Genomic DNA, 72,089 nt, shown 5'->3' on the forward strand with positions numbered 1-72,089 from the left:
TATACTATTATCTTCAGGGATGGGAGCTGAAGTTGGACGAGAAGCCAATGATGACGTTCCAAAATAGGGATAAACACCTGCAATCATAAGTAATAATTCATTTATTTGCGCACTTATTTATGAACACCTTTAAAAAATTTAAAAATTAAACACTAACCTTATCGACCTCCCACCATGCAGGATAAAGTTTAGCTTGTCCATTGCCCAACGAAAATGATTCATCTCGTTGATTCTTCAAGTGAACTGCGTGAAAAGCCGCCGGGCATTATTGTATATCACAAAATTTTTTTATTTTTCCTAAGCTTCCTTATTATTAGAAGACGTTACACCCACACATCGATATGTTGTTTTACAAAAAAAGACATATATTAGTGAATTACATTAATTTTTAAAAAAATTAATCAAAATCATATATAAGACAAATATAAGACTTACCTCCCCATCGAAATAGCCACTGTCTTCAACCCCTAATAACACACCCCACCAAGACCGATTAAGCAACAAATACATCTCATCGTTGAGTTTGCTTATGTCAGTGTAACACCCTTGGCTCCGCTCATGTAGATAAAAATCAACTGCGGTCTTAGCCCAAAGGGTATTATCCAGAATTGTTTCCGGTAGTTGTCTCCTCTCCACTTCAGATACCGGAAGGGTACTAGCCGGTAACTCATATGAGAGCCAACTCTCATCCATCATTTCCGGTAACGGTGGGGGGTTTCTCAATAATTCGATATATTACCCCATGTGAATCGGGCTCTGGAATGGTGGGAGGGACCTCTTCAACGATGACAGTGGCCTCTTGAACGGTGGGGGGACTCTTGAGGGATGATAGGGGCCTCTTGAACGATTGGAGGGGACTCTTGAGGGATGACAGGGAGTCGGGCTTCTTCTTGCGGAGTCTTCGCACCATTGGGGTGAACGGAGACGTAATAGAACGTGCACGCCGTCTGATGCGTGAACTCCGTCGTGCAAGGAAAACCCGACGTAAAGCATCCACCTTATCGGGCCGCTAAAAAAAATTAATACATAAATCAGTAAATAAACAGACATGATATTAAACAAAGACAAATATGTTTCAAACTTGCATTGTATTCACCCAAGTCATTATTCTATCATAGTTCACAAAATGCATCAGATAACATTCCAGAAGTAAGCACTTATATAAACATTTAAAAGGACAACATATATAAACATTCCAGAAGAAGAATAGTTTACTTTCGCAACACGAAACTTACTTTCGCAACGCGAAAATGACTATCGCAACTCAGAAATGGCTATCGCAACGCGGAAATGGCTATCGCAACGCAGAAATGGCTATCGCAATGCGAAATGAAAATCGCAACGACAAAATCGCAACGCGAAACACAAATCGCATTGCGATTTTCATTTCGCGTTGCGATTTTGTCGTTGCGATTTTCATTTCGCATTGCGATTTTGTCGTTGCGATTTTTATTTCGCATTGCGATAGCCATTTCCGCATTGCGATAGTCATTTTCGTGTTGCGAAAGTAAACTATTCTTCTTCTGCAAATTGAAACTTGAATGGATTGCATTACTTCAACCAAAAGACAAAAACAAAACCAAAAACAAATACTAACAAAAACAGTTTAACAGTATTGGCAATAACCGAATGAATTTATTAAGCAATCTAAGTGAAATGGTTAATCTAAGTGAAATTACGAGTAAATTTATCATCAAGTTAAATATGAAAAATCTTAAACTTACCTCGTTGCGTAGAGTATGAACCTCATTCTGCAACGATGCTACCATCTCACGTAGAGCGGCTACCTCACCGCGTAAAGTAGACACCTCAACACGCCATGCACCATCGTCTTTGCGTAAAGTACCGACCTCCTCACGCAAGGCATTGACCTCAACACGTAACTCCCCTAACTCATCCCGTGGAGGTGGAGAACAGGGAGATAAACATCGTGGCAACTTTGCCGGTCGCCTATCTTGCGGTGATGGTGGAGAAGAGGCTCGATGATGTGACAGAATAGGTGATGGCTGTCGTTGTGGAGGTGTATAGTCGGGTCGATCAGGTGATGGCTCTGGGTGAGGTGATAGCTCTGGGTGAGGTGATGGCTCCCGAAGTGGAGGCTGCTCATCATCCGTGCCATCAAAAAAACGCTTACTAGCTTGCCACCAATCAGTGGCAAGCTCAGCTTCCGTGGGTGTCAGCCTCTGTAATGGAGTGTTGGCCTCCTAACAATATAAAAGCTCAAACAAAGTTAAACGTGTACTAGTAATAACTTGTTTATAAACATATGGTAGTATTTATGTTAACTTACATTATTTATTGTCGTATACTGTAGTAAATCTTCCCATTGTAAGGTCCGTTTCCTCTTCCAGGAAATAGCCCTGGGAATATCATTTGAAGTTTTTATTGCATATGTCTTCATGGCGGGAAATTGCCTCAAATATCCAAATCTACAAACAATATAATAACAAACATTAGTAATTGTTAAATAATTACTTATAATTTTGGAAACATTATATAAAAATTCTTACCTTAAAGGCCCAAATAAAGCCTGTCAAAGTGTATTTGGAACCATCGCCATGCAAACTTTTTCGATCATCCAAGGCAGACGATAACTTATTCCATGTAGCTTTCCATAAATACGAGCCCCACGGAAACAGTTCCACGCATTTAGGTCTTCTACCAATTTGATTAGATCATTCGGAATAGGTTGTCTGGCCTCTCTGCCTAAAAAGCTGGCATGCAAAAGTATTAGAAGGCATACTCGGACAACATCGACGTCATCCATCCGAATAAAACCATCTTTCTTATTCAATAATCTCGTCAGGTCTTCCACGTGTAGATTCGACCTCTCCAGCTCAGGAAAAACCTGGGATAACCATGATGGGCGGGTAATGTGTCTAGTGTACCGATCTACATCATCGTGTTCGAAGCGTAGACCGGTGATTAAGCAAAACTCCTCCCGCCCAAAACACGTATACGCCGGTGGAAAATCAAACATATCTCTTCATCACGACGTTGTATAGTATCTGGTAGATCGCTAGTCATGGTTTGAAGAAACAGGTGTGTCAACATCGCATCTCCACCGGGATGTTGTACTTTCAGCCATGGCCCGAAGCAAGTATCCTCAAACATTTTTCTTTGTGCAGGTGAAAGCTTCGACGCAATTGTTTTGGCCAGGCTGACTTTATTTCTTAAGGTCAATTGAGCTGAATAAAAGTTCTACAAAAACAATAAACATACTAAGTTAGATATACCAAAAACTATACTGTAAAGATATACCAAAAACAATAATAAACATAAAGAGTAGTAGTTTATTCTTCAAACTTAAATTTGCAACACTGTGAATTTCTTATTTGTCTTTGTTTTTTGGTTAAAGTAATGCAATTCATTCAAGTTTCAATTTGCAGAAGAAGAATAGTTTCTGAAAATGAAAATCGCAACACGAAAATGACAATCGCAACGCGAATTTGACTATCGCAACGAGAGAATAAAATCGCGTTGCGATTTTGTCGTTGCGATTTTTATTTCGCGTTGCGATTCTCGGTTGATTTAATAAGCAATCTAAGTGAAATGGTTAATCTATTATTGAAATTACCAGTAAACTTATCATCAATTTCAATATGAAAAACCTAATAATAATGCAAAAATTTCAAAAAGAAAATAATTAAAAAAACTAATCATCGGTGGTTGATTTGGTTGATTTTCCATTTCTGATTGTGAGGGTGGCTCTGAGAGATGGAGATAGACGGATTTCGTCGGAGATGGGGACGGATTTCGTCGGAGATGGGTGAGAGAGTGAGAGATGGAGATGGAACTGAGTTGTGATTTTAGGTTTTAGGTTATGAGTTGCGATTACGGGATATACTATGGACGGTTCAGTGTTCCAATATATTAATATTCGTGTTTGGAATTTGAAAATAAAATACGCTTTGCGATACTAATGGCGCTTTGAAAATCGCATTGCGACTATATATTATCTCGTTGCGAAAGTCAGTATCGCGTTGCGAAATTAAGTATCGCGTTGCGAAAGTAAGTATCGCGTTGCGATTTTGTATTATCGCGTTGCGATAGTTAGTATCGCGTTGCGATTTTCCAAATTCGCATTGCGATTTTCCAAATTCGCATTGCGATTTTCCAAATTCGCATTGCGATTTACTTATTCGCATTGCGAATTGGGAAAATCGCAACGCGAAATTGGAAAATCGCATTGCGATAGTCATAATCGCGTTGCGAATCTGGAAACTGATTTGCGATAATGGAGATCGCGTTGCGAATTAGCGATCGCATTGCGATTTTGTTGGTCATTTTGGCAAATCCGGAAAAAGTTGGTTAAAATCGTATATTATATGAGATTTTTGGTCACTGAGGTTATTTTCTCTAATATTAATGATTGCAATGAATTACCGAAATTCAAACAATATTGGTAATAAAAGAATTGTTTTATTATTTGAGCTTTCGAGTTCGAACATCAATGTCAGAGATATAAAAATTTAACGTCAAATGATTAAAAATCATCTTTAAACATATAATATCTTATACTTATTCCCAAATGAATAAAAAATTCATAACTAATTAAACCTCTAGATTTATAGAAAGCATTGATTTTACATATGAACATTAACTTATATGGTGTCTATCACCCCAAATTATAAATTTAAATATTTAAATTATTTATAATTTTATTAAAAATATTTTTTTTATAAATTCTAAATCTATCTCCATCCTTGGAAAGGGGGTATAAGAGAAGAAGAGAAATACTCTTAATAGGTCCAAAACACATAACTTAAAAAAATATGAGGTAATAAAGATGAACAATATGACCATCGGACCAATCTATAGCCCATGATCTAAGAAAATATAAGGTAACAAATATGAATAATTTGACCAACGGACCAAATATGTTTACTCAAATATAGTTTTTTTTTTTAAATAGAATGTATTAAACATATCATATTAATTATTTTTTGTATTAAACATACCATGCCGACAGTGGGTAAAAGATGATAATATCATAAGCTCACCGTAATTAACAAACTATAACAATGGTAAGAGATGAAGCAGTGGGAAAGAAAGAAGAGATTTGGATTTTGGGTGGTGCAACTCATACTAGGCAAAGAAACAACAATTGACGCATCTCTTTATAAAACTGGTATGAATTCTATAAAGCAATAACTTGAAAGAAACAATTTTACAAGTATTCCCACTAATCATATAGAACCAAAAACAAATCAATACAACAACACTCACCACCACCATTACAGAAAAGATAAAAACGATGTCGGGCCCTCCTTCCAGCTTGTTCCGTGAGTTTCTCGCCACTGATTGCAGTCGGTGGGGTCATCAGATCCCTAGCAGGAAAGAGGAGTAAAGTTTGAGCAAACCCCAAATCAGAAATGAATGCTCGACCGTTAAAACATTTAACTCTGGCATAGGATACACGAGGAACAGTTGAGGGTCATTAAGGAAGAACCATCATCACTTATGGTGTAGGGTCCCCGATCGTTTTCCGCTCGAATTCCTTGATGGTGTTGGCCAGTTTCTTCATGTTATCGTCGTAGACGTAGGGTAGTTTATTGAACCAGGTCACATTGTTCTTGGACGATGGAGGGATGAATTCTCTGCAGAGCTCCTCGTGTACGGTAATGGTGTTGTGATAGTGATAGTAACGAATCTTTCTTTCGGTTTTATGTAATGCTTTCCCGATCACATTCTCCGACATGTGAACGCCCGTGGCGTACGCATTCTTTGCCTGAATTGCATATTTCCTGTCACGGCGAATTCCAGTTCTTGATTCCCGAAAGAGCAGCTTCTCGAATCCCCATTGCCTGCGAGAAATCATATGGGATAAATGAATAACATTAACATATGATTTGAATGAGTTTGATTCCTTCTGCAGTGATCTAATGAACCTATGTGACCGAACCGTGCTTAAACTCAGATCCAGATCCAGGACTTAAAGTGAAAAATTTATTATCATTTTCAAGATTGTCTTTAATATACTATCGTTTTCGAGGGGAGATGGTGACTGAGGAGATTTACCTGGAATATTGTTGAGAGGAATCATTCAAGCAGAGCACACTGGACATTGGGTTCTGCTCAATAGTGAACTGTGTATAATTGGAGAACTCATTCAACACTGATTCCAAAATGTTTCCATCTGGTAAATAGATATACTCGTCCACGTCGAAGAAGAATGTCCAATTAGCAGCATGTCGATAGCGATGCAAGCAATCATTCACAACCAAGAACTGGTTATAATAATACCCATCGAATTGCGCCTGGTCACGGATATCCTGAACCGTAGCCCTTCCGGCACGCACCCAAGGTTCGAGAACCGCCCTGACCTCCGGCGAGACACCACCAGCATCATGAAACACGAAATGCGAGCTCGGTCCAAAGAACCAAGCGTGGTAAGCCATCCATTCCCTCATCCTATCGGCGTTGAGGTTCCCATACAGAGACGACCCACAGTATAAATACTCGTACTGAAACGGTGGGTGGTACTTGGCTTCATTGTAAGATCCCGACGACTCCTCCAGCGCCGTGAATCTCTCGTACTTCCTGGGGGACTCGCCGTAGTAGGCGTTGATCATCAGCTTACCACCTAGGTTGTCTTGGTTTGGGTTGAAAGGGAAAGTGCAATTCACCACCACCACGGTGTAAACACGCCCATATCCCCAATCGGGAAGCATTTTGTAAGCCAATGCTCTAAAAGAAGAACCATTATTCGAGATCCACTCGCATTTGTACCATGGTCGACCGAACACGTGAACGGGTTTCGAAGCCAAACCCACCACCGCGAACGTCGTGGAACCGCCCCTGTAAGCACCCATCTGGACAAACAAGGCGGCCGCATTACCGTGAGCCTCGAATACACGTTTATTTGGATCTCTGGGTTTAGCTTTGGGATCGGAGTAGTACTTCTTTTCAGCAACCGGAGTAGCCGTATAAGGGAGCGATGCATTGGTGGACAATAAGCTAGTGGAAGCGGCGGCGGAGGCGGCGACGGAGGCGAGAGAAGTGGCCGAACAGGGACGTGTGGCGGTAGAGAGGTTCTGCAAGTAAGGAGGGAAATTCCAGAGAAGCATAAGCAAGGTGAGAGCTAACAATGTGACAACCAAAGGTTTAGTCTCAAAGCATAGGAAAAGCTTGCCAAGGGCGGAAGGGGCGGTTGAGGGCGGCGGTTCTTTCCTCATTGCGGTGTCGGTTGTGGCAGAGAAAGTGATTTTGTAAAATACCCGAAACGGCAAGGAACGAAAAGGATCAGACCGACAGTTTTTATTTTATTTTATTTTCAGTGAGTTGGACCCCTGCCTCGGCGTCACTCGTCTTCCTAAGCAATTAATTTATGAGGAATATTTATCATAGAAATGGTACTGGTTAACATTTTAGGTCTTGATCTCCAGTAATTTACCGAAATGACACTCTAGTTCTAGTTACCCAAGAGTTGGGGATTTGCTATAGGCTTTTACAACGGCTCCCTGAAATGACAGCAATCATCATCCACCCATTTATTTCACTAACAGTGAATTATTACTGGTAAATTATGCGTTTAATATTTAAATTATCAGTTTTGATTTATTTTAATACTTAAACTTTCATTTTTTTAAATATTAACGTTAAAATTTACTAAACTTTAACTATGATTTTAAAATTGAAAGTTTAGGTATTAAAATGAACTAAAATTGATAGTTATTTACTAAACATGTAATTCACCCATTATTATTATAATTTATTTTGCCTTTACATTAAAGTAGAGTGTGCAATTTCGGATATCGAATCCGATCCATTTCAAAAATTCGAATAAATAGTTATCTTCATATGATTCGAAAAATCATATATCCAAATTTTTGGATCAGAATATGAATATCTGAATCCGAATTTAAAATTTAATTTAAAAAATAATTTTAAACTTTGTGATTTAATATAACTTATTTGATATTTCTACTATATTTTAATATATTTAATTACTCATAGACAATAAATAATTAAATATCTTAATTTTTATTGGGTTAGAGCTTTAATGAATTAATGAGTTACTTATTTATTGGGCTTAAAGGTATCTAAAATCTAAGGGCCCAATTTATTTTTCTTCTTCAGATTTTTAAATAATTCGAAATTGAAATTTATCTTGTCTTTATTCGATTTGATTATCCAAAATTTTTCGGATATTTTATTCTAATTATCTGAAAATAAAAAAATTGTTTGAATATATGAATTTTCAGATCAAATCACTGGATCAACTTATCAGATTGATCGAATTAGATCTTTTTGTAAACCCCTAAATAAAAGGAGTCAATGGATGGCAAAAGGTTGAGTTTTTTTTTCAATCCGATTCGATTCGAAAATATGTATTCTTCATCCGAATTTGATATGATCTGAAAATAATATATTTTCTAGCTGATCCGACCCTACCCAAAAAATATATATATCCTTCATTCGACTTCGAGCTGATATGAATTTTTAGCGTATAAATCTAACCCAACTAGATTCAGTATAAAATAAAGACTTAATTAAAAAATAATATTTTTTAAAGAAATCACATTATTATCCCCATATCCGGAAGGGACAAAATTTTTTCAACTCCACTCAAACTCAAATCGGCTTGATCTTACCCTTAAAAAATTGGCATGACCTAACTTGATCCCAAAATTATTTTTAAAAAATCGACCCTATCAGATCGGATCGAGTCAGAGCCCGTGAATTTCGGGTTCAATTGAGATCCTAATTCAATTTTTTTTAATTCACTTATTAATTTCAATTATAAAAAATATTATTTTATTAGAAATTTAAATTTGAATACTTATATCCGTAGAATTTATGTATATTCTCAATAACTAAAATAAGGGTAAATTGCACTATTGGTAACTGAATTTACTATCTCTCCTATTTCACTCACTATATTTTTATTTTTAATTTACTATTGAACTTTATATATTTGACTTTTTTGGTCATTCCACCATTAAATAATTAAACGGTGTTATGACATGACAACATACATAAAAATGACGTCTTTTTGAATTCCTTAAAAAATAAATTTTAGATTAAAACAACGTCGTTTTGATCAAAATACGATCATATTATAACGCAGTTAATTATTTATAGATGGAGTGACAAAAAATTCAATCTATAAAGTTCAATGACTAAATTATAAAAATAAAAAGCACGACAAGTGAAATATGAGAGAGAGAGTAAATTTCAGTTGTCAAACATGTAATTTATCCTTAAAATAATTTAAAAATATACTCTCTTTGTCCTATCAAAATTGTCCTGTTTTAAAATTGTGCCATTTGAATTGTACTTATGAAAAATTAACAATTTTTACTAGACACATTTTTCTTGCTACTTTTTTTCTAGTTTCACAATAAAGTAAAATTTAACTTTTTTATGATAAAATTATCGTTTTAATTTTTTTTAACACATCTCTCCTACAAAGTTTTTCTTCTTAAAACTATATAAAAAAAGTCACAATAAACAATATAAATAGTAGTAAGGGAGTAATACTTCATAGTAGAGATGTTCAAAATCGGGTACCCGATTTTTTGGTACCCAAAATTTTTGGATACTAAAGTATCGGCCCGTGTCCCGACCAATGACATATGGGTATCCATAAGTCGAGTATCTGTAAAACTCGAGTACCCCTATTTTCAAGTCAAGAGTACCCGGATAAATATTTTTATTTTTTCTTTAAATTATATTATTATTATTATATATATATATAATTCTAAATTTTAAAATTTAAAGTTCTATAATATATAATTCACACATAAAATTAAAAAAAATTACATAATTGAAAAAATTATTAAATAATAAAATAAAAAATATAATTATATTTCAAGTGTTTAGAAGTTAAAATAAATATTTTAAAAAATAATTTAGGATGTTAATGTGAAATAATTTAAGAAATTAAAAATTTAGAATGTTATGGTAGTAAAATTTAAGAAATTAGGAATTTAGAATATTAGAGTGAAATAATTTGAAAATTATAAATAAACATTTAATATAAAATAAAAATATATTTAATAAATTGGGTACCGAGTCGGCGAGTACCCAATTAAGTAACATTTTGTGACCAGAGCCTAACCCGAAAATTTTAACGGGTCAGGAATCCGACCCACAAATATGGTATTTTTAAAATAAATACCCGATATTTTTTAACCGGATCGAGTCAATCGGGTCAGATATTTTTGAACCCCTACTTTATGGATAAATGGTCGAGATAATGTAAGTGAGATTTTTTAATTTCCAATATAGTACCCCGGGGATTATTTCTCCATCTAGGGTGAATTGAATAATACCAACCTAAAGATAGCAGGTGCTCCACGCGTCTTCAAGCTAAATATGAAGACTTAACAACTGTATGCCATCTTTAGGTTAATGAAGAAGACTCCACGACTACATGACGTCTTCAGGCAAATTGAAAGACCCCAGGAGTGCATGACGTCTTCAGACAAATAAAAAGTCTTAATTCAAAAAATAATATGGTGAATACCTTATATAGAGAAATTATTTTTCCTACAAACCTATATGGACAAAAAAAACAACAACAACATTATTATTTTATTTACCCAAATATTTGTTTACTCTTAGGAAACCAGTATGTTAATGTATTTAGATGTAATGGATTTATTCTCATGAGGTTACTTGATAGGTAGGATGATCCAAAAATAAATTTAATGGAAATGTTGACAAGAAAGATTAATGTGTGCAAGGAATGATGTGTGCGTGGTTGTTTGGTAAGTTGTGTTAAAAATACATTAACATACTGGTTTTCCAAGAGTGAACAAATGGTTGGATATATATATATATATTATTGTGATATTTTATTACACCTTTAGAGATAATTTCTAGAAACTATCATGTCTCTATTAGAAATGGCCTATGGATATTATAAACTATTCATCAGTCAAAACCTCCAAACAGATCCACCGTTTATCGAAACCTCTTAAGAACTTGTTTCCTCTATACCTCTGTTTTGAAAATCGATCGATTCAACCGGGAACGTTGTTACTCCGATTCAATCTAAATCGGTTGAACCGTTATTAGTGAACCGGCCAGAACTGTTGAACCGTTCGAACTGGACCGGCTGAAAACCGAAAAAAAATAGAAAAAACAGGGAAAAACCGGGATTTTTGTTTTTTTAAAAAAAAATTAAACCAAACAACGTCGTTTGTTAAACGAGCCAAGTCAAACTCGAGTATTGCTGAGCTCGACTCGAACTTGAAAACTTTAAAAGTAAGCTCAACTCAACTCAAACTCACAAGTTAAAAATTATCAAGTTCAACTCAAACTCGAAATATAATATTGAAACTTGAACTCAAAAAGGCTTGAACTCAAAAAAAAAATTAGAAGCTCGATTGAAGCCTAAAATTCGAGCTTGATTGAAGTGAAAGAATAGTTCACTCAATGCTCACCAAAAGGCTCCATGATTTTGAATGCCAAATTACCTCTATTATTTATAGAAGTTAGTTGTGATGCGCTTCTATGTTTCTTAGCAATGTGAGATTGTTTTGTTCTCATATTTTCTCTTTAGACTTTTGGGATGCTCTTCTATGTTTCTTAACCATGTGAGATTGTTTTTAAAAAAAATTAAATCAAACAATATCATTTTGTTATGATTTTTTAACCCCAAATTTATTTTTTAATTATAGTTATATAATTATATTTATTATTTAATATGTTTTACCTTAAATATTATGTTGTAGTTAATTTGAATATTTTTTTACTTGATTTTATGGTTTTTAACTTATATATGTTATGACTTGCTTTGAATATGACTTGTGATATAAAAAATTATTTTTTATTAAATATTTTTGGTATTTTTATTTAATTTTTTAAATAATTATGACGTCGTCCGGTTCTTCCGACCGGTCGGACCGGTTCGACCGGTTGAACCAGTAAACGGTAGCATGACCGGTTCACTAACCGGTCCGGTTCTGAAAACCATGCTCTAGACATAATTTCCTAAGTCAACTATAATATATAGACAATACCTTTAACATGTCTATGTGACTAATCGGAGTGAAATCCAAGATCTAAGTGCAAGATCTATTTAGTCAATTAACTTACAAATAGTCATAATTATCCTAAGCATGGCACCATTAGACTAGGGTCACAATAAATGCCCCTTAATGCAACCGAGATGGGGGTTGAAACCTCCATAGCCTCTATATAATCTTCTTCTTTTTCACCCTCATCACCAACTCTCTCATATAGAAACATCAGTCAACGATCGTTTTTTCGTAGGATACGGTTTTCCATCCAAATCAAAAGGGGTGAACCATTAACAATTGATACAATGAGAGTGAACAAACCTTATGACCGAGAGAATCAATTTAACCATACTCAAAAACCAAAACAACTATCCTCACCTCCAAAAAACAAAAAACAAAACTAGTTTTGCCTTCTTTTAAAACCAAAATAGCCATCCTCACCTATGTCCAGTCCATTGAAGCATGCTAGAAGTCCATGTGACGATGGAAAAAGAGGAGAAATGAGGGAATAACACAAGCAACATTGTTTGTCTTCCTATATGAAATCATCCCTCCCACCCACAAGTTTTAGGGGCGTATAAGCAAGGTTGTCAAAGTTCGAGCCTAATGCAACTATAGCCAAAGCAACGTCCCAAATACAAAAGCAGAAAAATGGCCGATCTCTCCATTAAGCATCACGACGTTTGAGAGGCTCGACCACATATTGAAGGAAGCACCTTGAGAGCTATGATGAGTCACGCCTAGACAGTATCGTCTATAAGGGCGGCATGAAAAAGCACGTGTAGTGAATATAATGGTCTTGCTAATGACTCACGAGCATCGATAAGCCTTGCTAAATAGACAAGTAATAATGGTTATAGACTAACTTTCTCTGGCATGAATACCTCAGTGAGAAATCGTGAGAAACATTCAAGTTACTCCTTAATCAAGTAATTGGAAAAACCTCCTCTCTATGAATAATATGTTATGTTTTAAATGATTAATACATGTAGGCATCTAGATATCTCTTTGTAAGCGCCCCTCCAAGAACATTCCTATCAACCTCTGTCATGTTGTCATGATATTGAGATGCCTCCATTATGTTGTCATAGTGGGATGCCTTTATTCAACATCTAAAAGAGCGTCCAGTTACTTTCTCTTTGATTGTTGAGTCTCTACTCACTGAAAGAGATGTGATGTCTTTGGTCACTAATTGCCGAAACATTGATTCGTCTATGTACCTATAGAAATATGATTTGCATGCTCGATTTAAACAATGCACAAACATTATATATTCATCAATACATTGAAAAAAATAATAAAATAACATATATCTCATATAATTGTATCAATTGAATTAAATCTAATTTGTATCATACAAGTGGATCTATTACCACTATTAGAATCATTGTAACACTCTAAACCTGATTGGGCCTAACGTGTCACACTGGGCTACCGAGGCAACCCCTAATCCTCAAACCCTATTCATTTTCTTTTCAAATGTACTGAATAGTATCATAATAAAACATAAACAACTGATATAAAAACATTTTTACAAAACCAGAGCTCCATGACACATAACATAAATCAAAATAATACATCTTGAAGTTTACAACTCAAATACATAAGTAAGATCCAATGAATATACATGCCCGCTAAATGTAATACCCCAAATATGGTCAGGACTTTATTGAAAAGATTTAAAATTTTGAAGATTTATTTGAATAAACGATAAAAGATGAGAAAATGATTTGGAATAGTGTTTTGGACTAAATTGTATCAATAGATGTATTAAGAGGGCATTTTGGTCCTTTAAGGGGGACATTAATTTAAAATATATTTCCTTATTAAGGTTTTAATAGGGAAAAAGGGGAAAGTTAAGTTATTTTACTCATCTTCTTCTTCTTCCCGTGGGTTGTGCCCTCCTCCATAACAAAAGGTAAATTTCATTTAACTAGTAATTCCTTCCGATTCTAGTTTACTCTTGTAACGTTAAGTAATATGTAAGCTTAAGGAAGGGTTAACGAAGATTAAAGCTAAGAGATGAATGTTTTATATGAGATATAAGGAAATGGGTTTTTGAATGATATGTTGATTCATGAGTTTTTATTGAAGTTTAGTAGAATCGACTTTTCAAAAGAGTGAATAAGAGATTAGAAGCAAGAGATATGATTAAAAACATGTTAAAAAAAGTAGCACGATTCTTGATTTGAGATGTTCTATGGAGATTTTAGATGTTATAAGAGGTTAAATGAATGAAAGTTAGTTGTGTTAAGTAAATAAGAGTTAAATAGTATTGTTGGAGGTAAACGTAAGATATTAGAGGGGAAAATTTAGTAAAAATCTAGGTAAGGGTATCGGCACTGATAGAAAAACATACTACAGGTTTAAATTGGTAGAAATGTGATGAACAGTATCGGTACCGATGTAAGTAGCATCGATACTAATGGGGTATCGATACTAAAAGGGAAAGTATCGATACCATGGATTACATAATGTCAAAATGGTATCGATACTGAAAGGGGGTATCAATACTATAGTATAATAGTATCGATACTGAGAGAAAGGTATCGATGCCATGCATTACAGAATGTATAAATGGTATCGATACTGAGAGAGGGTATCGGTACCATAGTATAGAAGTATCGATATCATGGTAGTGGTACCGATACTATTGAGCCTGGAACTATAATATAAGTTGAAATTGTTATAGAAATTGAAATAATGGTATTTTTTTTAGTATTATTAAAGTATAAATTTTAGGGAATATACTAACTTTTGGTATGGTATATGTCTTTAATGGATGCTTGTGTAGATCATAACTAAGCTCCTGAATCTAGCAAGAAAAAGGGCAAAAATAAAGTTGTTGAATAGCCAGACATCTATATATCTTATTAGCAAAGATTACCAGGTGAGTACATTTATTGTAATTATTTGAGATGAAGAAGATTCTCAATGATTCAAATTAGAACATTTTAATTAATGTGTGTTTATAGTATTTATTATGTTATCATTACATGTATAGAAGGAATATTATGAATGAGTTTTAGAGTATGAACTGCTCTAAAACGAATCCATAAATGAAACGCATAATGATACATTAAAGGCATGAAAAGATGCCATAAATGAAATGCATAACGGTGCATGAAAGGCATGAAAGGATGCCATAAATGAAATGCATAACGGTTCATGAAAGGCATGAAAGGATGCCATAAATGAAATGCATAACGATGCATTAAAGGCATGAAAGGATTCTTTAAATGAAAATAATGAATAATGACTAAAAAGTAATGGGAATATTGTACAGAAAGAAAAGTATGTTGGAAATACCATGAACGTTTACGATGATAGTATGAAAGAATTTTGGTTTAAATAATATGGACTTATCCAATCCTTATGGATGATATAAAGTTAGTTCAAAACCAAATAACCATGATATACTTATGTGTAAAATTAATGTTCTTTACAATGTTATGTCTTACTAAGTAAATACTTAATGTGTATTGCTTCCACGCGTAGGTAAAAGTGGAGACTATGCAAGTAAGGAGTGCAGCAGTAGCAACAACTATCATCAATTAAGGTTGACTAGTCAGTAACAGAAGGACAATCATAATTATTTTGAAACTTAGCTGGCATGTAATTGAGCTTAAGAAAATATTTTGTAATGTATTTAAAGTGATAGTTTTAGTAATGCATTTCAATGAATATTTAATCATTATGTTAAATTATGTGGATTTAAGATTTGAAACAAAATTTGACGGATTTTCAAATAAGTAAATGTTTTTAAGTGATGTGACATATGTATCTCGTGTACGGAAAGGTATACGGGAGATATGTGTTACACTAAAGCTACAATATAGTACTTTGTCGGAGATGCTGGAAGTCATGCAGTGACGGTGCTCCACGAACTGCTCAAGCTACGAACCTGCCAATAGAAAACATCCGAAGGCTGAGCTTACAAAGCCCAACAGTATAATCGCTAATCTAGAGCAGCATATGAATTTCATAAACACTAGTATGCTGAAGACATAATACTAAGCAATAAGTACAAGCATGATTCCAATCAGTGCTACCTACATAACGTCCTCTAGTTCTATCTCTCGAATCTACACCTCATGCTTCCCTTTGTCTTTTCTAAGAGTCCCACCATGAGTATACAAGTACTAAGTCTCTAACCTCATTATCATTCTATAATGCATCACCATGCCAAACATAATGATAATATCTGATATCGTAGAGAAGCTGGTACTATCACTCAACAATAAGTAAGCATCGTGGTGTAGCTCGGGGTCACATAGCATCATGAAACTCACACCTTTGTTTGCTTAATAGAGGTACCTTGGGTAGACCTGGGTCACACAGTATCAACATCTCCCAAGTATCTCAAGTGAGGTCTAGGTCACATCGCACCGACACCTTCCAAGTATCTCAGGCGAGGTCAGAGTTACATAGCATCAACACCTCCCAATACCTTAGGCTAGGTCTGGGTCACACAATATCGAACACCTTGTCTGGCTAGTCTATTCCTCTTGAGTACTCGAAACGTGTCTAGGTCACATAGCATCAGTACCACGTTCAACTAGCGACTAAATTGCATCTTGAACTGACTTGGATATATCTGAATATCATATACACTAAAGACAATCGTCCTATTCCTAAAGTTACTCGAGTCTCCTCATCGTTTCCGGAGTGACACACATATGAAATCTTAACTCATAAGGCTTTTATGGTTATCACACAATTAATGTTATTATCTCATTATTATTATAAGGCTCTCATCTAGAGCTATGCCTTAACACACGTCAACTGATGCCACACTGCAGTAGGTGAAGTAACTCGATTACTCGCTACTCAACTTATCAAAGTCAAGTGATGTCATATCCTTTTCACCTTACACTATCCCGCTCGTCCTCTTGCCTAGGATGTTATATGAGGGGTATTATTACTTATAAGGTATTTTATTCATTTGTACCTCTGGAGAGGTCTCTAAGCGTTTCATAATTTCTCGGTGATTATGGTGTTTGCAGTACACTGATTGATCCACAAGTTAGCCCGATACCTGAATCGGACTCGTTTTTGGGTAACAACACTCCTAAAGCTCTTATTGTACTCTCCCAATACCTCTTGAAGTAGTGGTACGACTTATCCATGTTCGGTTCACTGATGTTCTTGAATCACCACACTCTTCGTCGATATTGAATCTGACATGTTTATCGTACCCCTCATCGGGTATCTAATGTACTGATCCTCAATCCCAACCATCCGTATACGTCCTCGATTGAAGATATTCTGGTGTATTTTGCTTAATATGGTTACACCCGGTGTAACCTACTCCTACGAGTGTTTTTAGGTATGTTGGATCATTTATGTCCCTCACGGACTAAGTCTTACTATTACGGATCGTTCTTAGATCTTACGGACTTTAAACGGGTCAAAAGAATATTCAATAACACTTAGGGACCTTTAATAAATACAAATCCATCCTTTTTCATCGAGCAAAACAAAGAAGGGATCTATCATTTCTTTCGAGGGATCGATCATTTTCTCTAAGGGATCAATCCTTTTGAAAAGGGATCAATCCTTTACTCGACAGAAACTTTAGGATCGATCCCTTTGGCCTAGGGATCGATCCTTTTTCTGGGAATGACTTGCTTAAACTCGGGAATCACTCAAAATCACTCCAAACGACATAGGTTGGTTTCTAAACTTATTCTAAAGTTTTAGTAAGTTATTTAGGGTCATTTGGCATCATTAAAACATGCTATTAACACCTAAAATATGATTTGTTTGAGAAATCAAAGATAAACCCTAAAATGCTCAAATCATCAAATCTTAGCAAAAACCATGGATTTATGAAACCTTAATACTCCAAAAGATTATAAATACACTACATTGATGCTTGAATCCCGAAATAAACCTCCTTTAGCTAGAAATCAACCTCCTCAAGGCTTGGATGGAGAAAACCCCTTTTTTCATACAAACAAAACCCAAAGCTTGAATATTCTAAAAAATAAGGTTGCTAGAGGTTTATTATGACGAGACAAAGCTAGAAAAAGGTTCAAGATCTTACCTTGAAGCTATAGTCACTTGAAGGAGATGAAGGAAGAAGAAATGAAGAAGAAGAATGAAGAGAAGAGAAGTGGGAAGGAAACCCAAGGCTAAAACCCCTTTAAAACGCTCAACAATATCTTCCAAAACCAACAATGGTTTAATTACACTTTAGGTCCTTTATATTTTGCCCCTTAATTAAAAATCCCATTTTTGTGACTATTTGGGCCCTAAATCCAAACTAATTAAGCCCAATAACTTAATTTATAAATTTCACAAGGTTCACTTACCTATCGGGTAAACTCGAAACTACTAACCCTAATTTAGGGTGTTACAATCACTGTCACACCATGTGGCATAACATAAAAAATAATTTGATGATCATCCAGAGATCCGTGTAAGAGGAACGAATCAAGATAAAAAAGGGTGAAATATTACATTGGAAATTCTGGATGTAATACCCCTTCCCATATATGTCACCGAACATGAGTCAAAAATGTCATATAAAACTTACAAAACAATTCTTTTCGAAAATCAGTAAAAATTTGTTTCTTTAAAACCATTTCTTAACTTAACAATAAACTATAAATCATCAATGACTAACATAAGCTAGCTTATGACTTATTATAAACTATGTCTGAGGATAGGTTATAGCAATACTAATAACATATTCATGCCAATAAGTACAGTCAAAATCAATCAGATGGATGTCATTACTGATATTATAGACATACTTCTTGATAGATAAGATACCATGCATTCCTTACTTCGATCTTTTCTTTTAACCTACGCATGAAAATCATCACATGCTAAGTATACACTTAGTGAAGCATTAATAATATTCAGTGCAATACAACATATATGTAAATAAATAACAATATTCAATGCATCATGATCATTGTACCTATATCAACAACATGTTATCATATATTAACATAAAATAAATAATGTATATATTTTTTTACCAATAGACTAACAATTTATTTCATAAGTTCATAAGTTTATTCACTTGTTTATCATTTATTAACCAATAAAATACTCCAAATAAAAGTCTATGAGAGCCCTGGGTACACGAGGTAAAATATGACCAAAGTGTGAATATATATACACATAAGGTCGTGTCCACCATTATACACATAAAGTTGTATCCACCATTTGCATTAGAGGTCCTATTACATACTATACTATTAAACTGAGTATGCAACGTGTTGTTGAACTTTATGGTATGCCAACTATACCTCTTTCTCTAAATGACATACTTGGGTAGTCAATATTTATTTCATCCATGAAAAGTATATCAATATAATTCAACATTGGGTAGTTCATATACGAAATAACTTTCATGATACATCATCATACTTAAAGTAGCGATCCATGTATTTTATATTCAACTTTTGACACATAATCAACATGTTCATCACATAATAAATATAATAAGTTTCATGTCAATATAGACTTATTACAAACTATGTTTTAGCAAAGATTATACCAATACTAATAAAATATACATGCATCTAGTACAGTTAAAATCAATCATATGGATGTCATTAATAATATTGTAGACATGCTTCTTGATAAATAAAATGCCATGCACTCCTTACTTCGATCTTTGCTCTTAACCTTCGCATGAAAATCATCATATACTATAAGTATACACTTAGTAAGACATTAATAATAATCAGTGCAATACAATATAAATATAAATAAATAATAATACTCAATACATCATGATCATTGTACTTGTATCACCATCATGTTACCATATATTAACATGAAATAAATAGTGTATATAATTTCTTACTAATATACTAACCATTTATTTCAAGCTCATAAGCTTATTCATATGTTTATCATTTATTATCCAATAATTATATAACAAATATAAGTCTATGATAATCTTAGTTACACAAGTCAAAATATGCACCAAAGTGCAATTTATATATTCACATAAGGTCATGCCCACCACTTGCACTAAGTGTGCTATTATACACTATAATGCTAAATTGAGTATGCAACGTGCTGCTAGATTCTATGGCCTGCTTACTATACATATGTCCCTCAATTATATACTTGGGCATATATTCAATATTTATTTCATCCATGGAAAAGTATGTCAATATAATTTAACATTGGGTAGCTCATAATGATATATCATCATACATAAACTAGCAATCCTTTACGGTGATATAATAAACTAGCATTTTATATTCAACTTTTGACACATAATTAATATGTCCATAATATAATAGATATCATAAGTATCACACCAATATAGTAGAGTTTTCTTCTCTTAATCATTTACGATGACATACAACATCATTGTATAATCAAATGCATGATTTACCTCTCATTTTTCTAGTATGATAGATTGCGCTACCTTTAAAGAAATTAATTTTCTGTATTAATATACACACTAGAATTTAAGTATGTTTGTTTTATTATAAACTATATCAGAATACAAATTCAGTTATATAAATTAATTTTTATAGTTTAACATGTACAATTTATGACAGATTTTCTAATCTAATTTCCATAATCTATCTAGAGCATAAACAACTGCCTTATTTTCGGACCTATCATTGGTTAAAAATTCACATATTTTAATATACACATTGAAATCAATTTTCATTTATTTTAAACGAGGCTATACTAATATACGATTAAAATAGTATAAAATCACATTCTAAACGTCTTTATAGAATTTATGGTGATTTTGTGAATCTACTGTCAAGACCATAAAATTTAGGTTGTTTTTCTTATTTTTCATATCTAACTTGGTCACTAATTCAATTAATTTTTTATATGCATATTTACCTCAATACATATATCATACAGTCACATAACATTCAAGAGTCACTTCTTATCATATTAACTAATTCACTGGCTCGTTGTAAGTCAATGTTTCCACTTTAACATAAAAAACACCATAAACATGCACTCAACTCGACTTTAAATATCGACCAGAATGTAATTTTCCCTAAAGCTTTATAAAAGCTATCTTCATTTCCTTTGTTATTCATTTCACCTCGATTGAACTATGATTGTTCACACACATAAATTACATAGTAACTAAAAATCAATGAAATATGTTAGAATTCATTCTAACAATGCACAAAAATATAAAAAAATTCTAAAAAAATCATTTGATTCTCAATCGAATTTAATTACACTTCATAGGATTCATAAAATCCTTAAATACCAAAATCTCGCTTAAACCTCATATTTTATCTTCGAATATCTCAATATCAAATTCAAAGGGTAAATCACATAAGAACTCTATACTCACAAATTTTATATACTCATACTTATATCGATGTAAACATGAACAATTTCCCAAATTCCATACAAAAAGCAATTACACTAGTTTAAATATGACCAATGTCACAATCTAACCACTAAAATGAAGTTTGAACACTAATCATTCACTTATACACTTCAAAATGTATTCTTTCAAAATTATTCCCAATATTTTCATCAATTATCGAAATTGTCCCTTGAGATTTAACTTTGAATTCAAGCTTCCAAAAATTCCTTCAAGAATGCAACATTAATTTCCATAAAATTTAATCATCAACCCTTTATTTCTTACATATGTGGAATTGACCTCTAGAGGTATTCATGCTTGCATTTGATCCAAACAACATTCTAAAGCTTATAAATCATTACTTCAACATGTCAAACATTAAAATAACATTGAATAATTTTTCTTAAAATTATCTACAATGACCGAAAATCATTATCCTAACAAGATATGATTTCCAACTTGATTCAAGTATGAATTATTCTTCCGAACATCATATCTAAACATCATAATCATTTATACATCAAACACCAAATCAAAATCCAAGTTCCATGAATTTCTTCAATTGGTCGAATATATTATATGTCATTTTCTATAGATTTTTATCATCTTTCAAACATTAAAAGGATAAAAAACCAAACCCATAATATTAAAGACTTAAATCTCATAAATCAACATAACCCTAAAATATAACACCTTCTAAATATAAGCATACACATGAGAAAACCATGAATTAAAGGTACCAAATGATAAAGAATTTAATGTAAATAAAATTTGTATTTCATGGGTTCATAAAAAATTCTTAATCAAAAGGCTTGAAACATCAAAAGAAAGTTCTATCTTACCTTCGTAACACACGATTGCAATGAAGAAAAGATGAACAATTTATTGATTTTTCTTTCTCACTTAATGAAACCACTTTGTCCGCTTTAATCACCAAATGAAATTAAAATTTATTTTAATGGAAAATAACTAATTTACCTTTAAATCCAAGGCTCCTAAATGCGCTAAATGACCAATTTTTCATCCAAGGGCCAAGATGAATCCATGGAGTTAGTGAGTTAGTAGTTACCAACTTTGTCTTTGAAAAAAAATCCATAATTACAATCTTGTCAATTTTCATCCAATGACTTAGATTTAGCATGGAAAATTAACTTAAATCCAATTGTCCATATTGAACCCTAACATTTTAAAGCGTGAAAATAATATTTTTACCCTTACCCTATCATCCAACAAAATATCTTGAACTTTCTATTCAATCTAACTATCCAAAATTTTCTCAAATTTTAACACTTTAAACCAAAATTCTAAGTAACACCAAAACTTCATTCTTTGTGGTAAACTATTCATTTACAAGATAAAATACATATTTTAAAAAATTATTATTTTTGTTCCTAAACTTTTCCCAATTTATACTTTGGACACCAAACTTTCAATTTATTCAATTTTATCACTAGCCAATTTTTTTGTGGTATTACATTGAAAACATATAGATACTATTGCAGATTTAATTTATTTCTTGCAATGTTGATTCCCAAGCCATAACAATAGCTTCACAACCTCTATTCCAAATTTAATTTGTTTCTACCTTTTTGAGAACAAATCCGGGACTAGCCAGAAAACTTGTCAAAATCGAAGCAAATTAATTCGTTTTCAGGAATTATCATGATGTTTTAACTGGTTTTTTTTAGAGTGGACAAATCAGTTTTGACAAAAATTGTCAATGTAGTAATATTGGTTACTAATTCTGTTTATGTTTCTTTTATAGAACAATGGAAGGAACAGATTCTAGTAGGTTTCCCAGTTTGGATACTAGAATGATGATTCCAGTTCATAAGCCGAATGCGAATCAATCAGCAGTGGCAGTTAACCATAGCGAGAGGCCATTGAAATTTTGTGGGGAAATTTTCAAGATATGGTTGCAAAAGATGTGGTTTTATCTAACCATGGTAAGCTATGCTAAGTACCTAAAGAAATATCCTCATTCCTTTAAAGAAGGAGAATGAGATATGGATAATATCATTGCATTCAATTTGGTTGAAGCTTGGAAGCACGCTGACTTCATATGCAGGAATTATATCCTGAACTATTTACATGATTCACTATATTCAGTGTATTATACGTATTAGACAACAAAGAAATTATGGGAGGCTTTAGACCATAAATATCAATTCGAAGATGTTGGAGCTAAAATATTTTTAGTTGTTAGATTCTTGAAGTATGCTATGGTTGATTCCAAACCAGTAGTAAAGCAAGTGGAGGAATTCCAACTGATTATTAACGGAATTATCGCTGAGAATATGGTTATAAGGGAATTATTCCAAGTGGCAGCTACCTCCCAGATGGAATGACTTCAAGAATTACTAGAAGCATAAGAGGAAGGAAATGACCATGGAGGAACCTATTGTCAGACTTTGTATTGAAGATGACAATAAAGTTAATGGAAAAAAGCTCAACAATGAATCCTTCAAGGAGGCTAAGGCGAATATGGTTGAAACCAAGAACTTCAAGAAGGGAAACCATCCCAAGAATATGTCAAAGTTGGGACCTAAAGGAGGAATTTCCAAGAAGGAAAAGTTCCAGGGAAAGTGCTACAACTGTGAAAAAATGAGGCACAAGTCTACTAAATGCAGACAACCAAAGAAAGTCAAAGCTCATGAGGCAAATGTTGTGGAAGGAATTGTTAAGAACATGGAGAATTTGGATCTATGTGTTGTGATATCTGAAGTCAACTTGGTTGGCTCTAACCTAAGAGAATGGTGGCTCGATACTAGAGCCACACGACATATCTGTTGCAACAAGGATTCCTTTACTAAGTTGATACCTTACAGAAATGGGGATAAGCTTTACATGGGCAATGATGTGACTTTCAAGATCAAGGGAAAGGGTACTATGGTCTTGAAGATGACTTCTAGAACAAAACTCAAGCTACAAAATGTATTGTATGTTCCTGACTTTAGAAAGAATCTTGTATCTGGGACACTCTTAAGTGTTCACGGCTTTAGGATGGTGTTTGAATCCCAAAAGTTAATTCTGTTTAAGGGGAATGTTTGTGGGTAGAGGGTGTGTATCTAATGATATGTGGAAACTAAATGAAATCTCTGTAAAAGCCAAAAGTATGAATAAGAATATCACTTCTTCTTCCGTTTATATGCTTGGGTCATTTAGTTTATGGCATGATAGGATTGGACATGTTAATAATGATGCCTTACGTAGGTTAATTAATTTGGAACACATCCCTCCATTTATCATCAATTATAAACATAAATGTGAAACATGTGTTGAGGCAAAATTAACAAGATTTTCGTTTCAAACAGTTGAACGAAATAATGAACCTCTTGATTTAATGCATAGTTACATTTATGACATAAAATTTGTAAAAATGAGATGAGGGAATAAATATTTTATTACCTTCATTGACGATATCATGAAGTACTGCTATGTCTATTTACTCAAGAGCAAAGATGAAACTATAGAGAAATTTAAACTCTATAAGCAGGAAATCAAAAACCAACTTAATAAAAGGATTAAGATGGTGAGAAGTGATCGTGGTGGTGAATATGTTAAACCATTTGGTGAATTTTGTTCACAACATAGTATTATTCACGAAGTAACTCCACCCTATTTTCCTCAATCTAATGGAGTAGTCGAACATAAAAATCAGACTCTAAGAGAAATGATGAACGCTTTGTTAGGAAGCTCCGGGATATCACAAAATATGTGGGGGAAGATGTTCTTTCATCAAATTACCTTTTAAATAAGGTACCCCGAAAGAAAAAAGATAAGACACCATATGAGTTATGGAAAGACTGAAACCCTTCATACAAACACTTGAAAATGTGGGAGTGTCTTGCCAAGGTAATGGCCCCATTACCAAAACAAATGAAAATAGGTTCTAAAACTGTGGATTGCATTTATATTGGCTATGTATAACATAGCAATGCATATCAGTTTTTTGTATATGAATCAAAGAATTATGAGATTCATAAGAACACAATAATGGAATCAAAGAATATGTCATTATTTGAAGATGTATTCCCTTACAAGTTTAGGGTGGTTGATCATAGTTTAATAAAATAAACTTTAGAGACTAACAATGGAGATAGTCTAGATGATAAATAAGAGGTTGAAACTAAAATTGAGATAAGAATGAGCAAACGAGATAGGGTGGAAGGATCTTTTGGATCAGATTTCCTAACTTATATGCTAGAGGCTGAACCTCGAGCGTATAATGATGCTATACGATCTTTGGAAGGCACCTTATGGAAGGAATCCATTAAAAGTGAGATCGTTTCCATCATGCAAAATCATACATGAGAATTAGTGGATCTTCCTCCAGAATTAAAACCACTAAGTTCGAAATGGATTTTCAAACAAAAAAATGAAAGTAGATGGAAAATTTGATAAGTCTAGATTGGTAATAAAAGTTCATTGACAAAAGGAATGCATTGATTATTTTGATGCATACTCTCATGTATCAAGAATAACATCCATAAGAATGATACTTGTAATTCCTACTTTACTAAATCTAGAAGTATATCAAATGGATGTTAAAACTGTTTTTCTAAATGGAGATCTTGATTAAGAAATATACATGGAACAACCTGAGGGTCATGTAGTCTCAAGAAAAGAAAGAAAAGTATGTAGACTTGTGAAGTCTTTGTATGGACTTAAATAAACACCAAATAATGACATGAAAAGTTCAATAATGTTATGATTACAAATGACTTCAAGATAAATAAGTGTGACAAGTGTGTATATGCCAAAAACACAGACATAGGCTATGTGATTCTATATTTATATGTTGATGACATACTCATTGTTGGAAGTAACAAATAAATGGTAAAATGTATCAAAGACATGTTAAAGTCAAGGTTTGACATGAAATATGAGGGATTGACCGAAACTATTTTGGGCATATAAATTAAAAGGTCATCTGAAGGCCTCATATTAACTCAATTACACTATATGGACAAGATTCTTAAGAAATTTAACAAGGATGATTCTGATATAGCCAGAACCCCAATACATTTGCCTAAAAAATCATGTTAAATGTGTTCATCAAATGGAATATACATGGGTCATAGGCAATCTAATGTATCTTATGAACTGCACTAGATCAGACATCACTTTTACTGTGAGCAATGTAAGTAGATTTACAAGCAATCCAGGAAAAGGCCACTAGAAAGAGATAACGAGGATATTGAGATATCTCAGATATACTCGAGACTGTGGATTGCATTATTCCAAAGAACCTATCATCTTAGAAGGATACTCCGATGCTAGTTGGATATCATATACTCAAGACACCAAATGTACAAGTGTATATATATTCACTTTGGGAGGAGGAGCTGTGTCATGGAAATCCTCAAGACAAACGGTTATAACTAGACCCATAATGGAATCTGAGTTTATAGCTCTAAATAAGTCTAGAGAAGAAGTAGAATGAATTCGATATTTTACTGAGGACATACCTGAATGGCCAAAACATGTGCCTACAGTATGTATTTACTGTGACAACCAAGCAATAATTGCTAGAGCATAGAATTTTATGTATAAAGGTAAATCGAGACATATGTGTCATCAACACAATACTATTAGATATATGATCTTAAATGGAGTTATCTCTATTAATTTTATAAGATCAAAGGATAACATCGTAGATCCACTAACCAAAGGGTTAAATTGAAATCAAGTTGAGAAAACATCTAAAGGAATAGGACTAAAGTTCATGGAAATTAAAGGTGTTATGTGAAGGAAAACCCTACCTTGTTGACAATAAATCCCTAGATCTAGGTTCAAAGGGACAACATAATTACATAAATTGTGTGCGGTCAGTGAGGGGATTCTTATCCCAAGTCTATTCCTATAATGTAAACAGTGATCAAAATTGGTTTAGGCTAAGCAAGGTTTTTAATGACCATCGTGTGCATCGATGAGTTGAGCAACATAAGTCACCTATGTGAGAGTGAAGTGTGGCTGCTTCAAGGAGACTATAGGGCATAGTTCTCCCAAACTCTTGTAGAACTAGGCGATGTCCATGGCTATATGGACATACCAGTGAGAACTAACATGCTTGTCAGAAAAATAGTTGTGTGATGTATATCATCATTTACACAAACTACAGAACAGTTCAAGTATATCATATCTACTAATTAGCCATGAAGTAAATATACTGTCACAAGGGAAGGTTCAATGGATGACACCTATCGATTCTATGCAACTATCGTTCGTAGGGTTTATCACCACATCGAGTCAAAATATTTTAATAAAAACATCAATTTCATTCATATGGGGGATCATTGGAAAAATGTGATAAATTGGAAACCTTGAGGCATATTTTCTAAGTGTGAAGATGGAAAATCGAATGATGAATTTACTGATTCATATTTTACTATGTGAGATCTTTACAAAAGTATCTCATATGCTCAAAACAGTTGAGTGATGAATGAGAAATTTATTCTCAAAGTATGGTACATGTGAATTTTGTCGTGTAAAGAAAATGGGAAAACCCATATCCTACATTGGTGGGATATCAAGCAAGGAAATAGTTTATATACACAAACCAACTTGCTAGTCATTGAATGACTTGGGTTGAAATTGTGCCTCACGGGCAGGCGCGAGCAGTCTAAATCCAAGCTCGCCAAACCCTTTGGGGTTGGGGGTGTACCCACATGGCGTGGGCAACACGAATGTCCAGACAGATCGGGCCTTCCGGGGGCCTGTGGACATTTTAAATACCCACTATGAATTAAATATTTTTCTTAAGTTTTTCAATAATCTGAATTAAAAAAGATATTATGTGGTTTCCTTTTAATTTAAATATTACTTGCAATTCACGAATATATTCGATATGATATGGTGTTAATTGATTATTTTCAATTTTATTTGGATACTTATTAACAACCGAAATATATTTAAGGCAATATTAATTAATTATTTTTATTTTATTTGGATACTAATTAATAGCCCGAATATATTATTCCCAATTTGTCTCCCTTGTGAAACATTATAAATATCGTACTAACCTGCTAGGTTAAACACTATTCAAGAACTCTTTTTTTTTTCTCTTTTTTTTGGTGATATTCTCTAGCAAGATAAAGTTTGTGATCTCTAAAGTTGTGTTATTGCGTGCTGATCATATTGTTGTTGTATCATGGGAGACAGACGACCAAGACATCTCGAGAACCAATGAGTGGCCGAAAATCTGTCTTAAGGAAACTGTTTAGTTGCAGGCCTAAACCAGTTTCAAGTTCAATACTCTGTTATTATTCAGGTTCTTTACTCTAAAATGTTCCTTCTACTTTAATAATATTTTTTTCTTTTATTTATTTGTCTCGGATTGTGTAATAGAAAGAAGGTTCTATGGAAGAAAGATAAAGAAGAGATGCTCAGCCTAATTACTTTCTGTCATAGATTACTTCTAGTAGTTATAAAGAGTTGATAGTTTTGAAGTTCAATGTCACACCCTAAGTTAAGGTTAAATTTACAGTTTTATTAAAATTGGTGCATATATGAGAATTTTCGAAAGTAAAAGGATTGATTGCATTTGGTCTCCATTTTGTCGATGTTTGCATCGTTATGGGTGTCATTGTCGACTCGGTTTGACTCAGCTTTGTATTCCTATTTGTTTGTGTCGTTGTTATCACCATTTTCGGGTATGTATTGCTTCAAATTTTTCAAAAAAATCATATTTCCACAAATCTCTGACACGAACCAACCTCGATAAAAGAATCCTCAAATCCTAAAATATGAATCTCGAAAGTTTTATGCGGTTCTAGTCACCAGAGGTCGTTCCATGCGTCGCCTCTATGCGCGTGGAAGAGATTTGCAACAATCGATCAAACCGGTTTATGAGGTTAAACCAATCTGACGCGAACTGGACCTAAACCACTAACTTGGATTGAATCTGAATCGTTGATCGATGATTGTTGACCATTAAGTTTATGTTTTTGACGTTTTGGGTCCATTTTCGTAGTTTGATTTACAAATTTTGACTCAAAAGCTCCATTTTGCATCTTATATTGCTTTGTGTTACATTTATGTTTTTGTGTTACATTTTATATTAAGTAAATCCTAGAATTTATGATCTTACTCTGATATTATAATATGAAGGTAATTATATATCACTGCAGCTCTCTCTAGTAGATCCAAACTACCTCTGTTCGACTCAGCTGAACTCTGCGCATTCAACTCGAGATACGTGTGAGTTATGTTAAAAGCATTACTAGTTGTTTATGTTTAAGTATGTATTGCTTTAGTGCTCATATGTAATACATTATTATTAAGTTCCCATTCGACAAGACCTAGTACTACTGACCAGGAAAAATATAGGGCTTAGCTGTTATCGTTTAGCTGGTATCGTTTAGTTGACATAGGTGTGTTCCTTGACATGAACTACATGTTTATTTTTTGTGTTGTGTTTAATTTGATGTACTTGTTATTGGATTGTTTTGAGTGCATGACGGTTCATAATTACATTGTTATATTGCATTGTTCTAACTGTAGGCATATTTTTTTGTTATATATTGCACAAGCATATTTGAGCTTGATTAATGTTGTAATATGCATGATTTGTATAATGGTTTCAATTTCTGTATTGATACTATCTACGGTAATCTCGAGTGTCTCTTCGGAGGGTAATCTTCTCATCTTGTTTCATGATTTCTAGTTTGAGTTTCTCTATAAATGTTAACTCAAGTGCCTCTTCGGAGGATAATGTATCATTTTAATTTTTGTTTCTCTATAGATCTTATTTAGGAAGGTCCAGATACCTCTTTGGAGAGTAATGTCATCATCTTGTATATATATAACAAAACGTAAGATTGTGAGAACTTTTATATTATTCTGATGAAGAATAAATTATTTTATTGTTGTCTAACTATTATGTTGTGTATTACATCCTCTGTTTTGAAAACCGGACCGGATCGGTCGGTTTAACCGGTTCAACCGGGAACCGTTGCTTAGTCCGGATCAATCTAAACCGGTTGAACCGCTATTAGTGAACCGGCCAGAACCGCTGAACCGTTCGAACCGGACCGGTTGAAAACCGGAAAAAACCAGAAAAAACCGAGAAAAACCGGGATTTTTGTTTTTGTTTTTTAAAAATAAACCAAACAACGTCGTTTGTTAAACGAGCCAAGTCGAACTCGAGTATTGCTGAGCTCGACTCGAACTTGAAAACTTTAAAAGTAAGCTCAACTCAACTCAAACTCGCAAGCTAAAAATTATCAAGTTCAACTCAAACTCGAAATATAATATTGAAACTTGAACTCAAAAAGGCTTGAACTAAAAAAAAATTTAGAAGCTCGATTGAAGCCTAAAATTCGAGCTTGATTGAAGTTAAAGAATAGTTCACTCAATGCTCACCAAAAGACTCCATGATTTTGAATGTCAAATTAACTCTATTATTTATAGAAGTTAGTTGTGATGCTCTTTTATGTTTCTTAGCAATGTGAGATTGTTTTGTTCTTATATTTTTACTCTTTAGACTTTTGGGATGCTCTTCTATGTTTCTTAGCCATGTGAGATTGTTTTTAAAAAAAAAATTAAACCAAACAATATCATTTTGTTATGATTTTTTAACCCCAAATTTATTTTTTAATTATAGTTATATAATTATATTTAATATTTAATATGTTTTACATTAAATATTATGTTGTAGTTAGTTTGAATCATTTTGTTTCACTTGATTTTATGGTTTTTAACTTATATATGTTATGACTTGCTTTAAATATGGCTTGTGATATAAAAAATTATTTTTTATTAAATATTTTTGGTATTTTTATTTAATTTTTTAAATAATTATGACGTCGTCCGGTTCTTCCGACTGGTCGGACCGGTTCGACTAGTTGAATCAATGAACCGATAACATGACCGGTTCGCCGATTCTGAAAACCATGATTACATCATGCACGAGTTATCTATGTTTTACTATTAATATTTGTTGCATTTAGAGAATACTTTGCGCTTTATAACCCACTCTTTCAATCTTTGTCGGTTTAGATTTCACTGACTTTTAAGACTCCGATTGATACTTGAAGGATCGACTAATAATACGTTTCTTCAGGTACCATAGGAGACTATGATTTTCTCAATAAAGTTTTCAATCAAAATTAATTATTTAATGTAATTGAAATTTTGAGATGTTGCGCTTTTATGGGATTTGAGACTTTACTTCTTGGCATTCATTATTTAATGAAAACTCCGCTTTATTTATTGGGTTATATATAGACGTGCTGCAGCTGCACGTTATAATTTATGTTATTGTGATAAATTATTGTAATCTCTGAGATTCAGTCATGATGTCTAGACCAGATTTAAGAGTTACATTCACATCCTTGTCTACTGGTGTTAAAGAAATTCTGGTACTTCCTGAAATGTGAAGTAACCAAGCATGTGGCTTATACTACATGACCCATGATTTCTTGCAAGATTTCAACCGGCTATTTATTACTTGCAGAAGGGAGTACAGGAGTGTGCAAATTACGATGGAAAATTTTCATGGAAGAGAATTTTGGAGTATGGTTCCAAAGTGTTTCCTACGGATAAAACTGCAACAGAGATGAAGGAGAAACATGTGCACTGCAAACGACGTTATTCAAGATCCCAGTGATAGATATAGTGATTTTGCATGTAAGATCATCTCATGTCATCTTATAATTCTCAGTTAACTCTTCCTGTATAAAGGAATTAGATGGGTCCAATAGCTCAGTTATTGCATGTCGTATTCAGGCCTAAGCTTTACTTATTCTGATAACAATATAAAACCAAACACATAATCCAGATGGTCTATCACATCACTTTCCATTTGCTTTTGCAAATTACAGATAAACGTATATAGCACGAGGATACCAATTTTCCTCGGAACAGAACACCCCAAAGCCAACAGAATAAAATTACCTCATAAATCCTATTGTGATGAAGTTGTCCTCACGGATATTTATTCACTTATTCATTACAGAACTCTGAGGCACTTAGATACTCACCATGCTCCTCAAAATACTCAACCAATCGCTTTAAGAACCCATCACTGCTCACTGTTTCGGTGTCACATATAACACAACACTGTCTTCTCGCTCTTGTCACAGCCACATTCATTCGCCTTAGATCACTTAAAAATCCAACCTGATATCATTCCAGAATTATAAGAAAGCCCAAGAATGAAGTTCATCATTTAACACTGACTTCTACCATATACTCAAAAAGGATCCATTGACAATAGTCAGAGAAGTTTAAAAATACCTCTTTCTTTGAGTTTGACCGAACCATTGAAATGATAATCGCTTCCTTCTCTCGACCTTGGAAACCATCGACAGTGGATATTTCCATATCCTTCAGCTTATCTTCATTGCTTTTCAACATCTTCAGTAAGACCACCTGCAAAATCAATGAATCTATGAGTTTATGCATAGAAATAGAGGGTACAGCTTCATAACAGTGTTTCAGTCCTCCAATGTTTCAATCAAAGTTATGAAAGTCCATAGTGATGAGACAATTGACCACTTCAGAATAAAACCTTTTTTACCTGTGCAGCATAAGGGGTAATAATTCCGATATCAGAAGCAGGGACTCCAGCCTGAACAAGTCTCTTTGCATGTGAAATAGAAACCTCGGCTTCACCTTCATTCAATGTGCTCTCCTCCTCATTCTTCTTCTCTTCCATATCACACCTATAGCAAATTAAAATCAAAGTCATATATGGCTCCCATCGCATTTGAGATCTCTCTTGTGGTGGACTCAAACCGGTTCCTCATTTTCACACATTTATCGACTACTACCCACATTTGGTCCCACTTTTGTTACAAGAAATAAAATAGTCAAAATATTTCACTAAATGAAAAGTTAAATCCATTTCATGTGTTCCCTTGCTGGTAATCAAATTTCAATAATAAACAGCTTACCCAGTGGTGTCTATGAGAAGAAGGGTTGGTTCAGTTGACGATGACTTCTTAACATTCTCAAGATCAAAGAGCATGTGCGCAGCAACATTAGAATGGGCTTTGACCTGCAATAATGATATAATAGCCATCAGCACCCGAAAGAGAAACAAAATGTTTTAATAACCGACAACTTAAATATGTAAGCAAGCTTACAACTAAAGTCTCAGTACCTTGCTGTTGTAAAGCTCTTTAGATGACCAATTCATAATAAGCTCATGCATGCGGTACTGTACAGTGAGCAGGGACATGACTTCATCTCCATATTGATCTGCAAGGCGTTCAAAAAGGGTTCTTCCTAACCCTTTCTTCTCGGCTACAACACTCTGGATAGTCGGAGGAAGCTGCAAATGGTCCCCTGCAAGTATACATCTTGCGCCCTGAAATAAGGATATTGCATATTAGGTCAGACTGTAATCTGCTATTGCTTTACGGGCTAGGATGATGCTCAGCCACAATCTTATAAATAACATATCAATTTTCATTTAGATATATTAAATAACAGACTGAAACCTGGAAGAAGGTAGGTTTTACATTCATAAATCTTGAAGAAAACTATATACTACTAGATGCCAGAAAAACCATGTAAATGAGCAGGTTTATGACGATCCAGTTCCTAAAAACATTTTCCTCTAATCTGTACAAAATGTTACTCCATATCTGTTTTCTGTTTTACATACTATTTCAATAGATTATTACCTTGAGTAGAGCCATCCAGCATGCAATTTCAAGAGCTTGAGCAGCTTCATCAATAATAACCAAATCGAACATAGTGTTGTCTAGTTTGCGAGAACATGCACCAGTCAAGGTTGTCAATATGACATTGGCGTCCTTAATTACATCAGTCACAGCAAGCTGTTGCCTTTTCCGCTCTTCTTTTGAAAGAGTTCTTAGCTCCTTCTGGATATCTCTCCTTGTATTTCGGTCTTTGGTTTTCAATAATTTGCCATTTAGTGCCTGAAGCAAAAAAGTAGAGTTTCCAGAAGAACACACGAAACGAAAAATTCCTTTATACCAAATTAAACAATATCTTGCTTCTATATCAAACAGATAAGCCATGAATGTCTAAACGCATTCCGCATGCAAATTAAACAGATAAACCTCTAATTCAAACAATATATATTGCCATTATAGTCCACTTTAGGACGAAGAAACCTTTTTTTTTTTTTTTTTGATTTTAGGACAAAGAAACCTAAACAAAGGTCACACGTATAGATCGTTCTTTAGTGTATTAGCTTTACTATATCAAACCGGAACTTCAAATTATAGCATAAACATGTACCTTCATTTCCTTACGTATATCATTTGCAAGAGAGCTATTATCACCTCGTAGAACCTAGGAGCAAATAATAAAAAATATTTAAGCACGCTAAGATTTAGACAAGTGGTAGCATCAAAATAATAATACATGCAAGAACATGAGTTGCATCCACTTCGAACAGTACACAAGCCTCGGGAAACAAAGGAAACATCATTATTGCTGATATATCCGCGAATAGATAACACAAAAAGAAAATCTGCACTTTGGGAATGGCTACTCAAATGAAGTGATGATACGAGATTGGGTCTCAATTCTCAGAAATAGAACATGAAGACTTATTTTCTTTCCCGGGAAAACCAAGGATAACAAAATGATAAAGACCATTGTCCAGAAGCATCCATGACATCCTTTCAACATATAAGCAAAAGCGCATAATCATAAATAAAAGCATTAAAAGAACTCTGTGAAACACTGGACTGGGGTAACGTTCAAGTATGTGTAGCTCGGACACAATAAAAGTATGACAGAACATGAACACAGCCACACGGTAACTTTTAGAAAATCAAGATACCGGTGTAGCAGGGTACAACGATTAAATATTTTTTATAAATTTTTTAATACAAAATATTTCACTCAAATAAAAATATTAATATTTTGATTAATATATAATTAAATTTAAAAAAAATTAATCAAATAAGTAAATTTAATTAAATAAACTAAATGCATACTTATTATAACAATTGATTATTTGAAAACTTTAATAATAATAATAATATAAAAGTATATATTGGGTCACACAAATTAAAATTTTACTTCCCAAACACATTTCAATCCCATCCACGATCCCAAGTCTTTTCTTATTACTTATTACCTATTACCTTATTACTCAGACCCATTTTCCCAAGTCTTTTCTTCTTTCTTCTCTAAATCCGTTTCCCATGTCTTTTCCACAAAAATTCTTTTCCTGACTTCCTATATTAAAAAAATAACATCCAAATTTCATTGTCAACCTTTTTTTCCCTTTTAAAAACCAAAGGTTTACCTTTGCATCGAGAGCACTGTCCAAAACTTGAGGTAGTAAACGTGCCGGATGCCCCAATCTCACAAGCTTTACTCTGAAGAAAAGAAACAAAGAAAATTAGGTAATCATATGACATCCTAATTCTCAAAAACTACTTACATTTCAAGTTTGAGCAGAAATCATGTGAAAGGAGCAATAAACAAAAACGAGAAAAAAAAATGGGTAGTTTAAAGCCTTTGGTTCTTATCTGCTAAAAAAACCAATAGTCCTTCTACAGGCATAAGGTCCCAAAAGTAGAAAACAGTGAGGATCAGAGACAGAGGTAGATCCGGAAAGATTTCTTTACTAGCTAAGGCTGAAGAATGCTTTCCAATATATTTGGCCATTGTACCTGTGTGTGGCAAGTCGCTCAACAATGTTGTCAACAGCAATATTTGAAGCAGCACAAGCGAGTATCTTGGACCCTCGCTTCACTTCTTGTAGTATAATTTCCACAACTGTTGTAGTTTTTCCAGTTCCAGGAGGTCCATGCAGCAAAAATACATCCTTTGATGAAAGTGCCTTTAAAATGGCATCTTTCTTGATCCCCAAAAGAAGGTTAATGAATAAATTAGGGCAAAAAGGATGATCTTTTGTTTGTAAAACATATAGTATGCATTATGCCTATAAATATGTTTTGCCGTGTAAATATGTTTTGATGCCAACAGGTTTTAACCATAAAATCATCACCATTCAGTGTGAGAAGAACAGAAAAAAAACAAAAGAAACACAGTGAAAAGAAATAATAAGTAAATTATTTGAAAAGATGAAAACAATGAATCCATACAACGCACCTGTGAATGATCAAGGTTTTTGTTAAATGGAGTGAATGTGATAGTGCCCTTCTTTGATACTGTTGGCTGTCTCTCTCCGAACAATACAGGAACTAGATCTGCAGCAGGACCCTTCAGCACACCTTTACTCAACGTTATCAAGGCATCTTTCATCCTACGATATGTCACCTGCACAGGTCATTATATATGTGAAATGTTTTCTTTATAAGCATTGACAGTACCAACTCCATATATCTTGTAAACCATCATGTATTCAATATTAATTCCACAGTTTTCAATCTAGTTTTAGCCTTGTACATATAATTAGATGTTAACAGCAAAAATGAACACTAGAACCTCACATTTCAGTTCCTACATGATTCCCAGGTCAACCAGAACAAACTTTTCAACAAACATAAGAAGTAAAAAAATTGGAAGTGATTTGAAATGCACCGAGGAAAGTCTGAATACACATAAAAAGGTAAAACTATTGTCCACATTGTGTAACTGAAGAAGCCAATATGAAAAACCTGGAAGAAAAATAAATTCAGAATACCAGACCTCATTTGCCACTTTTTCAAGACGCAAGGGACTATTTAAACCATCTTCTGGGACATCATCAAAAGCAACTGTGATTGAGGAATCCTATGCACATGGATCAGAGTTAAAAGAATTTCAGAGGAGGGCCATTCATGATATGAAGCAACAAAAACAATAAAGAAATAACCCAACACCAATGCTCCATCTCTAATAAAATCAAAATTACCTTCAACCGGTAAACTACACCTTGCCCAAGAGAAGGAGAACCTAAATCAGCCTTGTTTGGTTTTAGAACAACTACATCATGGGTTCCAAACTGCATTGCCAGCAAGGGGAAAACATTAGCTGATAAAAAGAAGGGAACATGCATTTCAAAACAAAACAAAAAATTCTCTTCATTTTCATTGGAAATACACTCAGTTATAACCCAATGCAAGTGAACCTATGCCATTTCTTATTTACATCAATTAGTTATTCATCGTTTTCAAGAAATTAAATTAGAACATTTTGACCCAAACCGTGTTTATTGTTCCATCCTGAAGTAAGGCGGACAACTGTTGAAAACCAGAGTAGCATTACATTCAAGAAAAATAGATAGTACAGTATAAATATGAAAACTTGTTTTCAAGCAGCATAATAGAGAGGAAAATCACACACAATTAGCAGTTGTTGCAATTATAATAAATACAAGAAAAGATTCACTGAAAGCAAAAGAGTAATAAAATACAAAAGTTTTTTTACTGCAATTTAAAATATATTCATTAATATCATGGAAAAAAACAAATAAAGCAACAAACATTCCAAAAATTTTCCAGCTATACCACTTCAAGAATCCTCACCTTGTGAGCCGGAAGAACATCCCCTTTCGTCGATTGGAACTCAAGTAGAGTTTTCCCCATAAGCCCTGCCTATTTGCAAAACCAAATCATGGATAAAGAATAAGAAACTGGAGCCCTTTCTAAAACACAATTCTGAGCATGGTCCTTACTCCTTTTAACAAAACAAAAACGGTATCCTCCCATTTTCCCTTGCCGTCTACTTTACAGAGCCAGCAAAGGAAGCTAATTAAAAGTATCACAAAGACCATATAGAAAGCAAAGAAAACAAACCAACCTGAGCATCGACACACTTCAAATTTAGAATGATTGATCCCCTCTTTTGAGCAGTGTCCAAGTTTCTTGCTGCTCCTGAACTTAGTGAAGTTGATATCTCAGCTTCCTGAAAAACAAACAGATTTCTCTAATCAAAACTTTGAAGAAACAGAAAAGGAATCAACAGCGATATAAGAACAAAATAATATATTTTACATCAAAATCACCGCAAAAGTTTCAGAGTCGAAGAATGCCGGAACAGAATATGAAAATTTCTCTGGTTCGGTGCTATTTGATGATTGAAAAGTTATTTACAGAATAATCAAGTATAAATCTATAGGGAGAGAGAAAGGAAAGAAAGAACCTTCTCCAAATCAATTAAAGGGGTGATGTTGGAGATGAATTGTTGGAGAGATATTGGAGATGATTTTTTCGTCTTTTCTCCTTGCATCGCCATTGCTGCTACACTACCACTACAACTACCGTCGAGGGACAATTGTGAAAAATTTATGGAGAGGTTAGCTTTATAAACACTTGACCTTGATTTATCCTTTATTTTAAAACTCTCTTCAACGTTTACCCCCACCCTTATGTAACTCCGTGTAAGGGTTACATTTATATTTTCGATAACTTTCAACATTAAGGAAATGATTTTTTTATATAAATTTTTAAATGACTATTATTCCCATTTTTATAATATCTTATAACTCAGATTCCTTCTTTTGTTTTTGTTAATGAAATTCAATTACCATTGTTAAAAAAGATTAAAGTTTTGAGGAACTCATTGAGTGATATTTTTTCTTAAAATTTTAGATGTGAACATTTATGTCTGTAAAGTATCTACATTATCTAAAGTTAAAGAAATAATATGAACAAATAATATCTAAGAAAAATTAAAATAGTCGAACCCAACAAATCCCGACCTAATATTATCTAATATGATCCTACTCAAATGCCTACTCTTAATCACCACACTTTCATCTTTATTCATAAGGATGAAATAAGATAAGCTTTTACTATCCTACTCATCTTTGCTTATATTATATCATGAATATGCATACTTATATTACATTATGCTTAGGGATGATAACAAGTAGGGTTTTTGGTCAATCTGACACGACCTGAAAAATATGTATCCTCCACCTAAATTCAATTCGATTAAAAAATTTTATAACTTCCACCCGATCTGAAAAATATATATCCTTCACCCGACTCTAACTCAACCCAAATTTTTAGAGTATAAATTTGACTTGACCCGACCCGATAAAAAATAAGGATTTAATTAAAAATATATATTTTTAAAAAAAATTACATTATTATCCTCGGGTCGGGTCAGAATTTTTTCACCCTCCACCCGAACCTAAAATTTTTAAAAAAATCTAACCCTATCAGGTTAGGTCGAGTCGGTTCAGGTCAAAATCTATCGAATTTGGGTTAAATTGTCATACCTAATTATGCTTAGTTTATTATTTCATTCATATCATTCCTATTTATGTCATGATTATGGGTCAAGTCAAAACCTGTCGAATTTATGTTAAATTGTCATCCCTAATTATGCTTAGTTTATTATTTCATTCATATCATTCCTATTTATGTCATGATTATACTTTGCATCTTACATCATGTATTAAGATATCATAACATGTTTCCATTCATCATTCCTTATACTTTTTATATGATTATCATTCATATATTTTATTATCCACGTGTTTATGTTTAAGCAAATGTTAAGTTTGATGGATGTCTAGTATGTATGATTATCTTAGTTTATACATTTTATTCATTTGTCATATGTTTGCATTTCATTCATACTTAGGCGTGCATGATGTTTATGTTATAGGCTTTATTTTTATATACTTTATCCTATAGTTTACTTATATGTCATACTTTGCTTTTATAAGAACAAACGATTAAGGTAATGAAGTTAAACCAACTGCTAAGGAGCTCAAAGCTAAACAAGGACCTCAAAGCTAAGAAATTGAAGCTCAACCAGCTGTAAAGGACCTTAAAGCTAATGAACTATATTTTAGAGTGAAGTTAGCTGCAAGGGAGTTCAAAGCTAAACTGAGGAGCTGAAAGTGAGTTGAGGAGCGGAAAGGATACAATATTTCTACATGGGACATACCTTGTTCATGACGAGGTGTTTTTCCAAGTCGTGCCTTTTCACCAAGAGGTGCCATTTCAAGATCTACATCTTCACCAAAGGATACAAATTCTAGTCATGATTGTTCACCAAACATCGTACATTTTCATCAAGAGTCGTGTCTCTTCACCAAGAGTTATGTCTCTTCATCAAATATCACCTCCAAACATCATGAGAGCTACATTGCAAAATATCATACCTTTTCTTGAAGAGTTACTGCCAAGAGTCGCCATTTTAACTCATACCTCTTCATGAAAGGTCACCATTTGCCAAGAATTTTGCCTCTCCATAAAGTACCCTTTCATACAAGCATCCTTCCATGAAAAGTTCCATCAAAGATAAGACTCTTTTCACCAAGAGAAAGAATGGCAAGTAAGACGCCAAAATCAAGTATCAAGTACTTTCAGATTAATAAACATGTAACTTTCGTATGTGTTCACACTTAGCCGAATAGTTACATGGCCATTTGGCCACACCCTTTTGTATTTTATAGAAGGATAAGCTTTTGTCATTTGTAAACATCTCATTCACATCAATCAAACTTTGTGAGAATTTCTCTCTTCTTGTTCTTTGTTGAACTATATTGACTTATCAAGTCATTGTACTTGTGGTGTTACACCTTCCATTTGATACTCGTGGTTTCTAGTTCTCTAACTAGTGGGTCCAAGTCTTTGTTACCAGCTGAGCATTGAACTTATGAGGGTTAAGTTTATGCTTCCCATAACATAAGTTTTTCCTTGTTTTTTGTTCATACTATCTTCCTTTCATCACCATCAACATTTTCCTTACACCATCTTTACCACCTCGCCATAACCTTCATCAAAACAGCCCACACTTCATTATATTTCATCATTTCTAAGCCTACCCTACGCCCATTACATCTACCACCCTTAAACATTCTTTTACAACCTATTTCAGGTTTCACTTACTTGTCTTCCGAGATTCGAAACAATCAGAGTCAACCTACTTGAACATCTTCTTAGGCATGCTACAAGTCGCATCCCGACCCGAACCGATTATATAAGAATATTTTTTGTTGATATTTTGAGGTTCAGGGCGGGACGAGACGGGATATAGTAGATAGTTTTAAGGTAGGATGGGATTAAGTTTAAGATAAAAAATCACTGACCTGACTCGATATAAACTCTTATATATACTTAAATATTTTTATTTTATAATGTTAAAATAGGGTTTTAATTGTTAAAAATATAATATATATTATTATAAAATATATTATTTTAATTGTTTTAAAATATTAATATATTTAGGTCGAGGTGCGTCAGGATCGGGGTTTAATAAAGTCGGGATAGGTTCAAGGTGGGCGAAAAGCTAACAATTATAGGACGGAGGGGAGACTAGGTATAAGCAAAATATTTTCAGGTCAGTATTGGGACGTCCAAAAAATCAGTCGGCCCCACCTCATATCTATCCCTAATAATATCTTATAATTATCTTAAATTATTCAAAAGAAAAATATTAAAATGTCGATTATTTTAAACCTATAATTTTTATACGATGTTCATATTAGTTAAATTGTTTTTCTATTAATAAATTGAATGATAATAAATATTTAAATATATTTATTTTTATATTATTTTATATAATATTACAAGGTAATGCCAATTTAGCTAAACTCAATCGGTCAAAGGTTGAATATTTTACCATTTGAGATTAAACATTTAAATTTTATTCTATATAGTATAAACTAAAACCCCGGTATATATTCTCGAGTATTACGCCAAGCAGTCAACAAACTACAAAATTGCTCTGACATCTCCACATTTATCACTGCTTTCAGACACTACATACAACAATGCTTAATGATAAAACCAAATTTTATCAAGCACATTGAAATCCTCCGTTCTAAAGTAACCAGCATAAATCAAACATTTGTTTTGTTTTGTTTTTTTTATTTTGTTACAACACATTTATGTATTTCCCTCATTTAGTCCCAAAAATTGCCCCATCGTTTTAAATTATTTCCAGTTCTAAAAGTAATGATCTGCCTGTGTGCAGGCAAAATAAAATCAACTAGCAATTGCAGGAGTGAAAAAAAAATGGTCAATTATTTGAATATCAGAGCATCACGACCAGGTCCGATGCCGATGAAATGGATAGGCACACCAACTAGTTCCTCTGTCCTCTCGACATATTGCTGTGCAGCTTTTGGAAGATCTGAATAGTTTCTAATAGAAGAAATATCAGACCGCCATCCAGGCAAAACTTCATATTCAACCTAAACACAGAAAAGAAATGAATTACCAAGTGCTTCATAGCTCCAAACTATCAAAATGAAAAGCACAAAGCACGCATTATCATGTTGTGGTGCGAAATTGCATGCATTATCGGAAAGTTTGCAGCAGAAATGGCGATCAACGCTTGCTGTTCTCTTTGCAGCTCATGTGGCATATCATGAACAGTTTAACGATAGAACCAACCCAAGTAAAGTCCCAGGAAATTCTGATAAGCATGTTTGTAGAAGAGAAAAGAAAAAGAATATATACGAAAGTGAGATATCTAATGTGTGTTAGTTAATGTTAGAATAGTTTACCAACCTTCAACTGCTCAAGAAGTTGAAGATCTCCAGGTAATGATTACCGGTGTACCATCAGCTTGTGTATAAGCAACACCCAATTTGATTTCAGGAAGATCAGACAAAACATCCAATTTGATGAGATTTAGGCATTGTTTTGAAAACCGGATCGGATTGGCCGGTTCAACCATAAACCGTTGTCTAATCCGATTCAATCTAGACCGGTTAAACCGTTACTAGTGAACCGGCCAGAACCGTTCAAACCGGACGGACTGAAAACCGAAAAAACCGCCAATTTTAATTTTATTTTAAAAAATTAAGCCAAACGGCGTCGTTTGTTAAACGAGCCAAGTCGAACTCGAGTATTGCTGAAATCGACTCGAACTTGAAAAATTTAAAAGTAAACTCAACTCGATTCAAACTCACGAGCTAAAAATTATTAAGTTTAACTCGAACTCGAAATATAATATTGAAACTTGAACTCGAAAAGGTTTGAACTCAAAAAAAAAAATTAAAAGCTCGATTAAAGCCTAAAATTCAAGTTTGATTGAAATGAAAGAATAGTTCACTCAATGCTTACCAAAAGGCTCCATGATTTTGAATGTCAAATTACCTCTATTATTTGTAGAAGTTAGTTGGGATGATCTTCTATGTTTCTTAACCATGTGGAATTGTTTTTAAAAAAAAATTAAACCAAACAATATCATTTTGTTATGCTTTTTTAACCCCAAATTTATTTTTTAATTATAATTATATAATTATATTTATTATTTAATATATTTTACCTTACATATTATGTTGTAGTTAATTTGAATCATTTTGTTTTACTTGATTTTATGATTTTTAACTTATATATGTTATGACTTGCTTTAAATATGAATTATAATATAAAAAATTATTTTTTATTAAATATTTTTAGTATTTTTATTTAATTTTTTAAATAATTATGATGTCGTCCGGTTCTTCCGACCGATCGGACCGGTTCGACCGGTTAAACCAATGAACCGATAGCATGACCGGTTCGCTAACTGGTCCGGTTCTGAAAACCATGGATTTAGGGAAGCAAAGCCATTAATTTGACAACAGAACTTAAGAGCAACTATATCAAGCCAGCCACAACGACTAGGGCGGCCAGTTGTGGTGCCAAATTCCTGCCCAGCAAACCTGAGGATATCACCACCTTGTCCCAGGATTTCGGTTGGGAAAGGACCAGAACCAACTATTGTGGTGTATGCTTTCACCTGCACAGTGTTTAAGATAGGAAAGTGGTTGAAGTTAAACAAAAAATAATCAAAAAGAATACTAACAACAAATTATTTGATGACCAAAAAATAAAACCAAGAAAAACAATCAAAAAGAATATTCACTTACAACTCCAATTATATCACCCACAACTCTAGGAGCAATACCAAGCCCAGTGCAGATTCCACCAGCTGATGGGCTTGAGGATGTTACAAAGGGACCGAAATCAATGTCGAGCATGGTAGCCTGGCCACCTTCTACCAATATCTTCTTTTGTGCAATTGATTCATTCATTACATGCACAGTATCAGCAATGAAAGGCTCCAACCTCTCGGCATATCTCTTGTAATTTTCAACCTCTTGCTTGAGCATCTCCGGGGTGTAGTTGAAATCTGGGAATCTTGAATTTGCATCAGATAATAAACTATGAAGCTTCTGGGGGAAAGTATCCATGTGTCTCTAGTCACTTACTCTAATGCCAATCCTGTTCATCTTGCTAGAGTAACAAGGTCCAATCCCTCTTCTAGTTGTGCCAATAAATGACTTGTTAAGCTCAGCTTCCCTTAGTCCATCAACTTCTTGATGAAAATCAAATAGCAGATGAGCACGATCGGAAACCAATATCCTTGCTTTGCAAGAAACTCCATTAGCTTCCAACCTATCGATTTCTTTAAACAGACTGGGTAAATGTACTACTACTCCATTTCCAATCACACACGGAGTCTCCACAATAAGAATACCAAGGGACAAGGTGAAGGGCAAAATTCTGTCCCTCCGAATTGTAGATTGTATGTCCAGCATTAGCTCCACCCTGAAATCAGAAAAAAAAGTCCAATACTAAGTATAAGCAGCAACAAATTCGATCCTGGAATTAAACTTATATTATCATTGCTTAATGTATTCCCACTCTGTCTAACTAAACGTTTATGGCTATTTAGATAGCGTATGAGCCGTAGAGATTGACTTTTAACCTCATTCTTGAAGCAGTTCTGTCAATCTCATCCTTGACCTTCTTTTTTCCCTTAAAAATAAATAAAAGTTGATGTTTGCTAAATCCAACTAAATTGGTTTAACAAAGGCTCTGTCAATCTCATCCTTGACCTTCTACTTGCTTTCTGTAATTTTTTTATCCAAAATGCAGACGACTTAAAATAATATTATAACGCATTGATTAAATATTAACAAAATGACTTCATTTGCATATCAATTCGGATTGATCATCTGTAAGAAATTACCAATATTCAATAACCAATTGTTTTATATAATCCATAAAAGGTACCTTTTGAAACGAAGCAAGAAAAAAATAATAATACGCAAGAAAATATAGGTATAGCCGTATAGGAATAGTTCCTGGCAGCGAGCAACAATGTCGAAGTGCTCGGCCAAGATATCGACAAGTTTGCCTTTGCCTTCATCACCCCACTGAGATCCCAACACGCCGGATACCTGACTCAGCGACCCGATTCGACTCAGGGACTCGCTGGCGGCTGACTCAGCCACGCTCAAGGAAGAGGAGGAGACGGGCTTCAACGAGCAGACAACGAAGTTACGGCGGAGGGGCTGGAAGTGGAGGATTCGGCTCCGATAGCCCCACCCGGAGGTGGCGACCGGGCAGGGGTCGAGTACGAGAGATGAGCAGTTCATCGTAACGAGAAAAAGAAAAAGGGTTTGGGCGACGGGAGAAGCGGAGGGTTTGAGTCGATGGAGTTTAGTGTATATATTTTTGGGTAAAGTATAGTAATGGTCACTGAACATTTCAAAAGCTTACATTTAGGTCCCCCAACATTTAAAACTTGCAATACAGTCCCCAATATTTATTCCGTTTGCAATATGGTCTCCAACTTAAACCACAGTTAGAAAATTAGGATAAATTATATAAATGGTCATTGAACTTTTCAGTCACTTGAATTTAGGTCCCCCAACTTTTAAAACTTGCAAAACAATCATCAATTTCATTCTAAACCCCAATTTCCAAAGTAATTCAATTTTATTCTAAACCCTAAATTCCAAAATACTTAAATTAAATTCAATTATGTCAAAGTTATTATTATTTAATTTCATCTTATTTCATGTGATACGTATTTTTTATATAAATATAATAGTATAATTCTTATCTGTTGAAGAAATTTTTTAATTAAAAAAAGTAGTTAGGATATAAAAGAGGTTGAAAATAATTCGAATTTTAAATTTATAAAATGTTATTTTGACGTATAAATAAAAGTGTAAACTACTCGGTTGACAACTTAACTATCTAGCCCTTTTTACTTTTGTCATCGATCTTTTAAATTTATCAATCATACCACATAATTATTTAACTGTTTCAACTAAGCCACTAGTCGTTACCAATTGATAAAAATGATGATGTGGCAGTTAAAAGGAATTGACATTATTATACATTCAGTCTTTATTATTATATAATCAATTTGGTCCTAAATTAAATAAAATTTAATAAATTAATCATTTAATTAGGATCTGACATGTGTTAGCACATGATCATGACACGTGTCATTGGTGACACGTGTTACCACCTAATTATTATATGCTATCAATTTGGTCCTAAATTAAATAAAATTTAATAAATTAATCATTTAATCAGGATCTGACATGTGTTAACACATGATCATGATATGTGTTATTGGTGACACATGTCACCTCCTAATTAGAAGAAAATTAAGTTACAAAGAAGTAAAATTTGGGTCTTGGGCAAACTCAAACCTGAGTCACGCAAATGAAGATATAGGGTGGAGCCACTAAGCTAACACCATCGTTTGTGTTAAGAGATATACAATAATACATATACTAATAGTATGACCAATGCCAGGAAAAAAAGAATATAATGTAAAATGGAAATAATGAGATTTGAACTTCGGCAAAAAATTTGAAAGCAATAAATGATGGGAAAATATTATATTTTTTACAATAAAAAAATATTATATTTGATAAATTGTTTGATAGATTTAATATATTTTTTAAATATTAGTTGATACAATATTTTAAAAGAATAAATTTAAGATTTATATATTTTTAAACTAAATTTAATAATTATATTTTTCATATTTATAATTCATGATTATATATATAATCTTAAGTTGAGTATTTCTAATATAATTAATAATTTTAATTTCTTATTAAAAATAAAATATTCAAAAAATATAAATGATTCATACATTAATATATGAATATATTTTTTATTTATACATCTAAATATAAATATACATTTATATAAATATATTTTTATTCGTTGTGTTTGTGCCTTGAACTCTTTCTTCAAGCCTATATTACCTTAAATTGAAGTATTTTAGAATTTAATTGAAGTATTTTAGAATTTAGGGTTTAGAATAAAATTGAATTACTTTGGAAATTGGGGTTTAGAATGAAATTGATGACTGTTTTGCAAGTTTTAAAAGTTGGGGGACCGAAATTCAAGTGACTGAAAAGTTCAATGACCGTTTATATAATTTATCCTAATTTTCTAACTGTGGTTTAAGTTGGGGGACCATATTGCAAACGGAATAAATGTTGGGGGACTGTATTGCAAGTTTTAAATGTTGGGGGACCTAAATGCAAGTTTCAGAAATGTTCAGTGACCATTACTATACTTTACCCTATATTTTTTTGTTTGTTTTGTAGGGTTTAGGTTGGTCAAATGAAAAGGATGGTTAGGTTAAAATAATATGAAGCGTAGGATGAAAAGATTTAAAATCTAAACCGTTGATATTTAAGTTACAAAACCTTCTTCTTCGTCAGATTGTTCTGTCCTTCACCAACCCGGAAATTATTTGAGTTTATTCTTTGATGCTTTTCCCGAATCATGCTGACAAAATCAGAGAAGCCAAATCCAATTTGTGCCATAATTGTTGGAACGTATAGAAGAGAAAAGACCAATTTGAATTTTAAGATGTTACATAAATTAAATCTGTTATAGTGGAATTTAAAGATTGGATCTTAGATTAACTTATTAAGCAGGGCAGAGCAAAACTCAAGACGACACGAAAAATCGAATTTATTTTTTTAATTTCGAGTTATTCGAGTCAATTCAAATTATCAATTCAGTTTTCGAGTTAGGGTTGAGTTGAAATTTTGATATTTTGAGTTACTCGAAAAACTAAAAAATTGACAAAATATTTTGATAATTTTACGATTTAGGATATGCTTGTTTGGGGAAAAACATTTTACGAAAAATATTTTCATAGTTTTCATGTGTTTGTTTTCATGGAAAACCCAAAAGTCAATGGAAAACATTTTACGGTAACTCCTTTCTCCCATAAAATAACTTACGGAGTGAAAAAGGTAAGTTACCTTCAAAGGGCTTACCCAGAAGAGGATTTCTCATTCAATTGAAGTGAAAGGAAAGAGAACATAAAGCAAAATAAATGGGGATATTTGAGCCATATAGAGCAATAGGATATGTAACTAGAAAAATTCCTTTTTCATTCAGCGATTTAGCATCGAAACTTTCGTCATTGTCGTCGTTGATAAAGCTTTTCAGATTTACAACACGAATATTAATTTTTCCTTCTTTGTTTTTGATTTCCCCAATGTTGAAATTCTTCTTCTTCTTCTCATTCAACCATTTACGTCCCTCTTGGACGAAGCTTTATCCTTACAGACCATCCCAAGCTCTTACGGACCTTAATCGAGTCAAAACTGATCATAGAAATAGAGCAGTATCGATACTCTAGGGTTGAGTATCGATACCTCTATGAGTATATATACCAAAAATACATTCTGTTGCGAAATTGGGGTCTCAATATTAGATATTTCTACCCTAAGTATCAATACTGCAAAGACAATATCGATACTCACCCTGACAGTATCGATACTCCCCTTTGAAAACCCTAATTTTAGCCCCAATTAAACTAATATCAATATTGTTCATCCTAGTATTGATACTCAAACCCTGAAGTTGATATTTTAGACTTGGGAAAACACCCAAAATCATCCTAAATGACTTGGTTTTGTTCCTAAATTGATTTTGAAGTTCTAATAAGTTTTTAGGGTCTTTAGGTGTATACAAACACTTCCTTAACACCTAAAACGTGATTTAACATTGAAATCAACTTTAAACCCTAATATGCTCAAGTATACAAATATTAGCAAATTCTTGAAATTCATGGAAACTTAATACACTAAAGGATTAGAAATACACTACCTTGATGATTGAATCTCGAATTGAGCTCCTTTAGCTAGAAATCACCCCTACCAAGGCTTAGATGATAAAACCCCTAACTTTCTCTTGCAAACAAAGAACCCATGACTTGAATGGTTAAATCCATGTTGCTTGAGGGGTTAAGAACGTAAATTAAACTTGTAAGAAATGGTTCAATGGACTCACCTTGGCTTAAAGAGCCTGAGGAGGAGGAAGAAGAAGAAAATGGAAAACGAAACAAAAAAAATGAAATGAGTGAATATAAAAGCTCTCATCCTCAAAAATAGGGTAATTACACTGCTGGTTCCTCATCTTCCTAATATGAAAAGACCCTTTTATGGCTAATTGGGCCTAAGATCGACTCAATTAAGTCAAACTACATAAATTATAAATTCTGCAGATCCACTTGCCTCTCGGGTAAATCCGAAACTACTAGTCCGAATTTTGGGGTGTTATAATGGTCATTTACCATTTTGACCACCAACGTTTCGATCAATCAGACCACCCAACTATTTAAATAGTTCAATCAAGCCACTAGCTATTAATTTTTAACGGAATTGATTGTGGCAGTTAATGAAATTGACATAATTACATATTTGGTCACCATTATTTACACATTGTATCAATTTAGTCACTATTTTAATTCAATTAAATAAATTTAGTCATCCAATACGGAGGAGCCACGCGTCACTATAATTTAATTAATATTATAATTTATTTTTAATTCAATATACTTACCACCAATCATACGGTTGATTGGTGACACATGTCATCCTAGGGTGGAAAAGAAAATGAAGTTCACAACAATTGACTGAGAGGGGATTTGAACCTGGAAATGCCTGAATGATAGAGGTAGTGCTCAACCATCGAGCTAGCCCTTTTTTTATGACATGCAACATATGATATATTATTTTTCACTGAGCTAGCTTGCGTTTTGGTCTAAGTCATACAATATTTATATATTTTGTAATTTAAATAAACATTACTAAATTAAATTAAGATCTTAAAATTTAAAATATATTTTATTTTTATCTTAACTTATTAAATATTTTTTAATTTTAAGTTAAAAATATAAACATATTCAATATATTTTATTCTTATTTTAATTTAAAAAATATTTTAGTCTTATTTAACTTAAGAAATATTTTATTTTTATCTTAACATATGAAATATATTTTATTTTTATTTTTATTTAAGATATATTTTTAAAAGTTAATATAACAATAAGATATATTTTAAGTTAAAATAATATTAAAATATATTTTTTCAAATAAAAATAAAAATATATTTAATAAGTTAAGATAAAAATAAAATATTTTTTAATTTTAAGATGCTAATTTAATTTAGTAATGAGAATTTAAATTAAAAAAATATAAATATTAATAATTTATACTGTGAAATAGAATATATATCATATATTGTATGCCTTAGACTATAAAAGCAATCTAGCTCGGTGGTTGAGCAGTCCCATTATTATCCAACCGTTCCCAGGTCCAAACCCCCTACACCAAAATATGCAATTGTTGTAAACTTTATTTTCTTACATATTAAAATTAATTAAATTCATCCTCCAATTATATAGTGACATGTGTCACCTCTGGATTGGAGGAATAAATTTATTTAATTGAATTAAAATATTGACTAAATTGATACAATGGGTAAATATTGAAGACCAAATATATAATTATACCAATTTCATTAAGTGTCATGTCATCATCTCTGTTAAAAATTAATGGTCAGTGGCTGAACCATTTAAATAGTTAAGTGGTCTGATTGATCGTTTCCAAACATTGGTTGTAATACCTTTAACCTGTATACGTATCCGAATATGAGTCAAAGATGTCACATAGCTTTACATACATTCTAAGGTTGAAAATCCAATAAAAATTTGAATTTTTTAAAATTTATCCAATTTAACCCTTTCAATAAATAATGTAATCACGTAAAATCATATTATAATATTTAAGCCTCTAAATCAATATCAATTTAAGGCAACAACTAGACAATTCTATACTGTTCCATATCATACAATAAACTGCCTAATTACTGTCTAATTTAAAATATTTTTTTACTCTGTCAAAATATAATTTTTATTTAAAACACAAAACTTAAATTCATATTTATATCCATAATAACATATCTTAGGTTTTTCTTATTCGTATACATGTCATCTAGAAAATTTAAAATAGTAGGATGTCATTACTGATACCTGAAACTTTTTCTTTATTGATTGATGCCCACTTAGCTCCTTACTTCACTTGCTCTTCTTTACCTACGCGTGAAAATCATCATACGCTAAGTATACACTTAGTGAGTTATTATAAACAAACTAAAGTGATATAAATATCAAACAATTTAGCAACATCTAAACAACATATTCACTTATATAAAACTTAATAATATCATAACAATTTAAAACATTAACTTAAATTCCAATAAAATCACTAAATATTCAAATCAATTTATTCAAGCAATTTTTCCTCATCAAGGACCTGAAAATCATCATCTCATGATTTTATCAAAACCATGATAAACAATATCATACATAGTAGTCATATCAAAGTCATGATAAACAATATCATACATAATAGTCATATCATATTATTTTTCATTCATATACAATACAAAACTTTCATATCTCATTTTCATCCTTCACTTTCACATTTCATTTTCATAATCTGTACTTTCACATTTCAAAACTCATTCTCAGATTCAGAACTTGTTTCCAGACTCAACTTATTTCAGATTCATAACTTAATTTTAGATTCATAGCTTATTTTCAAGTTCATAACCCAATGCATATTTATGAGAATTCAAGGTACGTGAGAAATACATAATGTGCGCACTAGGTACTTCACGGTGCCAATCATCATCAAAAGATGCATTCCAAGTGCAAAGTATATCATATGTACCAACAGTGCCATACATAATATATATGAATGTACCATAACTTGATTTAACTTGAACTTTACTCAAGTGTACCTACGACTCTTAATGCAACATACAATGGACTTTTCCATTAATTATTATACGTTATTGGATATAAAAAATATCAATATATCGACATAAATGACTTTTCATATCATAACATAATGTGCAGTTCATACCCTAAACATTTCATTTCTGCATAACATTTATATATCATAATCATCCTCAATTAACTTTCTTGAACATAAACATATCAAATTCTTCATGAAATAAATAATCTTAACTATCATGCCAAATGTAATAAAGTTGACTCATTTCAACATTTATACTAGCATATAACATAGGAGTAACATGAAAACATAATTTATGACAAGTTTCATATGTTAAACAGTTTGCACTAACTTTAAAGAAATATTATTCTGTATCAATATACACACTGAAATATTATTTCGTTTATACCAATGAAAACTAGACTCGAATACAAATCTTACCATATAAGGCAATCCTTCTAGTTCATCTTATAAAATTTATAGTGAATTTTCAAAGTTGACTTACAGAAGCAGTTTTGAGCATAATCTATTGCACTGTTTTCTGACCTATCCTCGATTAAAACTTCATATCTTTTTGTATACTTCTACAGAAGCTGTATTGAGCAGAATCTACTGCCCTATTTTCTGACCTATCATTGATTAAAACTTCATATCTTTTTGTATACTCCTTGAAATTAGTAGTCATTTGTTCTCAACAAATCTAAACTGATATACAAATCCAATGGAATAAAAATCATCCCCTAATCATTTCTATCGAATTTATGGTGATTTTATAAACTTACCTTTCAGAACATAAATCTTGGCAGATTTCACTAACTTATATTTTTAGGTTATTCACTAATTCTAGTAGTATACCAAATGAACATATATGCATGAATCACAAAATTTCATAACATTTAGGAGTAATTTCTTACCATAACAACTCCGACATTGGCTCATCGCAAGCCAATGTTTGCATGACATCATAAATGCAAATTAAATATGCACTCACCTGGATCCTTAGCTTGCAACTTTCCTTAGAAATTCATATTTCATCCTTAAGCTCTCCTTAGCTTTAACATTGTTTCATATTGATTTCAAGTACACAATCTAAATGAAAATCATTTAAAAACATTTATATTTCAAACCACATGTTAGAATCTCACTAACATAGGCACACAATAGAAAATAAATTCCTAAACATCTTTCGATGCTTATTCGATACTAATTCCATGTCACAACATAAATATCGACTTTAACACTTCAAGTTGACCATTCAAGTTTTTATCCAAATCCACCAAACTTCACATAACCTTTTTCAACTACTATATTATGAATTCCTTTAGAATTTATCTCAACTTTTCCATTTTATTCTAAATAGTCCTTTGCCTTTTTACCTCAATTCAAGTCTCAAACAACTTAATTAAATTTCCAGCATCTAATTTCCATCCTAATACCTCAATATTTTCCATTTATTACTCAATCTTTGACAACTTCCCAAAATAGTCAAATTTCACATTCTAACATTAAATTAATCACTCCAACATTAATTTCCAGCATAATACTTCGTGTATTGAATAATTACACATCAAATTCGCCAGAAAACAACAACGAAAAACCTAGAAATTTTGTGATCCTTCACGAATTTTTTCACAATAATTGTCGTAATTTTACAGCAGGTGGGGGACTAGATTTTGGTCGCAGCGACGAGACGATTCTGATGGTATCAACGATGGCAGTCACAGATCGACAATGGTCGATCAGTGGCAAAAGATATAAAATTTAGGGTCATTTTTTAATTATAATATTAATTTTTTAAAATAAAATAAAATAAAATATTAAAATTTTATATGCATGACACGTGACAAATAACGACCAAATTTAATAGTCGTTACGGTCCAGCCACTTAAAAGTGTAACGTTGGAAATGTTAGACACCTATTGTTAGCAAAAAATTCTTTAGGCACCGAATTGTATTTTGAGGTATAATTTAGAAAAGTGTATTAAACATTTTTTTATTCTTTTTAAATATCTCAATTTTCTTTTAACACTTCAACATGAGAGTAAGATACAAAGACACTTAAATTGTCACAAAGTGCCTAGTGATATCACATTACATTTGGTTTAATAAGATCATAGTTTTTCCTCTCTTGATTTTAACATTGAGTTATATCATGGTTTAATTGATCATCATGACATGGGGCTAGACTGTCGCCTAGCTGGTCTGTGCGGCCCTTAGATGCCTTGCTCGGTTGCTCAGTGCCTAAGTTAGCCTAAACTCCTCAGTTAATGTCGCTATAACGATAAACTTGATGGAAAAGCATATAAAAACGTAAGTAAGCGTATGTGGTAAAATTTTGGCACGAATGCCTGAGTTTATTCACATAAAGCTCTCTATGTCCAATGGAGGTGGGGAGACATCCTTTTATAATGAAGTCCCCTTACATCTCATGACTACTCCTAATCTAAGTACAAGTAAAATCTTTAGTTGAAACTCCTTGTTTGTGTTCTATTCAAACAAGGACTATGTTACTTGGCTTTATTTTTCAAAGGATTTTCAACTTTGCTTGGTGAACAGGCCCTAAGTCAGTGCTGACCTCGGTCCTGAGTGCACCCTCGGTGTGTGTAGGCCTCAGCCTTGTGTACCCCTGATATGTACTGCCCTCGCCACTAAGTTTGTGTATTCATCTCAGTTCTAGGCGCACACCCGGTGTGAGTTGGCCTCGACCCCGAGTGCATCCCGTTGCTTATTGGTAGAGCCCTCGACTGACCTTGTCATGCATTGGCCTTGGCTCTAGGTACACCTTGGCGTGCGGTGGTCATGACCCTAGGCGACCCTTGCTGTTTGATGACCGTGCTTGTGGGTAGTTTAGGGAAGGCGTTTCTTGACCCTATTCAACTCTATGTGCGCCTTGGTCTTGACGTAGCCCTTGTGGGCTGCCTAGGCTGCATCTGTCAGACCTTGGTGGGTGTTGGTCTCGACACCATAGTGGGAGCAGTATGCCTTGTGCTGGTTGCGACCCTACGGGTAGTTTATTTTGGGCCGGCCTCACCTACAAGTTCGCAGCCCGTGACATTCTCCCCTACTTGTTCTAGCGACGCCCTCGTCGCTAGGTTTGCTTTGTGGCTTTAAAAGTAGTTCCCAAGGTGGTGTTCACCTTTTTTGGAGCATTCTTGACATGTTGAATAATTGTTAAGGTCTTGGTCTCTTCTTGATCACTTTGTATCAACGAGAACTACCTTGCCATTTGGAATCCATGATGTTAATGACATTTGCATAGGAAAGGATAGAGGCTTTGATCCGGATAAGGAAGTTCAACCCGATGACAAAATCAAAGTCATCCATGGGGATAATCATGAAGTCTATGTTATTCTTCCATCCTCCAATCTTCAATTCTACCTTCCACTCCATTCCAATGATTGAAACTTCTTTAGTGTTGATGGTCTTGATTGCTCCCTTTGATGGTTCAATTTTGAGTCCAAGATCATTGGTGATCTTTTTTGATATGAATAAATTGGTGTCCCCGATATCTAAGAGGGCAACTCCGGATTGTCCGACAAGATTGATGTTCATGTACATTAATCCTTGCTTTCGGCTTTAATGTTGTGTGACTTGAAGTGGATAATTTTATACCCTTTCTGGTCCCCTCCCTTGGTGATCATTTCATCGCTTGGAACTTACCCTCGACTTAACACTTGTAATTGAGCTAAGTTTACATACTTCTTCCTCTGAATCGTTGTCTTCTTCGGCAATTGCTGTGAGATTTTCAGTGTGGGGGCAATCTCTTGCAAAGTGTCCTTACTCATGGCAATTGAAGCATCAGATCGATTGAATATCCCCTTCTCTTTTGACTTGTTGTGTCGGTAGGATTTGCCTTTTGTAGGCTCTTCATCATCACATGATAGACTTTATTCTTGGACTTCATCTTGGTTTCTCTTAGTAGGACCATCGACTTTTGATTTGGGAGGCTTGGGTTTTTTAACACCAAGTTCGATGAGGGATTCTATAACACCCCAACCCGTATCTGAGCCGGATATGAATCCGAGGTATCACATTGAATTTTCAAAACATGTACATTAATAAAAACTATACAATATTTAAACTTTTATTAACACAAAAGCTATATTTACATAATTGTAGTTCAAAAGATTTCAAAATTGATCAGAGCATTCGTAAATTACACTTTTCTACATGCCAACACTTTTGACCCAACAAAATACATATTGTGAATTTACTTCTGATCTGACCTTTGACTGGAAATATGCTGCTCTTCAAACTCCTAAACTTGATCCTTTTGCTCTTCTGAACCTACGTGTAAAAATGCTTACACACTAAGTCATAGACTTAGTGAGGCATAAAATATAATAATGCTTTTCCTATAATTATGAATATGCAAACCAATTACTTAATTACAATCATAACATACTTTACTCATGTCATACATATGATACAATATAAACTATAATAATATGGTAACATATACTCATGTAAATATATTTAATATCTCTTATAGGCCCATTTACATTACAGAGAACTTAAGGTATGTGAGTACATTGAGGTTGTGCACTTATTCTGTCACCACAGCTCGTATGAGGTCCTACTTGGGGCATATGAAATTTGTCCCAAAGGACCTATGTATATGTCCTGAAGGACCTATGTAACACTCGACTCTTGGCATGCCAACTATACCCCTAGCTCTCATATCAGATAACATGGGCATTATTGTTATTCTCCATATGTTCATACATTCATATCATTTCTCCTATATTCACATATGTCTTTTCTTTTATCACATAGCACATGTATATATAATAATCCATCTCGTATCATATAACATGTGTATTTACATCTATTCATATGAATCATATAACATTTAACAAATACTATAAACATATATAACTTATGCATATATTTATAATAACCATCATGTATGCATGTTCATAATTACTATGCTATAAATACTAACATAGGAATAGACTTATCACAAGTCATAATTCCTTTGAACTACATCTATAGTACGCACTCACCTTGGCCTCACTTGCTATCAGTTACTCCTATAACTTAATTTATCTTCTTGATCAATTCTAACCTTTCGATCGATCCGAAACTTGTTCGTGCTCGATAACTACATAATCATTCATTCCAATAATTATAATTCAATCTTTAATTTCTTATGCCAAAAGAAAAGTCTATTCTCATTTTTCCTTTGAAAGTGGTATTGGTACCCCCTATAGGGTATCGATACTACCCTTAGCTAAGGTATCGGTACCGAGACGGGTATCGGTACCGAAATTAGAATCAATATATCCATGGTATTGATACCTCCCTTATGGTATCGGTACCTATGGTATCAGTACCACTTCCAAGGTATCAATACCCTTTGAATGTCTTCGTTGTTTTTACTCTTGAGGTATCGATACCTGATGAATGGGTACCGATACCCCTTGCCCAAAAATCACTTTTTAAACCCTAAAATTACTTCATTCTAACTCAAATCCTTCATATCTTAACTCAAGGATACATACTCAATCAAATTCCTAGACATTTAACACATCTTTATCCTCAAAATCTCATTCTCCATATGGAATTCAAGAATCATACCAAATTTTCTAGTTGTTCTAAATTCAATTCTATTACTTCATATCTCTTAATTCAACCATTGTCAAGTCAAATTTAGTTTTAAAATCCACTTATCAACTCTTTCCTATAATTTCATTTAAAAACTCATTATCTTTAATCTCTCCCAACTTCTTCATCTTATGGTTTTAAGACAACTTAAGCTTTCCTTAAGCTTAAGTATCACCTAAGGATAATAAACCAAACTTGAATTCAACAAATTACCAACAAACAAACATGGAAATTCACCTTTGCCTTTAGGTTCCATGGTGAAGAGAAAGAAGAAGGAAGAGTTTTCTGGAGACTTTTTCCTTTAACCCTCATTTCCCACATGTATATATATCCTCCAAATTCTTTTTTAATTCATTTCTAGGTCAAATGACCAATTTTCCCTTCCATGTCTCATTCTTTAATATTTAATCCTATACAAAATTCTCAATATAAGTCCCCAAAATTTTCAATTTATCTACTTTGACCAACACATTCTGAAATATTTCAATGTAGTCACTAACCCAATATTGAGGATGTTACAAATCTCCCATCCTTTAAGAAAATTTGCCCTCGAATTTTCACTGTACTAATAGATGAAGTTACTGTCTACATATTTCCTATTCATATTCACATATTACCTCTTCAGTTAATCTCCCGTGTTATCAAAAACTAGAATTTCATCATCTAATCAAAGAGAATATAATCCTTCAATTATATTTTAAACTTCCTTAATACATATAACTAAATCCTTATCTTTCTGACTACAACTTTAAATCAAAATCAAACAATCTTTTCGCTACACTATACACCCTTTTCCTTACTTCTATATCAAACTTATAATCTACACTTCCATATGACCCTTGTCATATTTGTTCTTTTAAATTCCCTTAACTATTTATTTCTTCACAAATCAATATCTCCCTATATCATAGATCATATCTTTTTCCTTATGCTCCCATACTCATTTTATATCACTTATACTTATCCTTAACAACACTCTTCATTGTATTTTCATAACTCTGATAGTTAACATTATTTGCACAACCTTATTCCTTGTGAAATCTTTATTCAAATCACAACATACTTATCCCTTTTTATCATCTTAAACTTTTCTGTTAATCCTTAACTTCCATGAAACATATAAATCTTTTAACTTTAATACATTCACTATTACATTACTTTGTTATTCAACCCAATTCTTTCAATCAAAACGTAAACCTTCATCAAACCATCCATAATATAATTTCCTTGGTTCAAATTCAAACATTCCATTTACCTTTGTCTTATAAACTGATCACGGATGTACATATTCTTAAACTCTTTCAAAACAATATCCCTATCACTTAATAATGATATAGATCCTTTAACACTTTAATTTCCAATCCGTCTGAACTAATTAGCTTTACCCTTTTCAATCTACAATCGACATTTGCATACTAGCTATATAACTAGTCCATTTCCAATATTACTTCAAATCCTTTGAAGCGTAACTCCATCAGATTAGCATGGAATTCAATTCTCTGAATCCAAATGGAACACTCTCAATAAATCTTATTTACCTGAGTACTGTACTTTAATGGATTTGTATCTACAATATTACTACAAATAACTTCTAACTGAATTCTCAATTCTCTCACCAATTTACTACTCATATATAAATATGCAAGCTATATCAACTAATATCATAATGCATTTACTATACAATAGAAAGATACATGCTATTAGCTTTGGATCATCACATTCTTCATTGGTCTTGAGGTTATATACTCTAGCAGTGGAGCGAATTTCATGTTGAGTAGAAGATTCTGTCTGATTTCTTCCTCTACCTCTACCCCGTTCTCTTTGAGACATCGAAGCAGATCGCTCCGACTGTGCAGGCTCTCCGACCCTCAACTGATAATCCTTAATGTAATGACCTGTTTCTCCACATCAGAAACAAGCTCCAGTGACCACTCTACACATTCCACTATGACTTCTTCCATAAATTTGACATTATCTCATATGACTCTGATGTGCTCGCTCATTACCAGACCATACAGATTGAGTTTGTCTATCTCTCATCTAATTTAGTTCTCTAACGGAGGATGCCATCGACTGTGACTGTGCTTGAGATCGGAAACCAGAATCTCTACCTCTCTTGGGTGGTACAGAGCTCGATGAAGTCTCAGTTCTTTTAGAAGATTGAGCTCTCTTCTCCCCAAACCGTTCATTCTGGGCTCTTTCAAGAGCTTTTGCACAATTCACTACCTCTTGGAACGAGGAAAGGTTCAACACAATTAATATCTCCTTCAATCTCAGGTGTAAGCCCTCCACAAACCATTCACATGCATCTTTTTTGGTTGGAATCAACTCAGCTGCAAAATGACTTATATTGTTAAACTCGCACTCGTACTCATACACAGTGCGATTCATCTGCTTCAGATTCAAGAATTATTACTTCATTTGCCTAATGAACTGATCTCCTATATACTTGTGCTTAAATTCTTATAAAAACAAATACCACGTTACTTGGTCACTTGACATCCTCATAGTGACATTCGTCCACCAGATTCTCGTTTGCCCACGAAGCAAGGAGACTACACCGTCTAACTTTTCCATGTCAGAACAATGAAGTCCATCTAGCATGATCTTTACATCATTTAGCCAAAGGTCTGCAGCAACAGGACCTTCTTCGGCTTCCCCTTAAACTTAGGAGCTCCTAACCCTTTCAACTCCTTTTCTACATTCATCCTCTGAGTTGAGGAGGCAAGAGGTTGGAAACACGACAAGATTCCATCCAATGTCCTGAAAAAGACGTTTTAGTCTTGCGTAGGCACTCCAGAAGGTGCCCATTCTTCACCCTGCATGGCCAGGGCAGGTGAATTACTACTCTAAGCTAATCTATCATCTCCCGCTTCACTTCGGGAGCTATCTTGTCTGGACATCTAATACTATATGATCAAATAACTCTATTAACATAACAACATACTTATTACCCATATCAGATCAGAAGTTGTCACTACTATGTTGGCATATACACATCTAAAGACACTCTAGACTTAGGTTTACACCTAGAATCGACTAAACCTTAGGTCTGATACCATTAAATGTAACACCCCCAACCCGTATCTGACCCGAATATGAATCCAAGATGTCGCATTGACTTTTCAAAACATGTACGTTAATAAAAACTATATAATATTTAAACTTTTATTAACACAAAAGCTATATTTACATAATTGTAGTTCAAAAGACTTCAAAATTGATCAGAGCATTCATAAATTACACTTTTCTACATGCCAAAACTTTTGACCCAACAAAATACATACTGTGAATTTACTTCCGATCTGGTCTTTGAATGGAAATATGCTGCTCTGCAAACTCCTAAACTTGATCCTCTTGCTCTTCTGAACCTACGTGTAAAAACGCTTACACGCTAAGTCATAGACTTAGCGAGGCATAAAATATAATAATGCTTTTCCAATAATTACGAATATGCAAACCTGCAATCATAGCATACTTTACTCATGTCACACATATGATACAATATAAACTATAATAATATGGTAACATATACTCATGTAAATATATTTAATATCTCTTATAGGCCTATGTACATTACTGAGAACTTAAGGTATGCGAGTAAATTGAGTTGCACAAATACTATCACCATAGCTCCTATAGGGTCCCACTAGAGGCATGTGAATTTGTCCCGAATGACCTATGTATATGTCCCGAATGACCTATGTAACCCTCGACTCTTGGCATGCCAACTATACCCCTAGCTCTCATATCACATAACATGGGGATTATTGTTATTCTTAATATGTTCATTCATTCATATCATTTCTCCTGTATTCACATATGTCTTTTCTTTTATCACAGAGCACATGTACATATAATTATCCATCTCGTATCATATAACATGTGTATTTACATCTATTCATATGAATCATATAGCATTTAACAAATACTATAAACATATATAACTTATGTATATATTTATAATAACTATCATGTATGCATGTTCATAATTACTATGCTATAAATACTAATATAGTAATAGACTTATCCCAAGTCATAATTCCTTTGAACTACATCTATAGTATGCACTCACCTTGGCATCACTTGCTATCAGTTACTCCTATAGCTTAATTTATATTCTTGATCAATTCTAACCTTTCGATTGATCCAGAACTTGTTTGTACTCGATATCTACATAATCATACATTCCAATAATTATAATTCAATCCTTAATTTCTTAAGCCAAAAGAAAAGTCTATTCTCATTTTTCCTTTGAAGTGGTATCGGTACCCCCTAGAAGGTATCTATATTACCCCTAGCTAAGGTATCGGTATCGAAATTACAATCGATATATCCATGGTATCGATCCCTAATGAATGGGTACCGATACCCCTTGCCCAAAAATCACTTTTTAAACCCAAAAATTACTTCATTATAACTCAAATCCTTCATAACTTAGCTCCTTTAATACCATTAACTCAAGGATACATACTCAAACAAATTCCTAGACATTTAACACATCTTTATCCTTAAAATCTCATTCTCCATATGGAATTCAAGAACCATACCAAATTTTCTAGTTATTCTAAATTCAATTCTATTACTTCATATCTCTTAATTCAACCATTGACAAGTCAAATTTAGTTTTAAAATCCACTTATCAACTCTTTCCTATAATTTCATTTAAAAACTCATTATCTTTAATCTCTCCCAACTCCTTTCTCTTATGATTTTAAGACAACTTAAGCTTTCTTTAAGCTTAAGTATCACCTAAGGATAATAAACCAAACTTGAATTCAACAAATAACCAATAAACATGGAAACTCACCTTTGCCTTTAGGTTCCACGGTGAAGAGGAAGAAGAAAGAAGAGTTTTCTAGAGACTTTTTCCTTTAAACCTCATTTCCCACGTGTATATATATATCCTCCAAATTCATTTTTAATTCATTTATAGGTCAAATGATTATTTTGCCCTTCCGTTTCTCCTTCTTTAATATTTAATCCTATACAAAATTCTCAATAAAATTCCCTGAACTTTTCAATTTATCTGTTTTGACCAATAAATTCTGAAATATTTCAATTTAGTCACTAACCTAATATTGAGGATGTTACATATTCGACAGTTGTCAAGGCTTTAAACAATTCTTTGATACCCCTTCTTTCCAACTCGTTTTTGGCCCATGGCTTTAATCTGTATATGAAGGTGAAGAACCTGTCTTCTTCGGTTAAGCTCAAGACTTGTAGGTTTAACTCGTTAAATTATCGAACGTGCTCCCTTAGAGAGCATTCTTGCCTAAGATGCCTTAGTTTTGATCGTGCCTCGTTCTCGACATGATAAGGGTAAAATTGCTCTTTGAACTCAGTGCATTTTCTGCCCAGGTTCCAATAGTGGTGCCATCTCGTTTCATATCGGTGCAATTATGTCACCACCATAAGATTGCTAAATCAGTTAAATAAACAAAAATAATGTTTACTCTTTCAGTATCATTCTCGATGCCCATGGCTTGAAAGTATTGATCCATGTTCCACATAAAATTTTCAACGTCTTTGGCTGACCTAGTCCCTATAAACTTTTCTGGTTTAGGAACTTCATCCTGATCTTTGGGGGCGCTGGTTAGCATGCTACCAGCCACGACAGGCTTGCACAAGGCCACCTTGGTCTTGAGTAGCTCAATCTCCTTTTTTTAGGTTTTCAACCTCGGTTCTTAAACCATGTTTTTAAGTTCTTCGACCTCTTCTCTTAAGGCCAGGATTTGGGATTCCAAAACATTAACTTGTTGGGAACCCTTCGCATCTAATCAGTTGAGTGCCACTTATACATCCTCCTAGATATTTTCAAAAGCTTCAAGCTTATCGAGATCTAGTGATCCCAACTTATAAATATCGATGGATTGTAAAAGATCCAAAACCTCATTGGTCTCTCTCACAGAGTCCTCAAGTCTAGTGATCTTACCTTGGAGCGATGCAAGCATGCCCGTCGACGTTCCTGGCTTCTTCTTTGCATTGCGAGTCTCGACGCCCTCGGATGTTTCTACCTCACCACGTTATGAAGCCATCTCTTCTAGTCATGGACCTAACTCTGATACTACTTGACATGGGGCTAGACTGTCGGCTAGCTGGTTCATACGACCCTTAAACGCCTTTCTCAGTTGCTTGGCACCTAAGTCAGCCTAAACACCTCGGTTAATGTTGCTATAATGTTAAACTTGATGGAAAAACATAAAAAAACGTAAGTAAACGTATGTGGGGAAATTTTTGGCATGAATACCTAAGTTTATTCACACAAAACTCTCTATGTCCAATGGAGGTGGGGAGGCATCCTTTTATAATGAAGTCCCCTTACATCTCATGACTACTCATAGTTTAACTACAAGTAAAACTCTTTATTTTAGTTAAAAATCCTTGTTTGAGTCTTATTCAAACAAGGACTATGCTAATTGGCTTTATTTTCCAAAGGATAATCGTCTTTGCTTGGTGGACAGACCCTAAGTCAATGCTGGCCTCAGCCTTGTATGTCCCCGATGTGCACTGCCCTCGCCACTAAGTGACCCCCTTTATGCATTCATCTCAATTCTAGGTGCACACCCAGTGTGCGTTGGCCCCGACCCAGAGTGAATCCCATTGCTTGTGGGCTAGATCCCTCGGTTGACCTTGTCGTTCGTTGGCCTTAGCTCTAGGTGCACCTTGGTGTGTGGTGGTCACGACCCTAGGTGACCCTTACTGTTTGATGGCCGTGCTTGTGGATAGTTTGGTTGCGGGCGTGCCATTCGACTCTGTGTGTGCCTTGGTCTCGGCGTGGCCCTTGTGGGCCTCTTGGGTTGCGTCTGTCGCACCTTGGTGGGTATTGGTCTCGGCACCACAGTGGGAGCAGCCTGCCTTGTGCTGGTTGCGGCCCTACAGGTAGTCTGTTTTGCGCTGACCTCACCCACAAGTTCGCAGTTCGTGACAATCACAATTGAATATTAAAATAATGAATATCATTCATTAATAACACATCAAGTAAATTCTCATGAAAGAGAATTAGTATACACTACAATTTAGTATCGACTCTTTCATCGTTAGAAATATAAAATTCTTTTTCTTAGATATCACAATACTATAATTTTTTAGCAACTAATAGATTTTCGCACAAAGAATACTTTTCTCATTTTTTATTTTTTAAAAAACATTTTAAACTTTTAATTTATGTTAAAAATATTCATTATAAAAATAATAAATTCAACTCACAATATTAATATTGATAAGTAAAATAATCCTATTATAAAAATTTAATTAAATATTAGCCCATGGATAAAAAAGTAATCAAGACCATCAGTCTTTTTTCTTCATCTTTGCAACCGAAAGCGACACTAGCTTTGGTGTTGGGCCGCGATCATCATTATTTATTGTTATTTTCTTTATTATAGTGTATATTTGTTTTTTTTGTTTTATAATTTTTAATAATTTTATTTTTATGTCACGGTTTTTTTTGTCTTTTAGTATGTTTTCAATCGTTTGCCTCTTGTTTTCGTTTATCCTTTTTTCAAGGTTAGGTTTGATATAGTCATAACTGATCAAGATGCTATTTATTTGTCATCATGATGGTCTACCTTGCTTTGAACCATTTAATTAAATTTGGATACGAGATTTACGTTCGTGGAGTTTTTTCATGTCGCTCGACTTTGATTTGCGGGTTTTCAATGGTCTTTCAATAGCTTGATCTCCTATTATGGTCTGTTTACCGTTGCAGTCAGATCTGTTCGTATCTAGCTTTTGTTCGAGTTTATTTGGTTAAAATTTTAACATTTTCCTTGAATGATTCTTTATATGATCTTAAGTGGCTAATTTCTTGTGTTAATTATAATAGGAAAATGTTCTTATTACGTGTTTAGTTTACGATTATGATGTAAACCTTCATTTTATTTTGAATATTTTATGTTTTTAATAAAGATAACATCTTCAATTAAAAATAAAATAAAATTACTTTTTTTCTTTTTCGTTTTTCTGATACAACTTTTCAATGTACTCACAAATACAAAATAATGTATGAAGTTTAAGTCATATTGAAATATTTTAATAAAATTAGCGGGGTTGGTTCAAGTAATAAGTACCTTTATATCGTTTAAGCAGGTCTCAAGTTTGAGGTCTTATGTATAAAAAATTTCCGTTGGAAGACTCACCTACTAAAATTAAGTGTGGTATGCGGATTGATTTGAATTGGTGCAAAGCTTTATTCATAAAAAACAGAAGTTTGAAATGTAGAAAAATAACTAAAACCACTCAAAGCCCACACCGAACAACAGACGAAACATAAATGAAAACACAAAAACCAAAACAGTGTCTTTTTACTGCAATCTTTATCAAGGAGGGTCCAAGAAACGGATATCAGAAGCAGCAAGTTCCAACACTTGAGTCGGCACGTACTCTACCCATAATTGATCTTCATCTCTGCCACGACCTTCCTGAGCCATTGTATGTGCCAAAACATTTCTGGTGTGAGGGATGAAGTTGAACCTACAATGCACAAAAGAACAAGAGAATGCCTTTATGTCCTAGGTAACCAGACGAATCTCTAATAAATCATTTGTTGAAAAGTTTAATTTGTTGATCACTGTACGAGAATCACTTTCCAGGTTACCCGATGAAGACCAAGATCCTGCATAAATTGAAGGCCATGAAAAGCTGCTATAGCTTCAGTCATGAAAGCCGATGGAAATACTTTTGCTGGACATTTGATAGTCCAAAGGTGCTTATAAAAAGAGTTAACAGTAGATCAACCATGGAAATACTTTGAAGGCGTCTGTAGCCACTGCGAACGGTGTAGATACCACTTTTCTCCCCACACGAAACATTTCTATCAGGTTGTGGATTTGAGGGAAACCAAATTGTTAAAATAGCATCTCTATTAGTAGATGTAAACTTGTCTTCTATAAGTGAAATATTCCAATGATCATTTGAGTTCGAAAGTACTAAATCCTTAACAGTTGAAATAGAGTCATTCCTTGGAGTTTCAATCCTCCGAACTCCGTTCCCGGGTAACCAATAATCTTCCCAAATAGGGATAGGAACACCCAAGCCAACTCTCCATTTTAAACCAGACAATAGTAGACCTTTCACGCTATAAATGCTGCGTCATATTAGCGAGGGATTAGGCCCAAGTTTGGAATGAATAAAGTTTGAACCTGGATAGTTTTTAGAGAAATAGGATTCTCAAGTAAACGCCACCCTTGCTTAGCCAACAAAGCAATGTTGAATTTGGCTAAATCCTTAAAACCAAGTCCACTATCTTCTTCTGAATTGCAGAAGAAATTCCATGTGCACCAGTGTATTATCCGCTTCTCTGGTGATTTTTGTCACCAAAATTGTAACATCCTAAAATTGGGTCTGGTAGTTTCGAGTCTATAGCCGGGTAGATTTCCGGATTTTCGGTAAAAATACTAATATCGATATTTTTAATTGATAAATATTTTCTAAAGTGATTTAAATGGTTTGAATGATTGATTTGTATATTTGGGAATTTATAATTTGGTTTTACAAGGTGACTAAATTGAATGAATTGGAAATTGTGTTTTAGTGACTATATTGTAAAGGATCACAAATCGAAGATTAACCATATCTTTAATCTCATTTTTGCCAAAATTCGATCTAGATTCATTTTCTAATCCTTTTCTCATTTTCTTTAACTGTCTATTCTCTTTTTTCACAAAAATTCTATCGTATCATTTCTCCCAAAACTCTCTCATGTTTTCTCTAATGGATGAAACTCTTCTTCTTCATTTTCCATTCACTTGTTATTGATTTGTACTCATTTCTTCTTGATTTTCTCTCTTCAATCAAGATTGTTTCTTCTCCTTTTTTTCTTTGTCGATTTTCCTTGATATCTTTAGTGTAGCCATTGTTGATCTTCTTCTTTCTTTCATTTCCAGCACGGTAATGCTCCTTCCTTGGTTCTTTTTGTACTTCAACAATTAATGATTAAATGTGATTGATGATTTTAATTGAACAATTGTTTTAAAGAGGAGTTGTGAATTAAAAGTGCTTTTTGAAGGTATTTAATGTGCTATTTTTCTTGATTACTTTTCAAGGTTTTCTTGGGTTGATGAAGGTTTTTTTGATGGTATTATTATCATACTAAATCTGTTTTTCAATCTCATTTTATTTGAATAAAGAATTATTCAAAACAAGCTTGATTTTGACGTTTTTGGAAATCTGAGAATTAGAGTTAACTGATGTCAATTGACAGGTTTCTAGATGATTTTAGATGCTGATATTAGTTTTTCTTGATCAATTATTGTTAGGGAAAAGTAGTTTCAATTGGATCAGAGGCTTCGAGAGTTGTTTCGGTAAATGTTGTCGATCTTTTGGTTGATTTTCTTCATGTTTTAGAAGCATAATTTTTTTCTCTGTTTTAGATTTTTTTGTGACATGTTGAATTGATTTCTAAGGTGCCTAAGGTGTGTATGATTGGGGAAAAATGGTTCATCAATTGTTGGTGGTCATTTGGTTACCGTTTTGGGTCAAATCATGTGTTTGCGCCATCGAGGTGAGTAATTGTCCTTTCACTTATGATGAACTTGTTCAATGTTGAATGAAAGTTTAGTTATGTGTGAATTCTGAATTTTAGGTTCTAAATTTTGTATACTTGTTGTTGATAATTGATTGTGTGGATTCACGATGTATAGATTAAAGTATGTGAACAACATGAACATATATCTTGTGACATGGTTTATGGAACATCGGAAGTGAATGATCGTTATGAGCATGTGTATAAAAACACGCCGATTATGAGTTAAAAATAATATATTGAAAGAATGTGTTTTAGATGGTTATATGAGATATAATGTATTAATTATGATTTATGATATATTAAGAGCAAGTGTTTTATGCAAGTTGAGTGTTAAAGCGTGTTGATTATGAGCTATGATGTAATGGAAGCATGTGATCATTGTTAGTATGTATATGGTATGACATGGAGACTATGAGTTATGGTGTATTGGAAGTTTGAGATTCATGTAATGAAAATTGGAAATGTGCAATTTACATGAAATGAGATGTGTAATGTGAATTGTGATGTGTTGCGAATGATGCATAGAGATTTAAAAAGTGTATTTAAAAATGTATATATAAGTGTGAATATGTGTGGACAAGTTGAGTTATCAGGTTGTCCTTATATGTGGATGAGTGGAGTTATCTCGTTGTCCTTATGTGTTTACGAGTAGAGTTATTTCTCTGTCTTTTTGTTCGATTGATCATGACAGCCAAAAGTGATAGAGTTTCAAAATGAATTTGAAAGTGTATATGTAAAACTATGCATCATTTGACAACCACTTTTGTGTACTTTGATTAAATGGCTATTTATTCTTAATGAGACCTTTGGATATGAAAGGCATGCCTAGGAAAGAGTACTCTATGGTTTTCTATTTGTGTGTAAACAAGGGTTATACGGAGTAAGGTTGGTGCGTTGAGCTTTGCTCCAAAAATACATGGTTTTGGATCTAAGTGAGCACAAACAAAATGAGACTTGTATGGAGTCCGTTTATCCAATGAATGATTTTTGTTTTGAACAAAGACCATTGATATTAAATGAAAATAATGTATGTGTTGTATATGACTTTGCCGAAAAGGTAATTGTGTATTTCTGCGTGTGATTTATTACAAGATATATGATGTTGTACAAGCATGTTATAATCTGGATTTTGTGTGCATTTATCACGCATTAAGTGAACATTGAAGCATGACATGATGGTATGATCATTGAGGTAAAAACAAGTAAGGTTCCATGTCATTTAGGTATTCTTTCCTTTAGCTTTGGCATGTGCTTCATGCATAAATGTTCAGTTATTCACTAAGCTTTATAGCTCACACTCGTTGTTTAATATTTTTCAGATCTTTACTTGCTGATTCCAGAGCTTGAGGGGAAAGGCATTTGATGGTGATCAAAGCAAGGGAGCTTTTGTAAAGGTATTTGAACTTTGGTTTTATTTTGAGGTAATTTGGGATCCTTAATTGAACTTTTAGTTGATTTGTTCTTATGACCATTGTTGGTGCATAAATGACCTATAATGACTTATATTATGCTTTGATTCTTGAATGGATAATGAAATGACGAATGTTGATGTTAGATTACATGTTACCAAAAGATAATATATGCCCTTAAGAAGTGTTTAGACCATTTAGACAAGTGACAATAAATGAACATAACATGTTAGGTCTTTAGGATGCATGAAACGACCAATAATGCACAAAATGGTTAGGCGACTTGTGTTTAAGTGAATTTTTATATGTAAATTTTATTTTGGATGCTAAATACTTGTAAGTTATGTTAAATGATTATATGAATTATGCTACATGAGTATTACAACATGTTCTAAGGGGTTTAAAGGTGTCCAAGAATGTTCATAGACCCTAGGATCGATTGCATGACCAATTGGATGCATGTTCATGTAGATTAGAATGTAGTTTCTGTATTTTTCATAAAAAGGATCGATCACTTGCTCAAAAGGATCGATCCCTTTAGGCAAAGGATCGATCATTTTCCCAAAAGATCGATCCCACACTCACTCTTTTGCAAATGATCGATCCCCCGTGAAATAGGATCAATCCTTTCATTGTTTGCTCAATAAAATAGGTAAAATTGCATTCATTAAAGTCCTAAAGTGTTCCATAATTCCATAGATGGTCCCTAAACTTTAAAATGTATTCAATTCAGTAAAAAACGTGATTTTGCAATTAAAGCTTTGTTTTAAGTCAAATTTGATTGAAATTTGTTCTATGACTCTATAATAATAATAATTCATATTAGAGCCTTAAATTTCATATTTTATGTTTATTTTTATATTTTTAAAAGTTTACATTTAGGTTCTTAAACTGAGCATGTTTAATTAGGCCCCTAAATGTTGTTTGATTAACCTAGAAATTTGCATGCCACCAATTAAGGACTAATAAGGAATAATGACATTCTTAATTTGGAATTTTGATAATGAATTGTTTGATTGTGTGAAATAACTATTTTACCCTATTCAGTTGACGACATATATCTTGTAATGTTCCGATGATTGATAAATGTTAGTTTATTATTGTTCATCTGCTACCACATGTTGCATGATATATGTTTAAATTTTAAATGCTTTCATATCGAGCGCATGATTTAGGATTTTGTTTGTCTGACATGATCAAAACCTACTGTACACTTAGGTATCCGGGTCTTCCTTCTAGACTGGGTATGGGGTGTTACATTTGTTGGTATTAGAGCTAGGTTATGAAAAAGTTGATGTTGTATATTTGTGTGTCAGGAAAAGTTTTGATTTTCAAGAACTTTCCTTTGATCATCCGGTGTCTCTCTCACTCCAGGTTTTGTATATAAAGACTCTGATTATTAAGTTCGATATTTTATACCTTGAATTCAATTTCATACATATTTGGATGAGTTAATTGATTCATTTCCCTTTGACTTTATTACATTCTTTGCACTCGAGATTTTGATTATGTATATAATTTGATTTTTACATTTGATATTCTACACATTGAATTTACCTACATTTTTATATTAATGAGTTATTGGATTTACTTTATGATGAATGTATCATTTATTGTTTCTATTGAGATGTTCGATTCTCTGTATTTTGGATTCTGATTGGGTGTGTAAATTACGGTGTTATATGATTTATTGTATATATATATTGAGTGGATTGATTGGTTTGGGTTCAACACATTTACATGATATAGAAGTATTACTTGTTTGATTCGATAATTTGATTGAGTCTAGTATTGTCACTATGGTCGTGTCAATGTCTTGGTATTAGTGTTTAGTTGATAAGGTGAGTAAGGTGTGTTTATAGGCACTCTTAAGTGTTGTGTTTTTTATTAGTTGTTTGAATCGTTGCATGGGATATAGATTCGTGTGTGGTTAGTGGTGTTATTATTCGATGTATTTGAATTTTGGATTATTGTGTGTAAGTGCATTGGTTTCTGATCAATTTTAATTTCACAATTATCGATGGATTATCTGAATTCTTTTCATATGTTGTTTTGTTGGTGGGAAGCGAGTGAGTTGATGGATTATAAAGTTGCTTAGCTTTGTTGTTTAGTTCAGTTGATGATGAGTAGCGTGTACAAGACATTTAGATCGTTGAGAGTTTTCAGTTTGTGTTCCCAGGATAGTTTTATTGTTTCATCGGCTCAGGAAGTTGAATTTAGTATTGAGAAATGTTGATAAGGCTTCAATATCTGTTGTTATTCATCGCATGGTGTCAAGTGAGTTAGAAGAAAATGAAGTTCATATTAAGGAAACATGATCAAATCATGGTTTTATTTGGTCAGGTATCACTCGAAGATTATATTCGAGAAAAATGTTACGGTTATCATTTTGTTGTAGTTGCGAGGTGCTCTTGTGTTGGCATAAAGGAAGATGATAATGTGATGTATACGTGTGGTTGGTTATCATCAGTGACGTAAGTTGTCATCATGGATTGGTACCCTTGTTAAGGATCAAGAGCTAGTTTGATTTAGT

The 72,089-nt window shown here is 33.3% G+C and overlaps 2 protein-coding genes, 1 long non-coding RNA gene and 1 pseudogene across 5 annotated transcripts; all 4 read right to left on the reverse strand.

Moving 5' to 3' along the window:
- Nucleotides 1–5,097: 5,097 nt before the first annotated feature.
- LOC120136416 (galactan beta-1,4-galactosyltransferase GALS1-like) lies at nucleotides 5,098–7,280 on the reverse strand. 2 transcript variants are annotated; one of them, XM_039152468.1, is made up of 3 exons: nucleotides 6,022–7,280; nucleotides 5,453–5,807; nucleotides 5,098–5,330 (listed from the first exon to the last, which is right to left on the reverse strand). In XM_039152468.1, the coding sequence occupies exons 1-2, from the start codon at nucleotides 7,176–7,178 to the stop codon at nucleotides 5,462–5,464; spliced, it is 1,503 nt and encodes a 500-aa protein (XP_039008399.1). In that variant the 5' UTR covers nucleotides 7,179–7,280; the 3' UTR covers nucleotides 5,098–5,330; nucleotides 5,453–5,461. The 2 variants fall into 2 exon arrangements, with proteins under 2 accessions (XP_039008399.1, XP_039008398.1); XM_039152467.1 differs by having other exon boundaries at nucleotides 5,098–5,807.
- Nucleotides 7,281–19,206: 11,926 nt separating this feature from the next.
- Nucleotides 19,207–31,828, reverse strand: LOC120136468. The gene is made up of 3 exons (XR_005517345.1): nucleotides 31,695–31,828; nucleotides 29,184–29,188; nucleotides 19,207–19,218 (listed from the first exon to the last, which is right to left on the reverse strand). It is a non-coding gene; the product is annotated as an uncharacterized LOC120136468 (long non-coding RNA).
- Nucleotides 31,829–32,088: 260 nt separating this feature from the next.
- On the reverse strand, nucleotides 32,089–38,490 carry LOC120136414 (DNA-binding protein SMUBP-2-like). 2 transcript variants are annotated; one of them, XM_039152464.1, is made up of 15 exons: nucleotides 38,332–38,490; nucleotides 37,990–38,094; nucleotides 37,716–37,784; nucleotides 37,103–37,192; nucleotides 36,898–36,981; nucleotides 36,358–36,525; nucleotides 35,916–36,103; nucleotides 35,546–35,618; nucleotides 34,525–34,578; nucleotides 33,942–34,199; nucleotides 33,416–33,622; nucleotides 33,207–33,310; nucleotides 32,831–32,975; nucleotides 32,548–32,682; nucleotides 32,089–32,430 (listed from the first exon to the last, which is right to left on the reverse strand). In XM_039152464.1, the coding sequence occupies exons 1-15, from the start codon at nucleotides 38,422–38,424 to the stop codon at nucleotides 32,254–32,256; spliced, it is 1,950 nt and encodes a 649-aa protein (XP_039008395.1). In that variant the 5' UTR covers nucleotides 38,425–38,490; the 3' UTR covers nucleotides 32,089–32,253. The 2 variants fall into 2 exon arrangements, with proteins under 2 accessions (XP_039008395.1, XP_039008396.1); XM_039152465.1 differs by having other exon boundaries at nucleotides 37,716–37,780; nucleotides 38,332–38,350.
- A 3,667-nt stretch (nucleotides 38,491–42,157) lies between these two features.
- On the reverse strand, nucleotides 42,158–45,571 carry LOC120136467 (annotated as a pseudogene).
- Nucleotides 45,572–72,089: the final 26,518 nt, after the last annotated feature.

This window comes from Hibiscus syriacus, unplaced genomic scaffold (genome assembly GCF_006381635.1).
Source record: "Hibiscus syriacus cultivar Baekdansim isolate YM2019G1 unplaced genomic scaffold, ASM638163v2 tig00110630_pilon, whole genome shotgun sequence".
Taxonomy (NCBI): domain Eukaryota; kingdom Viridiplantae; phylum Streptophyta; class Magnoliopsida; order Malvales; family Malvaceae; genus Hibiscus; species Hibiscus syriacus.

Excerpts from the sequence above, each read along its gene's own strand:
- LOC120136416 (XM_039152468.1), bottom strand. The coding sequence starts at position 7,178 with ATGAGGAAAGAACCGCCGCCCTCAACCGCCCCTTCCGCCCTTGGCAAG. Across the intron at positions 5,808-6,021 it reads TCCTCTCAACAATATTCCAG|GCAATGGGGATTCGAGAAGC; the intron begins GTAAATCTCCTC and ends GATTTCTCGCAG.
- LOC120136414 (XM_039152464.1), bottom strand. The coding sequence starts at position 38,424 with ATGGCGATGCAAGGAGAAAAGACGAAAAAATCATCTCCAATATCTCTC. Across the intron at positions 33,623-33,941 it reads GCTGGATGGCTCTACTCAAG|GGCGCAAGATGTATACTTGC; the intron begins GTAATAATCTAT and ends TCCTTATTTCAG. Across the intron at positions 33,311-33,415 it reads AAGAGCTTTACAACAGCAAG|GTCAAAGCCCATTCTAATGT; the intron begins GTACTGAGACTT and ends TCATTATTGCAG.